General features: G+C 43.6%; 1 protein-coding gene across 1 annotated transcript; it reads left to right on the top strand.

Annotated features, from left to right (window-relative positions):
• Positions 1-27,068: 27,068 nt before the first annotated feature.
• npffr1l2 (neuropeptide FF receptor 1 like 2) lies at positions 27,069-47,759 on the top strand. Its single transcript, XM_077241577.1, has 3 exons — positions 27,069-27,417; positions 45,053-45,152; positions 46,356-47,759. The coding sequence occupies exons 1-3, from the start codon at positions 27,069-27,071 to the stop codon at positions 47,356-47,358; spliced, it is 1,452 nt and encodes a 483-aa protein (XP_077097692.1). The 3' UTR covers positions 47,359-47,759.
• Positions 47,760-72,089: the final 24,330 nt, after the last annotated feature.

The raw sequence follows: 72,089 nt of genomic DNA on the forward strand, positions 1-72,089 counted from the left end.
AACATTCAGATATTGTCACATCATCCACATCATTGCTGTTGGCAGCATCAGCACCACTTATGCATACAACCTTCCATATAATGTGAGGACAATCCTTCTTTCCCAGTGACAAAAAATAACACTTGAGGGCAGGCCAACACTCCACGATCCGCTGAATTGTTGGCAATAGAGATAACCAACGGGTTGGAACATGCCTTAGTATCTCTTTGTACTGTACTGAAGTAAACTTGCAAAACACTTTCAGAGATTCTACTTTTTTGGTTGAGCATTGGAATTCACTCTAGCATTTTAGGACAATGGATTCAACATTATAACCTGCAGCACTGAGAATTCTGTTCGTGTTTTTCAGGGTGTTGTGGATCAAGTGGCATTTGCAGTTGCCCTTTACGATGTGTGGACTGACTCCTTTCAGTTTTTGATCAACAGAATTATGCTTGCCAAAATTTACAGATGCATTGTCAGCACCATATGCACTGATCTGGCTGGCACATAAGCCATTTGTATCTGTGATATCCAAAATTTGTTCGTAGATAGGTCTGCTGGTTTCATGGGGGTCTTCGTAAAATTCCAATAGCCAATATTTAACACCCTCGTCTTCGTGGAAATATTGGACGGTGTATGGATATAGTTTGGCGCTCCCCGAGTTTGATGTATCAGAGCAGACAGAAAAATATGGGGTATGTTTCAGTTCTGTAGCTAAACGCTCCTGGCTGTAAGGTGCTAGGCCGTTTTAAACTAAAGCTTCGCTTTTTGTTCTTCCACATGACATTTTTGTGGCAATACTTGAGTCATGTAGGATTGAAAATAATCGAAGAAATTTGAAATGAACATTTGCTTTGAAAGACATTTGTTTTACTGTTTTCCAACCCCTCTTTCTAACACAAGAACCATTTGGAGTTCCCAAAGGCTCAGAGGAGCTGATAGTGATCAAGGCCTGCAAGCCTGTCTCACCTTTAGTGCAATGGGTGAAGTTGTAATTATCTGATTGGTCAGTTTGAATGTCTCACATTTGGGTTAAAGTCACATGGTTAGGGAAAGGATAAAAGAGGGTTGTAACTGTTGCTCTGGCTCTTTTTAATGCTCTGCTCTTTTATGCTCTCGGTCTCTTTCTTGGGGCTCTCTCTCTTTTTTACCTCCTCTTTTCTCTCTCTCTCTCTCTCTCTCTCTCTCTATCTCAGGTAACATTTTACATATATGCTGGGTACAATTATTAATATAAGTATTATCATGTCATACATCTATTTTGTAACTATTTTAAGTGTAACCATAACCATATTTTGTCATTAAACCTTTTCAATTACAAATAATGTGCTAATTAGTTTTGATGTGGTATTGACTTTGAAGTGCTACCTATTGCAATACAATATTGTCACTCTATATAGCAACGCTCTCCAGGTATTAAGCTATTGTAACTGTGCTCATTTCCGTCGTTGGTATGAGTAGCAGTGGGTCGAATAGACAAGAAATTTGTGGTCGGTTTTCTACCATCTTTCTGACAAGGTTTCTTTAGTCATTCGGCAGTCTTGCAAACTGAACCCCTGCAATCCACCCTTACAGTCATGAAAGATTTTCGCACTTACTTTATTACCACAGTCTGTAGATAAGTAGCTGTGGCCATGAAGCACTCCGTGGTATACACTGCTAAGCTCCGCTACTGATATCCTGTCTTCCTCTGGTGAAACTTTCTTTGTCATAAACGTTGCAATGGCTAGATTTTTGCGTGTGCTTAATGCAAAACTCTGGTGCTTCTTTGTTTTTGCATGATTTTCCAATGCTGTTTTTCCTTCATATTTAACTGAAATTTTGGCAGGACACAAAACACAGGTAGCGGAGAACGGGTCTCCTTGGGTGGGCCTTACCCATTCAGAAAAGTTTTCTCTTTTCGCCCAGTCTGAGTTGTAGGTTGTAAATACTTTTTTCTTTGACACTGGTGTGGCTCATCCGATTTTGTTGTTTTATCCTTCTTGTAGCCCCCCCCCCCCCCCTCCCAAGACCCATCACCCCCCAAATTATACCATAAATTACATGAATACATTGACAATAATAATGTCTCATAGGGTATTCGCATGACAATATAGCATTTTAATGAGCCCAAATTTACTACAATAAAAACTGGGAGAAAAAAATAAAAATATAAAAAAATTTAATAATAATCCTCAGTTAAAACATGTACATGGTGTCTTTAAGTATAAATATAGTGCCAATTTAAATTAATGTAAAGATTTAATAGATTTCAATGACAATGGAAGGTTCTTACAGTCCATAGGAGCTTTATAACAGCATGGTCTTCTTCCAATTTCACAATGTATTCTAGGTGTAGCAAAAAATGTATGTAGCAAATGTCGTATGGGATAGGCTGAGATATGTCTGAAGATAAGGGGGACATTTGTTGGCATAATTAATGCAACTAAAAATAAACATATACTAATGAAACCTTCTTCTTTTTTTAGGTTGGAGCCAGTCCAATTTTTCATAGAGCGTGAAGTGATGCGGCCCCTAATTGTTCATGGCATTACAAGACATAACAATTATGATCATATACATGTATGAGACATTAATATAACAAAAAACATCTTACAATAAAACAGCAAACAAATAAACAAACAAAACAATCCCTCTTTGGTGTATTTGTTCATTTTTACATTGACTGTTCTACCAATAGGCCTATTTTTTTCACTGGTCTTTCAATTACGTTGGTTTTGGTTTTGATTTGCACAGATCTGACTATGCCTGATTTGTCTGGAAAGGATTTAATAATTCTTCCAATCATCCAAGAATTTCGTGGTGCTGTAGCATCTGTAACCCAAACGATATCTCCTGCTGTAAGATTACGTTTTGTTTTGTTCCACTTTTGTCTTTCCTGTAGAGTAACAAGATACTCTTTTGTCCACCTTTTCCAGAATAAATCTGAAAGATACTGAGCCTGTTTCCATCTTCGTCTTATGTACTGGTCCTTTTGATCAAACAGACCTGGAGGCAAAACTGGTTTCCTTTTCAAAGTAATAAGATGGTTAGGTGTCAGGTGTTCTAAATCATTAGGATCATCAGAAACTCTCGTAATTGGTCAGTCATTCAAGATTGCTTCGGCTTCGCATAAGACTGTGACTAAGGTTTCATCAGTTAAAGCCTGTAGATGTAAAACAGATACTAAGACCTTTCTAACCAGTCTGATCATGCTTTCCCAAGCACCGCCATGATGTGAAGCTGTAGGTGGGTTGAAGTCCACTTGATGTTGTCATGTATTAAAGCTTTCTCAATTGATTTGTTGTTTAACTGTTCAAATGCTCTTTTTAGCTCCTTCTCTGCTCCTGTGAAATTTGTGTCATTGTCTGAGCGAAAGTGTGGCCTCTTCGGAATATGAATCGACGAATGGCACTGATGCAAGAGTCTGTGTCCAATGAGTGTGCGTCTTCTAAATGAACTGCCCTGCTGGCCATACATGTAAAGATAACACCATAACGTTTCACATGGGAACGTCCTTGTTTTACCTCAATGGGCCCAAAATAGTCCACTCCCACATTAGTAAATGGAGGTAAGTCTGGAGTAATCCTTTCTCTGGGGAGATCAGCCATTTTTTGATCACACAATTTCCCTTTGTGACGTTTGCAAAATGCACAATTTGACAAGATTTTTCTTGCTGCTGCATTGGCATGAGTAACCCAGAACTTTTCTCTCAATTTGTAGAGGATGTAATTTCTCCCACCATGCTTCGTCTGTTCATGAACATTTTAAGGAATTAACATGGAGATGTACTGATATTTACACAGGATGACTGGGTGTTTGCTCTCTTCTGGACAATCTTCCACCTACTCTTTACAGCTATTTCAACCATCACAAGTTGCTTTCTTCTTTGACTCAACTCCATTAGAGTCTTCTTGACCTTGAGTAACCATGCAACTGCAACCTTCAACCTTTTCCAGTCAGAGAAATATGTGATGAGTTGATTGGTTGCATTATCCTCTTGAATATAGTTATTGTGTTTGTAGAGATCTCCAGTTTGACCTCTGGATAATCCTCTTCCACTATCGACTCTACCTCATACTGTATCCATGTTTTTCTTGCTTTCCACAGGAATTCTGGACCTGATAACCACTTTTTGCTATCCAGAAGCTTGTGGACTGTCAGTCCTCTGGATCCGTCATCTGCAGGGTTTTTTTTGTGTGAACATACCGCCACTGCGCTGGGTCTGAAGCTTCCCTAATGAGGGTTATTCTGTTGGCCACAAATGTTCGGAATCTTTTGTTTTCATTGCTGATGTACTTCAAGCCTGTGCTACTATCAGTCCAGAAACAGGATCCTGGCAAAGAAAGCTGTAACTCTGATTTTACCATTCTGTCCAACAGCCTAAACAGCAGCAGTGAGTTCCAAACGAGGGATGGTTACGGGTTTAAGAGGTGCTACTCTGGCCTTTCCAAGAAGAAAGGAAACATGTACATGACCTGGTTCATGTACATGAACTGGCATCAGCAAAGTGGTGCAATTGGGCATGGACTGGTGTTCCAAAGTCGTGTGGTTTCAAGCACCTACTCACTCTGAACTCTGAGATCCCTTTCAGATCAGTCAACCAATTTATCCATTGTTGTTTTAGGGCTTGTGGAATTTCTTCATCCCAGCCATAGTTCCTTCTGCACAACTCTTGTAAAATGTGCTTGGCTGGAAGGAGGACTGGCGCAAGGTACCCTAAGGGATCGTACACTGAACTGACGACTGATAGAATCCCCCGTCGTGTTTGCATTGTTTGCAGTTGATATGAAAGTTAAAGTTTTCATTTTCCATACACCAATGCAGCCCTAGTGCCCTTTCCACCGGGAGTTGGTCTATGTCTAAATTCAGTTAGCTCACATTTTTAGAGTGTTCCTTCTCAGGAATTGTTTGAAGGACTTTGTGACTGTTACTGATCCATTGTGTAAGATGAAAGCCTCCTTTCCGGCAAAAGTAAGCCAGGTCATGGACAATCTGTACCGCTTTCTGCACAGATGTGAGCTTTTCAGACAGTCGTCCACGTAGAAATTTCTCTGTACTGTGTCAATCACCTCATCCGAAAAACTGTTCCGATTGTCGTCTGCAGTCTTCCTTAAAGCATAACATGCACAAATAGGCGACGATACTGCTCCAAAGAGATGTACAGTCATTCTGTACTCTTCAACTTGCTTGCACATATCTCCATTAGGCCACCACAGGAACCTTAGAAAGTCTTTGTCTTCCTCAGCCACTTTGACCTGATAGAACATAGACTTCACATCAGACATAAAAGCAACCGGTTCTTGTCTGAATCGTAGAAGCACTCCTATTAAGGAACTTGTGAGGTTCGGACCCTGCAGAAGCTGTTCTTGCCTTTGAAACTTGCCTTTGCGTGGGTGATAAACTCCATGATGAGGAATATAGAACAAGTTATCTTCTCCACAACGCAATTCATCCTGTGGTACCATTTCTGCATAGCCACTGCTGATAACATTCTCAAGAAAGCTTGCGTATTATTGGTGGAACTTCTCATTTCTTTCCATTTTCCTTTTTTGTCCAATGAGGCGCTTTGGAGCAATACAACGATAGTTTGGCAGTGTTACCTCCTGGGCTTTGAATGGCAGCTTTAAACTGTAATGTCCATCTTTTAAGTTTACAGATTGTTCCATTATTTTAATGAATCTTGCCTCCTGCCTTGACATTTCTTCTTTGTCGTCGGCGCTTTTTTCATTGAAGTCACTTTGGTACTCCTTCTCCAATAGCAGCTGAAGTGATTCCACAGATAATCTGTTCACAGCAACCCTAAGACAACCATTGTCATTCATGTTGTCTTTGCAATCCTTTCCTAAGCCATTGACCACCCACCCTAATAGGGGTTTCAACAGCAAAAGGAACCTCACCTTGGGTATTCACAATTTCCCATGGTTCCAGCAACTTTGAAGCATTAGAACCTATTAATAACTCCACGTTAGCATCCATTTCAGGGATAAGGTAAAGTCAAGGTAAGGCCACTGTATAAGGTCCTCTTGTTTGATGATGTTTGCCGTATTCACTGGCAACGTTTTCTGTGTGTAAACATTTGGAAGACTGTAGTACCTTGTTCCATTAAGGCTAGCTATTTCAAGTCCATTCACAATGTATGTTGACACTGATGTCTTTTGGCTCATCGTTAACAAACATATTTTTGACTTTGTCCCAGTGAGATTAAGCCTACGCATAAGAGCTTCAGAGCAGAATGTGGATGTTGAGCCATTGTCCAGAAAAGCATAGGTCTGAATCACCTCATTGCCCTTTTGTGCTTTTACCTGAACTGGAAGGATGGAGAGCATTCCATTGCTACCGGCCCCGGTCTGGCTCCCAAATGTCTGAGTTAACACAAGCGTATGGGTTACAGCTGGTTTAGGTTCAATGGGGTTCATTGATTTGTCCAATTGTTTTACGTGAATGTGTAAAGCTGTTGGATGGCTCTGTTTGCCCTTTTCACAGATTTTACACTTATCGCAATTTTTGCTTAAATGCCCAGTGTTGAGACACCCATAGCACACTCCTTTTTCCTTTAAGAAGTTGATCTTTTCACGATGTTTGTTCTTGGCAAATCATTGACATCCATCCAGACTGTGATCTTGTAAACAGAATAAACAATTGATGCTGATGTTGTTGTCCCTCTGTTTACCTTCTTGTGTGTCCTTGTGTGGTACTTTGCTAACAGCGTAGACGTTTGTAGCAAAGCTGTCTCGCTTCAACTTAGACTTTGCAGTATACCCATCCCTTTTAACATGCGTACCTCTTTCAGTAGTTTGAATGGTCTTGCATGAACATTTTGAACTTCAGTGGGTCACCTTCAAAAACAGGCATTTGTCTTGGTGGCAGTTGGCTTGCTCTGTGTTGTTGTATGAGCAGCTCGGATATTTCATTTTGCTTTTGCAGAATCTGTCATGTAGAATTGTCATCAACTGCATGTGCAACATTTTCAGTGGGTCTTGCAACGGCAACAGGTAAGCCTTTATTTCTGGTCAATCTTGTAGATTTCTCAAACTGTGCATCAGGAATGTCAGGTATTTCTTTTGATCTTTGTTTCTCAAAATAAGATCCCATCTTATCCTGATCCGAAAATGCTTGCAGTATTGCCAACTCTGCATCTGAGGCTTCAATCTCAGCATCCATTTCCACTTGTTCCATTCTTTTGCGTAATGACTCCGCCTCCTGCTCCAATTCATGTTTCTTTTTTAGCGCTGCTGCACGTGCCAGAAGTGCAGCTTTCTTGGCTTCTGCTTGTGCAACTTCAAATGGAGCTTTGCTTGATCGACTTGATCTTTCACTGGTGCGGCTTTTAGTGCATGAAGATGGTCCAACATTTTATACACTGTCCGTTGGCTTTATATCATCCTCAAGATTAACATCTTCAGTTGTACCATTATTTGTACTCTTAAAATGATTTTCCACACACTGGCAAAATTCGTTCACACTTAAAAGCTTTGCTTTGAAACAGGTTGCATGCTTTTCCTTTTCAACCACAGGTAACAACTGAAGCAGATTGTTATGTGCAACTTTTGCATCATTAATCAAGGATTGATATTTGCTGAAGCTACTTTTTATTTCAGCTTCATAACCAGACTCATGCATTAAACCTTGAACAGTTTGTTTGAGATTGGCAGCTTTACTTAACTTGGATTTTCTTAGTGTCTCTAAGTCACTTAATTTAGAAAGCAGTGCTTTTGTTGTAAGTTTTATAGACCTTTTTTTCACAGAGGCTTCTTCCTCATTATCATTTTGTGAGTCAGCAGACACCACATGTGTTTCCTCGATACCTTGACAATTTTCATCCATTTTACCTCGTTTTCAACCACAAAAAAAAAACATTTCATTTAAATATAATAAAAAAAGAGAAATCAGAAATAAAGCATAAACACTTTCTTTTCTTGTGTAAACCCCTCGACCCAAATGTCTCTTATGTCAAGTCCTCGTTTACTTTAAAACCAAATGTCCATGCATTGTGTTCTCTTTCATTTTTGTGGTTTACACTTTATGGCTGCAGCTTTTAAAATTCATACATCTTATGTGTGTGTGTGTGTGTGTGTGTGTGTGTGTGTGTGTGTGTGTGTGTGTGTGTGTGTGTGTGTGTGTGTGTGTGTGTGTGTGTGTGTGTGTGTGTGTGTGTGTGTGTGTGTGTTAACTGCCGTTACCTCGCTTTACTCGTTCTAGGTCCACAAGATTTTTCCTCCACTGTCCGACGTAGTATCTGCATCAAAGTGTCCAATCTTCACTGTCCAATGTGAAGCGTTCACAAACCTCCGTCGCCTATGGCGTCCGTTGGTCCTCACTGCGTCCCGTCCGTGCCACCTCACTGCCCACTGTGAGACCAAAAGCGCCTTTCCGACGTCCACTAGCGATCACCGCCGTCACCGCCCGTCCGCTACCGATCACCGCCATCCGTCACGATCACCGCCCGTCCGTCACCGATCTCAGCCCCTCATCACTGTTTCCTCGCGCCTCACTATCCAATGTGAGGCCTGCTGCGCCGTAGACCTACTGTATCCAATGCGCCAGCGTTTCCATTCAGCCGATCACCGTCGAGACAAGGTGCACGAACAGCACAAGGACCGTGTCGTTTAAACTTGATCAGTCTTTTCCTCATACAGAGGTGGTTTTTGACTAATTGTTGGCGCACATTTAAGTCGTTTTGCACGCGTGTTTCGGGCGTACTATTTCCTTGTGGCTTAAAAAATTAAATACGGTAAAATAATAAACTTTCAAAAGTCTGAACTTAAAGTTGGATATGCCAATCCATTTATTAGCATAACGAAAAATAAAACATTTCTTCAAATAATAACTTAAGTCAAGCCAGTCTCCATTACACGCCGTGTCTCACGGTCAAAAACCATGCATCTCGCTGTGTGCCACACCTGCACTAATTAACCCACGTCTTAAGTAGACTGGTGGCAGATCACGGCACCATCCTATCACAATACACAGAATGGCTCCAACATCCGTTTTCGGCTGTGGAGTAATAACGTACCTCACAGAACATCCAATACAAGTCAATGGAGTTGGACAAAAACTACGATAAAACCTGTTGGAAAGCATCTTTTGCGGCGATTTTTTCAGTTAACACCCCAGACCACTCGGTGAGTTGCACGTCTTTGTAAACTAAAGTTTAATGCGCTTGCACCCCCTGGTGGTGAGGCCGTCTAACAGCAGATGTAGAGTATGCTCGGTAATCTAGTGCTTTTCCTGCAGTTCCTGGATGTCAATGTTGAATTTACTGTCGAATTTGTGGAGGCGAATTTGCAAAGCGAAATAAAATGGACCGAAAATTGCCTGTTGATTATAGGTTGTATTTTTAAACAGTTTGAATATTTTGGAAGTGAAATATGAAAGGTGAATATGAATTATTGAATTTTGAATAATGAAAATGTCTTTGAAATGTTTTGAATTTAAATATTCACAGCTTAAATATTCAACCAGGCTGAATTTCAGCCCATTAAAATTCAAGCCCTAAAAATACAATGCATTAAAATGCAAACATGGTTAATGCAATGCCTATTTTTTTTCCAAGTAGTGCAATTCAACAGGCTTTTTTGTTTCAAAAACATTTGGCATTATTTTACTTCCATATAGATGGTGCTTGCCAGAAAATTCTGGATTCTATCAGCATAACGGGGCCATGCTAAAAAGCCAAAACTTTTTTCCATCACTGACCTAAACTTCTCTCTCTCTCTCTCTCTCTCTCTCTCTCTCTCTCTCTCTCTCTCTCTCTCTCTCTCTCTCTCTCTCTCTCTCTCTCTCTATGACAAAAACCATATGGCCATTCATAATTCTTTTCTCCTCAATTTTAACCGTCTTACCTCCTGAAAACGTAAAAAAAAAAAAAACCTATTACTTTATATTTTGAGAATGAAATGAGGCATAGAAAATCATTGACACCTGAAACCAATTACCCTCCTCTCCACCTGCAAGCATTTTGAATTTAATTTCCGATGTGGTTCTGGCTTTAAATTGCATTATATTTTTCATAAAATAACTACAGAAAGATGTCTCTGCTATTTGCAGAGTCAAAGTAGAGAGATTGTGAATGGCACTTAGAAGATTTAGTCATTTGCATTGAATACTCTATTTGTTTTGTACACCATATATGCTTAAATATACCAAAGTTCAAAAGATTCATACATAGAAGTATTCCCTCTCTTATAATGGTTGGTTATGGACTTAAGTTTGGACTATGTTTGCCAAACTGTCATTCTTCTGTGAAACACAAAAGTAGATGTTTTGAAAAATATTCTGTTCACTCTTTGTCATGCAGTTGCATTGAATTGGGGACCGAAGCTTTCAAGCTTCTAGAAACATAAAAAGCAGGGGTCAGACAGATTTCAAAACATTTTGAAATTTGCACACTTAAAACATGAAAAGAAGACAAGCTTCAGTGTTGAAGTTTGTGCTTGATTTAAAAAAAGGCCTTCAATTTCAGCCTTTAAGTATTATTCTTTCAAGCATGTTTACTGATCTTGTGATCAATGTGCACAGGAAGATTGCTATGAGTGTCTTATCCTTAGCCTCTAAAAGCAATATATGGGACATCATAACAAAGAACACCTGAAGCTTCTGTTTGTGCAGAATGAAACCCTGATCTCAAATGACTTTGTGTAAAGTCATACAGCTCATAAATTCCAGCCTAAGAAATAAATAACTTTGGCTAGCAAATAAATTTGGCTAGTTGAGGTCAAAGAGGAACCTAAAATTTATGCACAAAGACATCCACATTAAAACCTGTAAGTGAACTTGGGAAGAGTAAGATTTTTCTACTCAGAACATGTTGTTGCAGCAAAATATACATGTATCAATTTCTGGTATATAACAGATTACTTTCACAAACTCGTGTATTTTTCATTTACATCCTATTGCGACTGAAAGCAATGGATTCAAAGTGTACTCTGTCTAGTTTGAATGAGAAAATAATCAACAGTACAAAAATATAACAAGAAACTTTATGACATACACTAGCTGAAGTACACTGAAAGCTGCACAGAAAAAGATACAAACAAAACTACATTTAATGTCGGGATGAAACAGAAGTTTCAATAGTCGTTTCTTCCCTGTTGTGAAGTATGTCCAAGTGAAACGGCTTCTTGAATCAGAAGGAAAAATGTAGGGTGGAACTTGATTTTGTCCATTGGGAATTGATTGGATGGTTTGCTATTGGTCGATCTCCTGTGAGTGACAGGTTGTCCCGCCCTCGTGCCAGTAAACACGTCATCAGAGAAGAGAAGAGATGTAACTGCAAGAGGGAGGTGAAGTTATTTTGATTAAAGATTACGAGCTCTCGTGAATTTTTGAAAAATGACGTGCACAGATAAATCCTGTAACAAATATTGTACTATTCAGTACAAAAACAGGAATTGTCTATTTTGATTGAGCATCATTAGCTAACTATGGTTGTAATTTCCATTGAACTCTAATGGTTTTTCTTGGAGAACTGTGCCAGTTGTCTTGGCAACTTTTATGATTGGCATGTTTGGATTCATTTTGAAGCTTAACTGCTCTGAATCTAATTCATTGTTATTGCAATAAAACACTCTTAAAAGTGTTTCTTTCTCTCATTTATGTGTAAAGACCACACGTACTGACTGGATACTTGCTGCAATAGAAAAAAAAAAAATATATATATATATATATATATACTAGGGAAAGTTCACCCATAATGACATTTGTAATATTGTTCCAAACCTGTATGACATTTTTATGTGAAACAAAAAGAGAATAGGGTGATTCTTAGGGACTGACGGCCTCAAATATCATTCACTTTCATTCAATCTGAGTCTTCAGTCTGTTCCTGAGATAACCACAGTGTGACAATGAGGGGTTGCATTAATTTTTTTTAAGTAATTAAACTCACAGCTTCGTTGATAATGGAGAGAGAGGCGCTGAACAGACACAGGTACGCACCTCTCCGCTTCGTGCCAGGCAGTTCTTTGTCTCCTAGTTTTGCATTAAAATCGATTAATGCACAGCTAGCTGTTGATTTATCCCTAACATTTTTTTTATATATGATCCAAGTGCCTAGCAGATTACATCAAGGAAAGGGATGTCAGCATCAGATGATGTTGGTGGTGATGAATGCTGTGCCACCACAAATACCTCATGTGGTCTTTCTGTAAAACAAGCAAAACATGATGTAGGAACCATCACCAACTCCAAAGAACCACTCCAAAGAAAGTGATTTTTTGATTTTTGACTACATAATTGAAAATATGCAACCCTTCTCATGGAGAATAAGTGGAGAATGCTTCCTTCCGCAAGCTTATACAGGGAATTAGTGGGGGGAAAACCCCTATGTGCAGAAAAACTTTGTTGCAGTGTATTGAGAAATCATTTCAAAGCATTAAGGAATCACTGGTTGAAAAGCTTCAGGGCATCGAAACAGTGTGTACCACAGCAGATATATGGACTTCTCATCACAGAAGTTATCTTGGTATGAGCTGTCATTGGATAGACCAGGAAACACTGGAGAGAAAATCAGCTGCCTTGGCATGTACAAGACTCAGAGGACGTCACACCGATGATTGAATTACAGGAAAAATAAGTGAGATTTATACTGAATTCAACATCCAGGTTAAGGTCTGTGCCACAGGTACAGACAAAGGAAGCAATTTTGTTAAAGCCTTTCAAGAATTTGTAAAATGTATCTAGAAGAACACACTTTTCATGATTACACGAATGGTGTGCAGTTTGAAGATATTGGTGAAATTATTCAGGATTGTTCACAAGGTGTCTCACAAAAATTGTACAGAAGTGCTTTGTCAAAATGTGCTGCCATTTGGAACAAGTCCCAATAGCAGCTGAGGTATTAGAGGACGTTGCCAATATGAGGTGCATTGACCCATCCGTGACCCGATGGAGCTCAACGATTCTGCCATTGAAAAGACAGTAAGTCTCGCTGAAGCCCGACTAATTGAAGTGTGTGACTGTCTAAGTCTGGCCAAACTGCACCCTCAATAAACTGCATTTCTCAAGGAGTACACAGCAGTTCTGAAACCTCTCGCCTATGCGATTGATCTCCTCCAGGGGGAAATAACTGTTTTCTTTATAATTCCGACCATTCTTGGTCAGAAAGCCAAGCTGACTGAAAAGTTCTCTCAAGTACAGTTCTCGGCAAACATAATCTCAACAATTGTCAAGTCTATTTTGGTACTGGCCTCCCATGATACAAGAATGGCAGCATCTATCATACCAACTTTTTGGCTGTGGTGGCTTCCTGCTAATGATAGGGAAACTATGAGAAGGATAAAGGTCTAAAAGGCTGCTCTTCTGGACATTGTGCCTTCTGCTGAACTGACCACTTTTTTAAAATGGACAGATTTCAGGAGACATTGATGACAACTTATTCTCTTTTGAGAATACAGAGATGACAAGCACCAAAGCAGAAGATGAAATACGGAACTATCTCCAAGATCCATGCAAGACTTTGGATTCATTGAAGCTCTATCCAATCATTAAATCCCTCTTCTTGAAATAAAACACCACCCTACCTCTGCTCCTGTAGAATGACTATTTTGTCAGGGAGGGCTACTTTTTACTTCATAGCGTACCTGTATGACAGATGAGCACTTTGAGCACACTCTCTTGAATATTAAAATGTTTAACAATAAAAGTGAATATAATTCATATATATTTCTACTACGAATTCAAGTAGCTGTTTACTCAAATTTGAAAAACAGTATGAATGATAAGCACTTTGAGTATATTCTTATGTTGCAATAAAATTACATTGGTGCATTAAATGCATTTTTTTCACCAGAATGCTGTGGAAAACTGATGTTGTTAAAAAAATGCAGAGGAAGACCAAATCCGATGATTAGATATTTAGAAGTGGTAAACATAAAAATAAGACATCAAGTTAATATGCTCCTTTGTGTTACATACCTTAAAATTAGACATAAATTAGAATAAGTTACTAAACTTCTGACGTAATCTAACAAAATATGTTACAAATTACTTTTTAAAGCATGTATTTTGTAATATGTAGTGAAATACATTTTAAAAGTAACCTTCCCAACTCTAGTTATAAATAAAACTAAAGTAACTATCCATCGTGTTGAAGTGGAGGTCAGCTGCGTCCTCTGCTGGACACCATTAGGATCCATTCAACAATCATACAGGACGAGCCTACATAGTGTTCACGCCCGGATCACACGAATAGACAGCCAATCAAACCACAGCATTGTCGGGTGACTATACAAATATAACTTTTAGTTTCGTTTTTGCTCAAGCATAGAGAGATGGTTCATGCGTTGTTTCCTCCTAATTTCTGCCAGAGCTTTGTGTGTAAATGATTAAAAACCACACACACACACACACACACACACACACACACACACACACACACACACACACACACACACACACACACACACACACACACACACAACGTGCATATGCTCATGACAACCCATACCAATGTAACCAGTAAACTTGATGGACATTCCTTGTTCACAACAAACCCAATTCAGCAGGTATCACCTCAAGAGAAACCCAGATAAGACAGAGTTCTCACTCTTCGAGTTTGCAGATTGGCTGCAGCTAGAAGCCAACTGTATGGAATTTGACCCAATTGACTAGACAAGAGCCACAAAGCAAGGGGCAAAGATGCAGTGAAGATCAAAGGGCAGCAATTCGGGGACCAAGCAAACAAACCAAAGCAAACAAAGACAGGTCATAGACCCACTAACCAAACCCAAGACAGTTCATCCCAAAGTACCTTCCTACCGAGCCCAAATCCATCTGTGCCGAACTTTACCTCAGCCAGTGTACCGCATTTACAGCATTAACAAAAAAGCAAATGGTTGGCTGGATCAAAGACAATAAACTGTGCTGGAAATGTGCACACTCCCATATGGCCAAAGACTGTGACTTAAAGAGGCCTTGCCACCTTTGCCAAACCAAATACCTCTCCATACTCCACGACATCAACCAAAGGAAAGGTGAAGTTATCAGTGAGAGCAATAGCCTATACAACTATACCACAAAAACTCTTTATTTAGACCAGCCTCTATGCGGTGGGAAAATATTCGTAAAAGTTGCTAAGGTTACCATCCATCACTAGCACAAAGCTTTGAACACATTTACTGTACTTGATGATGGCTCAGAGCACACCGGTTTGCTCGCAACAGCTGCACAACACCTCGATTATAAGGGCAGACCAGAGAAACTGAATTTACGGACGGTCCATCAAGACACCAGGATATGCATGGCACTTCCATGAACTTCAGCTCATCCACCCCAAGTAACCACAGGAAAAGTTTCAACATTCAGCGGGCCTTTAAGTCAAGTCAAGTCATCCTCATTTATATAGCGCTTTTAACAATGTAGATTGTTTCAAAGCAGCTTTACAGAGATAAACATATAATTTAAGGTAACAGAGATTGGTTTGGTTTTATAGTGGTTCTTGAAAAATGTTTTTCTAGCTAAAGTTAGTTTTGATTGATTCACTTCCGTCTAAATTATCATTTGTTATTAAATTAGGGGCCGCTAAGACGACACCGTTCTCTCTAAACAGACTTTAAAAGTGAACCTGTGATAGACGCTGATGGCGTTCACATGCGCATTAAGAATTGATTCTAAAGTTATGTGCGTTTGAATATATGTGCGCAGGTTTGTAATTCCTTACAAACCGTGCCTAAACAAACTACTTGTCTATAAATTTTGATGCAGAAGCAGATCAGTTTAGAATAGCAGAAAACTCTTAAAGCGGCACTATGCAGGATTTCCGTTTTTTTTCAAACAGCGACCCCTAGAGTCGCTGTAGAGTACTTGTATTTAACGTTACTGTTGTAAATACCACTCACGCAGAGCGTCTCTGCACTCACGGCCTATGCACTTCATAATAATAAAGTAGCCTACCGCGTTAGGTTTACCTGAGCCTAAATGCCAGATGACATCAATAAAGTTACATGTATGTCGCATTATTTCGTAACAATGTCCGTTATGATGATGTTAGACATGATTATTGCAATTTATCATAGTTTGCAAATTGCGCTCATTTACACCATTTATAACGTGTAGGCTTATTTATGTCCTGATAATTATGTGAAATATTGACAACTGTTCTCATGATAAATCGCAGGAATCAACTTTAACAGTGAAAGCCTGAATGAGTGGGATTTTTACTGTAACTATAAATTATGCATAATTACATGCAACATGCAAATATAGAATCTATCAAAACTCTTTAGACAAGGCCAGATGGGAAGAGTCAACTGAATCTTTGTAGAATCTGTATTGCAACATCATTTGAAAGGCATGTCAGATTCTGTTAAAAAAGACAGATCTCATCATCAAATCATAATTTTCTCTAATTAGTAGAGCATATTCATTGTATGCTGTGAGGATATTTAATTTCTTGTTCTGAGATAAGACAGAATACTGCTGCCATTTAAACTGAAAGTAATGAGTATGGTTACCTAGTAATTTACAGTGCCCTTGTGGACCACTTATTCACAAAGACAACTCCTCGGTTCTTGCTGAGACAAAGATTGATACAGAATACCAGGGATATTTACTTCATCGCTTCACAGCATGTCTCTCTCGATTGTTTTATTACTTGCAGCAAACTCAACAGCTTTGCACCACAGGATGTAACTCCAGCTCCATGAGACTGTTGTGAGGTCCTTAATGGTTGGAGAAATTGAGACCACGTGTGTGGTATCATTCCCATTCTATTCACAGTTGAACAAGAGTTTAATTACAAGAACTTAGATGTATGCCCAACATTCAGTATGCTCAAAGTCTTTGAAATACATATATTTTTATGTTGGTCAGTATTAATAACAGTTCCATGGGATTATGTTGTATTGTAATGTTTAATTGTTTTGATCTATGCCCCAAGCTTGTGTGAAACATTGATTAGCACTCCCATTAAAACATCAGTTTAAAAGCAATGGCAACAGACAGAACAATTAGTGCTGTAAGTTCATCAATTAAAATTTCATCTTTCCCGTTAACTTTCCCTCGGAATGTTGTCCTTTGTGTTACATATAGCCTATATTACTGTCTTTATGTGTCTTATCCTGTTAGAAAAAAATAATAATTTGAACAAAGACCTGCAAAAGAACAAAGAACAACACATTTTCCTCCATCATAATTAATACACAAACTATTTCACTCTGATCAATATTGTAGGCGTTCATATTTAGAGGGGAAAATCATTGAATTGCCCGTCTTTCCAAACCTATATGGCTTTCTTTCATCTGTGGAACACAAAAGAAGATATTTTGAAAAATGTTTGTAACGTCCTGGTTGCGTATGCAACCCACCGTTCCCTGAAGGAGGGAACGGAGGACGTAGTCGACGGTCGACTGAATTGGAATTGGGAGATCGCTAGAGAGCCTGTCTTCTTCGAGTACTATTGAACGAGCCAATGTAATTGGCGTGCGTGATTCGCATCACACACTCCGCCCCCGCGGCGCGGGTATAAATACGGAAGTGGATGCACGCACTAGTTGCTTTTCGCTGAGGAGCCGAGAGTAACCCGGGGTCAGCGGTGGTCCAGCGGTAGTGGCAAGGGGACTACGTCCTCCGTTCCCTCCTTCAGGGAACGGTGGGTTGCATACGCAACCAGGACGTTCCCTTTCAGTCGAGAACGTCAGACGTAGTCGACGGTCGACTGAATTGGGATCACCCATTGAACACGCTACTAACGCTGCCACCTTCCAGTGCCTAAACCAAAGCCTCCTGATGCCCCCGCAAACTTAAGGCGGGGAAGGACAGGGCTTAGGCCAGGGAAGTCACTGCTGTTCCTACAGGACCACTGGGAAAGCGTTCCCTGTACGTTGGAAGGAAGGGACGCTGCGGAAGCCACATCCAACCCGAGGGAGGTAATGTGGAGAACACACATATGAACTGGGCGGAAACCGGGCAGTCTAACATATGGAATGTCACTGGGGTGGCTCCAGCCTAAGACGGGGGGAGACACACCGGACAGTGACGGCAGAGAGACTCTGCCGAGGGAAGACACGGGCTCACCGCAGGGAGCCGTATCGTGGAAGAATACACATATGGGGTCACCGAAGGGACCGCAACATATGGACCCAGCCTAACACAGGTTCCACACTGCTTACGAGTGGTAGGCCTAACACCAGACGTTCCGCACGTCCGACGTCGGAGGGGTGTGGAGGAACTCAACAGGGTTCAATTTTAAGGGAACTCAACTGGAGTAGAAAGGCGCACGTATCCAGTCCATAGGAGGGGAATGGCGCAGCAAGCCGACACTTGAACCGGGCTCACGGTGAAACTGGCTTCATGAGAAGGGAGCCCACGGGAAGCAGCGGTTCAACTCGGTGTCGTCCAGCCCCCAACTCTAGAATCTGTTTAGCAAAGTATATCGTCAACGCCCAGGCGGAGCACTTTACACTCATCATAGAGGAGCTCAACACCTAAGTGGACATGTTGCATCTCGGATCTTTGCCGAAATGAAGGCAAGCACTAAGTGCAACTTTGCATGGAAACAGCCTTCCCTCTCTGCTGAATTCCAACAGATATTTGAAGAGCTGGTCTGAGGTCTATGACTTGCATTCTGTACACGTCCAAGCGAACGGACAGAGAAGCCAGGGCTGGATCTGCCTCCTCCAGGGCAGCGCTTGCAGGCTCACCACCTGCTCCTATTACGGGAGAGGTAGGAACCTTGGGCACAATCCGAGCCGGGGTCTCAGCTTGTGAGAGTTAGCCGGCCCAGACTCCAGGCACAATACGTTGACCGAAAGCGAGCAAGTCCCTACCCTCTAGTAGAGACCACGCGAGCAGGAGAACTGATATAACAGAATTTTTAACTCACTACCTGCAGTGGCTCAGGGGCGGTCTCTGCAGTGCAGTCGCACCAGGGACAAGGCCCAAGAGGATAAAAAGGGACACAAGGATTTACAAGACCTTGCTCCTCAGAAGTGATCGCAGAAGTGATGGTAACTATCACACATTCTTGTGATAGCCACCTGAACCTCCGCGTTCAGATGTAAGACCGCCCGGAATCTCCGGGGGAAGAACGCGTGTGCCATCGTGCCCCGTCCCCGAAAGAGTTTTCAGGGGAAGTCAGGAAGGCTGTTGAAGGGAACCAGGTCTAGTTGGGCCAATAAGGGGCAACTATGAAGACCTGTTCCTCTCCTGACTTGGCACGTAGGTGCAAGTGACGGGCGCAAAAGACAGGAGCATTGCTCAACACAACATGTGAAGATCACTGGGCTTCAGGAGCGTTTTCTCCTCAGCACTTGGGTGTGACAAGTTCACTGAGCTTCAGGAGCATTCCTGCTCAACACCTGAGTGTGATAAACTCACCGAGCTTCAGGAGCATTTCTGCTCAACACTTGAGTACGAAGAACCTCACTGAGCGACAGGAGCATTTCTGCTCAGCACTTGAGTGTGACAAGTTCACTGAACTTCAGGAGCATTCCTGCTCAACACCTGAGTGTGATAAACTCAAGTTCAAGTTTCAAGTTTGTATTTATTTATATAGCACATTTAAAAACAGCAAACAGGGCTGACCAAAGTGCTGAACAATACACAAGATAAAGAACAAAGACAAACCACACAATCATGACAGAAGCTCACAATGAATTAAAAGCTAAAGAAAAAAAATAGGTTTTAAGAGAGGATTTAAAAACAGTTACAGATTGAGCAGCTCTGATGTAAACCGGAAGGCTGTTCCACAGCCTAGGGCCAGCAACAGCAAAGGCTCTGTCCCCTCTATTCTTTAACCTAGATCTGGGGACAGACAGAAGTCGCTGATCACCAGACCTCAGGTTTCGTGTGGGGTTGTGTGGACAGAGTAGCTCAGACAAATAGCTCGGTGCCAGATTATTTACGGATTTAAAAACAAATAAAAGAATTTTAAACTCGATTCTAAAATGCACAGGTAGCCAATGCAGAGATTTTAAGATAGGTGAAACATGATCAAATTTGCGTTTTCTTTTGAGGAACTTTGCAGCAGCGTTCTGTACTAATTGGAGACGCGCAATAGACTGTTTGGGTATGCCGAAGTAGAGAGAGTTGCAATAGTCCAACCGCGATGTAATGAGCGCATGGATTGCAATCTCTAGTGTTTTCTCAGAAAGGGAGGATTTAATTTTAGAGAGAAGACGTAACTGAAAAAAGCAAGAACTAATCACCGCATTGATTTGTTTTTCAAATTTCAGGTTTTGATCCCAGAGAACACCTAGGTTCTTAATGCAAGATGACTTTGGATCAAGATAGTCCAGATCAATGTTGCTGCTATTATAGTTGTCATGGGGGCCAAAGACTATAACCTCGGTCTTGGATTCATTCATAAATAAGAAGTTTTGAGAAAACCACATTTTTACTTCCTCTATGCATGCAAAAAGACATTTTAGTGCAGTATCTTTGTTGCGTTTCAGAGGGAAATAAATTTGTGTATCATCTGCATAGCAGTGAAATGATACGCCATGCTTTCTGAAAATGGAGCCCAGAGGAAGTAAATATATGGAAAAAAGAATGGGTGCGAGAATAGACCCCTGCGGCACTCCACAGGAGAGTTGAGCTGGCGAGGAAGAAAAATTACCCAGTTTAACAGAGAAACTTCTATTTGTTAGATAAGATCTAAACCAGCTGAGGACAGTTCCCTGGATGCCCAAAGAGCATTCTAGTCGGGATAATAGAGTTTTATGATCAACTGTATCAAAGGCCGAGGTTAAGTCTAACAGTATTAGGATCACAGAGTCACCAGCATCGGTTGCTAACAGTATATCATTAGAAACCCTTAAAAGAGCAGACTCTGTGCTGTGCAGAGGCTTAAAACCAGACTGGAAAGTTTCAAGAATTTGATTTGCGCTAAGATGAGATTGGAGTTGATTCAGAACCGTTTTCTCCAATGCTTTTGTAATAAAAGGAAGGGTAGAAATAGGTCGAAAGTTATTAAAATCCCTAACATCAAGTGAAGGTTTCTTGAGCAAAGGTGTAACAGTAGCTTGTTTTAGTGTATCAGGGATAGTCCCTGTGCTCAAGAATTTATTCATTAGAGACACCAAACATGTTCCAACCGAATACAAAGTTTGTTTCAAGATACGCGGAGAGAGAACATCAAGAGAGCAGAAGGAAGGTTTCAAATGATCAACAATTTCTCTGAGAGATAGAAGAGAAACAGGGTCAAACACACTCCATATGGGTGAAGAACAACTCAGTTCATGCGAGACATTAGCAGATGATTGCAACTGAGATCTTAGAGAGGTGATCTTCTCACAGAAAAACCTTGAGAAACCTTCACATAATGATACTGAAGGATTTGAAATCACAACTATAGGAGGATTGAGAGCAGACTTTAACACAGAAAACAAGGCTTTTGAACTATGATGATTTTTTAAAATTAAATTAGAAAAATACTTAGACTTAGCAGATATCATAGCTTTCTGAAAAGCACTGAGGGAGTTTTTCAGCATTTCATAAGAGATTTGTAGCTTATCACTTTTCCATTTACGTTCTGCTCTTCTACACGTTCGTCTCAGAGAACGGATGGTATCATTGAGCCATGGTTCAGTCTTAGGTTTTGACTTCTTAGCTTTTAAAGGAGCAGTGGTATTTAAAACCTCAGAGCATACAGTATTAAACAGACTAAGATGTTCTTCAGCATCCAAGTCGGGTAAGGGTGACTCCAGGGACAGAGACAGACACACCTCATTAAAAGAGTTAGTGAATTCCTCTTGGAAACAGGGAGAAAAGGAACGAGTCCATTGTGCAATAGATGAAATGTGCGATCTTGTAGGAGGAAGGGACATAGAAAACAGTACAGGCATGTGATCAGAGATCAGAGTGTTAAAAACCTGAACATCAGTAATGCAAACGCCATGAGAGAGTACCAGGTCCAGAGTATGTCCATGAATATGTGTGGGATCTTTCACCCACTGAACCATGTTAAATGAGTCAATGAGATTTAAAAACTCCATTGTTAGAGGCTTTGACTGACAGCACACATGAATATTAAAATCCCCTAATAAAAGAATATTGCTGTAATTAGTTACACATTCGCCCATAAAAGCAGTAAATTCACTTATAAAATCTTTCACTAAGTGAGGGGGGCGATACATCAGCGCTCACTGAGCTTCAGGAGCATTTCTGCTCAACACCTGAGTGCGAGGAATTTCACTGAACGACAGGAGCATTTCTGCTCAGCACTTGAGTGTGACAAGTTCACTGAGCTTCAGGAGCATTACTGCTCAACACCTGAGAGTGATAAACTCACTGAGCTTCAGGAGCATTTCTGCTCAACACTTGAGTGCGAGGAACTTCACTGAGCACCAGGAGCATTTCTGCTCAGCACTGCGTGTGACGAATTCACTGAGCTACCTGTGATGAACTCACAGAGCTACAGGAGCATTGCTGCTCAACACCTGAGTGCGATGAACTTCACTGAGTTTCAGGAGCAATTCTTCTCAACATGAAGAGTGATGATTTCACTGACTTGAGCAGGCGCAAGGCGACCATGAGTCGCAGTCACTTTTAGAAGGCTCACTGGGGTTATACGCATTTCTGCGGGCCCCTGGGGCAGCTGAGACCCAGTGTTTGTCCAAGGGTAGTCCGCTCGGTTTACCCAAACACTGGCGGAAAAATAAAACCGGGGGGGCAACTGAGCGGCCCCGGAATGGTCATGACCCAGCCGGACCCAGGGGATGGAGTCTCCACTTGCTCTGGCTATAACTGTCGTGAGGCTCGATGGCGGCACGATTGAGTAAGCGGGAGGAGTGGAACAAGGCGCCCTCAGAAGCGTCTGACTCCAAGGAGGAGGTGACGGGTGAGTTTGTGACATGCAGGGGAAGCTTGTGCAACGGTCGCAATGTCTAACAACTCGAGGCACGAATGCCCGTGTAGTCGGGGGTCGCCCAGGCCCCCGTTAAAACACGCCCTTTGTACATGGCCCCTCTGTTGAAGAGGGTTTGGCAGCAGACCGGGATGAACTATAGTCACACAGGGTGAGCTGCTCTGCCACGGTCACCTCGGGACTCGATCGTGAAGCTAGCGCTGAAGCGGTCACATATGGAGGGAGCCAAAGGCTGCGACTACCATATACCCCAGGAGCCTCTGAAAGTTCTTTCAGTGGGACCCTTTCTCACTTCAACACCAGCTGAACACATTCTCATTGGAGAGACATGTTGGACCGAGTACCTCTCCAAAACTAGAAAAGAGATACTCAGCCCGTGGGCGAGATTACTCTCTTCCAGTTGACCTGAAGACCCAACGGGCTCTGGAGCACTCGAGGGGAAGGACACTGTACTGATACTCCACCCTTAGACGCAACACACAGGATGGCCTGCGGTGCGGGAGGTAGAGATCTGAAGCACATGTCTTTCAGGTCAAAGCTGCAGACCAATCTTGGGCCAAGATGGTCACGACCCACCCCCTAGTAGCACGAAGAACGAGTTTACAACTGGCCTTCGTACCGGCTGGAGGAGCGGCTATATCAAATCCTTCGCCAGCAGGATAAGATAAGCACGCACAAGTCAGGAGCACTGCTCAACACTCGGTGTGATGAATATCACTGAATTTTCAGGAGCACGTCTGCTCAACACCTAATGTGATGACTATCACTGACCTGAGCGGGGTAGCCGAGCCTGAGGTGGGGCAGCAAAGTAGAGAGAGTGGTGTTAGTGTGCTGTGCAACACTTACCTGTCTCCACAAGCGGCAGGGGGCGCGTGAGAAGGCGGATGACCGGGTCCTCGAACGCACCAAGCTGCCTGCTGGCGACCAAGGGGGAGCTGAGGGGTGTAAGGCTATACAGGGTCACACCCGCCAGACTGGCCCTCTTGGGACCCAGGAACAGATGAAATTGCTCTCTCTTTGAAGTGTGGGTACCGCTTGCTCCGCTTTTTTTTTTTTTTTTTTTTTTAGGGAGCCAACGGCGGAACAGACACACACACAAACAAAGGCTCCACCCGGCCCTCACCCGGGGGGAGGGAGTGATCGTGCCACTCCAAGAGCATCTCATCCATTCCTGGGCGGCCCGCTCCGGAATGCTTTCGCTGTCGCTTGCCACCTGGCTTGGCAGCGCCTGGAGCGGGCTGGGCGTCTCTACTGCGGCCGGCTCCATGCTGAGGCCTGGGTGGAGGCTGCTGCGGAGGGCCAGCAGGAGCGGCGGCCGGAGAACACCCACGGCGACGAGCAGGCGGAGGAGCTGCCACCGGCGGCGGGTGGAGGCAGCAGCTGGCCACCGGGGCAGGATGTGCCGGATGACCTCCGTCTGCGCTTGAGCGGCAGAGAACTGTTTGATGCAGTTCTCCACCGCGTCGCTGAGCAGCCCAACCTGGGAAATTGGGGAGACCAGGAACCGAACCTTGTCCGCATCCGCCATACCAACCAGGCTGAGCCAACGAAGGCGCTACTGGACCACCAAGGTGGACATCGCCAGACCGATCACGCACGCTACGACACCCGTACCCCGGAGGGTGAGGTCGGATGCAGTGCGGTGCTCACCTATGAGCGCACGGTCTGGATTACCCTCGTGCATGCCATGGGTGCCCTAGCCTGCAGCAACGCCATGGCACGCAAGAGGAAGGGGCTTGCCCACAGGCTTTGTAAGCTCTGCCCGTCGGAACAGACGAAACTCACAGGCCTTAGGGGGGAGACGAGGATCCCCCCAAAAGGCAGCGGCCACCGGACACAGGTGCACCTGTGTCGACAGACCGCTCCAATGGAGGGACACCTCGCAACCCTTCACCGTTCCTCCATCAAGGGTAATGAGGGGGAAAAGCTATTCAGGCAGTTTCTGGCAGAGAAAGATGCTGTTCACCACCTGATAAGCTCTCCATGCATTTCGGGAAAGAAAGGCACTGGGGCGGCGAGCTGAGAACCAGCGCAGCCCGCCCCAAGATACCAAACTCCAGATTCCAACCGAGACTGAACGGGACACGGTGGAGGTTCCACTCGAGCCCGGCAGCCTCGGCGGCCCGTTTCAGCATAGCTGATAATTCTGGATCCGGCTCGGGCAACATTGAACTGCCGGAGGGAGACAATGCAGCCGAGTCATCGTCTCTAGAAGTCAGCTCACCCTCCGATGCTGCAATCGGCGTCCTGTCCTCCAGGGGAGCCCCGAGTGAAACCGCTGGCCCACCCATTACAGATGGACCAGCAGACAACACAGGAGGCTCCAGTGGTTGCAGTGGAAGGGAGGAGTGAGGAGCCAACAGGGAATGGTTACAGGGCGGGACATCCAACACTATCCTCCGGTCACCCATCCCACACAGCACCCGAAGGTGGGGCATGGTAATGGGGACTCGCTCTCCGCGAACGAAGGCGAGTCTCGCCCTCAACACTGCGACAGTCATGTTCCCACCGTGAAAACATGAGCTGTCCACAAAAGCTGTCTCAGCGTGCTGTAAGCCCAAACACGTGACACAACAGTTGTGACCATCAGAGAGAGACAGGGAACGACCGCACCCAGAAACGCACGGGCGGAATGACATCTTGAAAAAGACGCAAACGCACCCGTGTTGCTCTTTCAGAAAATAGGACCGTCACCAGTGCTGGAGCACACAGGGGAATGACCGCGGCAACACTGAACAGAGAACTGAAACAGTGAAGCACTCACTTTTCCGCCCTCTAACCAGCCATCAACACACACAAACATTTAGAAATTTGTTGCTGTTAAAACAGCAGTTGAGAGCTCAAAGCTCGCGATCACCGCTGCACTCGCGCTGTAGAACACCAGCACTGGGAGAGTCTTCCTGAAGAACACCGACACACTCGCTCGTTGTAGACAACAGCACTCTCAGAGACATCAAACGATCGGCTCCGAAGCGAAAGGCAACTAGTGCGTGCATCCACTTCCGTATTTATACCCGCGCCGCGGGGGCGGAGTGTGTGATGCGAATCACGCACGCCAATTACATTGGCTCGTTCAATAGTACTCGAAGAAGACAGGCTCTCTAGCGATCTCCCAATTCCAATTCAGTCGACCGTCGACTACGTCTGACGTTCTCGACTGAAAGGGAACTATACAGTTTGGGTTCCCAAACAATATCTTCTTTTGTCTTTAGCAGGAAAAAAAAATAAACACAGGTTTGAAAAGACTTGAGGGCAAATAGATGACAGAATTTTCATTTTTGGAAGAATTATCCCTTTAAGACTGCACACTTTTGAAGCATTCTAGCCATAGGTTTGTTCTTAACCCTTTATCCTATTCAACTTCTGAAATTATTTCAGCCCAAACTGCTGAACATACAGACAATATTTAAAGGTAGGGTTAACCAGCATATGTTGTCTTTGGGGTGCTTATATAATCCCAGAAAGGCCACAACAAAACTTGTGTATGCGTTACATATCATGTTTCTTAGTGTGTGTTTGTAGTTATTTTAGACAATTTTTTTAAAAATGTTTATAAATCATTTAATAAAGAAGAACGCATGTTGCTGGTTATTGGTACACAGTAAAATCCCAAGTGTTAAACACTTTCATATGGTCCCAATCTATAGAGAGTAAAAGTAACAAGAAAGCAATGTTGCAGTTATTGAAATAAAGTAGATTCACTCTACAAGTGATGATTGAACATTAGTGATGACATCTGCAGTTAACAAACAGAATCACAGAAGATAAAAGGAGACAAAAAAAATCCATGCTTGTTTATGCTGGATTTTTCAGCAGGGAAGCTAGCTACGAAAGCATAAACTCCCACCCTCCCTTTAGAGCGGAGTCCAAAGCAATATAAACTTTCTTTTATGCATTTTTTACTGCCTTGCAAGCTCTGGCAATTTATTTTCTAGAAATCCAAATGTAGTCTTCATGTGTTTTCACAATAGCATGCATTGTTCTAAACTTAATAAGAATAAAATCACAGAAAAATTTACAATGACCATCTATAAGAGCTAGGGCTGCTGATCAATCTGAAGATGCTGGAAAGCATTCATACGCCATGCATCAAGTTTTCCTGTTGAAACTGACTGCACATAAAGCCTGACGCTCTCTTGGTGCTCAAATTCTTTGCATGAATGCATTTTACAATGACAAGACATTATTGTCTCTGTTTTGACATTACTATTCTGAATTGGCTCTACTGTGGTGTGTGTGCAATTTGTTCACCCTCAGGTGCTTTCTGTAACCAGCATAGCAAGAGGAACTGTGTGACACCATGGAGGACGAGCTAGCAGAAGTGGAGATGTTGCAGGAGCTTTCCACACTCTATTTGAACAGCAGTCTCCTGAATGCTTACGCAAACCACAGTAATGTCACCAACCACACCAGTATCACCTACTACCCATATTACCAGCACTCTCTGTCTGTGGCTGCCACCCTGACAACGGCCTACCTCTTCATCTTCCTGTTGTGCATGGTGGGTAATGGCTTGGTATGTCTGATTGTGCTGAAGAACCGGCGGATGAGAACGGTCACGAACCTCTTCATCCTCAACCTGGCCGTTAGTGACCTCCTGGTAGGCGTCTTCTGTATCCCAACAACACTGGTGGACAACCTCATTACAGGTAAAACACATCACTACACTGACACAAACATGTGAAGAAGAAAGAGAAAAATAAATCCTAATCCTGTCTTTTGCCTTGACCACTTCCTTAAGCTAAACACATTTTTCTAATGCTCATGGCTATGTATATAGCACATCTTTTGAGCATTTCTCCACAGAGCAAGTCTCTTATTACTGCAGTGAACCCTGAGGCCAGTTAGCTCTTTTCCACTGCATTATGCTGGGTTGTATCTCCATCCCACATTTCTAAGTCTAGAGCTAATACTCCTACATCATTGACCTATTCTGACATTTACTAGCTGCACCATATATGTCAGTTCTTGCTGTTAGACTTTGGCTCAATAGAACAAAAAGCTCATCAAATGCTGGATTTCAGTCAGAACTGCAAACACTCTTTAGCTTTTTTTGCTGGTTGCCGTGTGTCCTTGCTCACTGAGCATCAGTGCCCAAAGTTAAATACCTTATTTGGAAAGGCATGGATAATGGCTTAAACATGAATAATGAATTCAAATGTATAATAGGAAAAATATTTGGAAGACACAGCCTGTTTGCTGGACAACAGGTGAGCCATGCAGTTAGCATGATATTATACATAAACCTGTAAAAATGTGTTAAGTGAATGAGTGTAAACTAAAATGCACAGATTCAGATCTGCATTTGTATGCATAGAAGTTGAAAGAAAATATTCAGTGGTTGAAAACTTTTACTGTGTTCTCTTATCAGCTTTTTTATATAGAGCGCTGTCCTCTTATTTGAGGTTGTGGATATTGTCCTGACACATTGTCCTCTGCAAAAAGTACCTCTGAAAAAAAAAACTCTATTATTAACATTTAGTATTATTGTTTTAATTAGAAGATATTTAAAGAAATTATATCATAATAAAACGTTATGTTAGGAGTTATAGCCTAGAAGTCATATTTTTAAGTGAAAACTATGAAGGGAACAGAATTACATTTAAAACTGGCTTCTCATCTAATTTTACGAACTTCCAGTTAAAGACCCGGGCACTTCCAGATTCATCTGAATACAAATACAAATTATTTTTAGATTGTTACAGATACAGATGCATGCTCTGCTGAACACCCCGAATTGTCAAAGAATGAGGACATAATGTTGTTTTTACTTCTAGCACTTTTGCATTAAAGAAAAAGTTAGTGGTTCTGGAGCAGAGCAGAGAACAGTGTGCATGGCCTTGACTAAAGATTAAATTCTGTTATCAATTACATATCATTCCAAACTTGTATTTTTTCTTCTTCTACAGAATATTAAATAAGATATTTTGAACAGTGTTTCTGTCACAGTCAGGTTTAGTTTTTGTCTTTAGTTTTAGATTTGTGATGTAATATGTAATCTTTGTCCTGTCTTTTATTTTTATTTTTGAAATTTTTTGGCCGCCTGTCTTGGCCAGGACTCCCTGTGAAAAGAGTTACTGTAACTCAATGGGACTTTTCCTGGTTAAATAAAGGAATAAAGGAATAAATAAATAAATAAATAAATAAATAAAACCTGATTCCAAATCATCAGTTCTCATTCTCCTGCATCTCTGCTGCCTTCGACACTGTGAATCATTAGATCCTTCTGTCCACCCTCTCATCACTACGCATCATAGGAACTCCACTTCACTGGTTTGAGTCCTATCTCATAGGTAGGTCTTTCAGGGTTGCCTGGAGAGGGGAGGCATCCAAAGCACATCAACTGATCATGGGGGCTCCTCAGGGTTCAGTTCTTGGGCCTCTCTTCTTCTCCATATACACTACATCACTGGGACCCATCATACAGGCACATGGTTTCTCCTACCATTGCTATGCTGATCACACACAGCTCTACCTTTTATTTAACCAGAAGATCCCACAGTAGCTGCACTAATCTCAAGCTGTGATGAAATGATTGAAAGAACATCACCTGCAGCTCAACCTGGCAAATACTGAGCTTCTCATATTGCCTGACAATCCGACTCTACAGCGATTTCACCATCCAGCTAGGTTCATCATCAATCACCCCATCAAGGTCAGCCAGAAATCTTGGAGTAATCTTTGAAGACCAGCTGACCTTTAAAAACCACATTGCAAAGACAGCTCAGTCAATCAGGTTTGCACTACACAACATCATGAAGATCAGGCCCTTCCTAACTGAGCATGCAGCACAACTTCTCGTCCAGGCCCTGGTCATTTCTAGGCTTGATTACTGCAATGCTCTTCTGGCTGGACTTCCATCATGTGCAATCAAATCTCTACAAATGATTCAGAACGCTGCAGCACGTCTTGTTCAACAAGCCCGAAAGGGCCCACGTCACACCTCTCTTTATCTCTGGCTACCACTTGCTGCTCACATCAAGTTCAAGGCATTGATGCTATCTAAAAGATCTACCACAGGCTTAGCACTCTCCTACTTCCACCCGCTCTTACTTTCCTTGAATTCCTCCCTATTCTAGCTTATGCAACTCTGAGATATGTCTGAAACTTTGTATTTTGAGCACTACTTGTGTTTATTTGCCTCTTCACAAATCACTTGCTGTATTCCTCATTTGTAAGTTTCTTTGGATATAAGCATCTGCAAAATGAATAAATATAATGCAGCTGGATTGATTGTGAATAAAATCACCTCCGCTTGATCAATGAAATGCAGCAGCCTGGAAAATGTAGGCTACTGATGAATATCTTTGCTAGTGACTTTAACAAGCCTTTTTCCCACACTCTCTCCATGGTTCCCCTTCTCTTTGCCAGATGGCATTATAATAGCTTATAAACAGAGGTGGAAGTAAAAAATTACATTTACTCGCGTTACTGCAATTGAGTAGTTTTTGTGTGTAGCATACTTCTACTTTAAGTAGCCTAGTTTTTAAAATCTGTAATTTTACTTTTACTTAACTATGTTTTGTTTTAGGTATTGTAGTTTGCTACATTTTAAATAATATCCTTTACTGAGTAAAAAAAAATAATACTAAAAAAATAATACTTTATAAAACATAGCGCTCCGGAAACTACAGCATTGATTGATTGAAGAGTGGGAGAACAGACGCGCTAAAATAAAATAAAAAATATGGAGAGGTTTACGGACAAGACAGACGCCTGTGATGCAGACCCAGCTGAAAGCGAAATGCTGTCGAATTCTTCACACACACGCGCGCGCGCACACACGCACACACACAAACACGCACACACACACACACACACACACACACACACACACACACACACACACACACACACACACACACACACACACACACACACACACACACACACACACACACACACACACACACACACACACACACACACACACACACACACACACACACACACACACACACACACAGTATGGGAATACTTTTGATATAGAAAAAAATGGAATTTACAGTATAATGCAGATGTCACGTAAAGCACGCAAACTGGTAGATAGATGTATGGATGAATAAATCGAAAGTAAAGATGTAGCCTACAATAAATAAAATCGCGACATGATCTGTGAATATTAAAGTACAAAAGACTGCTATGTAAATATATAATCTGGTTGTTCTGCGTGTCTGTGTGAATGAGCTGTGCTGTTTCGTCTACTTACTACATGGCCTACTCAAGTACGCGATGCACTCATGGTGTTTTCAGCATCTCAGCATCTCAAAAACAAAACAAAGACATGAATACATGAACATTTCCAGAGCTGCTCTGAGAGAACGCGTAATGAGCATTTTCATAATTTTATTTGAGAAAAAACATTGTCAAATATATTCTGAAACAGGACTTCACAACGCGTCAAAATAAAAGTTTGGTTTAACTAGAAGAAATTGAGCGTCAGCGTCAGTTCTGGCAGGCCAAGTAGTCAAGATGCTGCTAACGCTATTGGCCGACAACACGGTCTCATCAGCGATCTGCTCAGCTGAGCTGCATCAGCACATCAGCTGTTCATATCGCCTCGCTGCTAATTACTACACTGTAAAAAATGATTTTTTGGTGAAGTAAATACTACTGAAAAAAACAATGTAATTTACATGAAAACGTCTCGGTTACGTATGTAACCCTAGTTCCCTGATAGGGAACGAGACGCTGCGTCAAACGCTGCGGGAACGCCCCTGCGTTGTGCGTCATGAAGCACGTATGGAATCAGCCCAATGGAGAGATGAAACGTCATAGGCGGGTGACGTCATCGACCAGGAAACTATAAAGCACCCCAAAAACACAAGCGCATTAGCTTCTGATAGGCTTGAAGGAAGCGCTAACGGGAGTGCCGGGAGTATGGCGGAGCGACGCAGCGTCTCGTTCCCTATCAGGGAACTAGGGTTACATACGTAACCGAGACGTTCCCTTTCAAGGGAACTTCGAGCTGCGTCAAACGCTGCGGGAACGCGAATACCCACGTCGCCATAGGACCAAATGACCGTCATGTGAGACTAGCGCACAGAGGACGAGAGCACCTGTGCCCCAGGGGTAGAGCTTAAGTCTAGGTCATAGAACTTAATAAAAGTATGCGGTGAAGACCATCCAGCCGCATCACAAACATCACTCAGGGAAACCCCCGACAAAAGAGCTTTAGAAGCAGCCATACTCCTGGTAGAGTGAGCTCGGACAACCAAAGGTGAAGGCTGGCCAGCCGACTCATAAGCAAGTGAGATAGCCTCAACCACCCACTTGCTCATTCTCTGTTTAGACGCCGGACACCCTTTCCTGGGTGGCCCGAAACATACAAAAAGTTGTTCTGATTTCCTCCACAGGGCAGCTCTGTGGACATAAGCGTCTAATGCCCTAACAGGGCAGAGTGAATTAAGTTTCTCCTGGTCCGATGACATAAATGGAGGAGGACAGAAAGCCTGCAGAACCGTAGGTCTAACAATATTAGTAGGAACCCTAGGAACGTAACCTGGTCTAGGATGCAGAAAAGCTTTAACCATGCCAGGTGCAAATTCCAGGCACGAGGGTGAAACCGACAGAGCCTGCAAATCTCCGATTCTTTTTAGTGAAGAGATAGCAAGCAAAAAGATAGTCTTAAAAGTGAGAAACTTCTCGGGAACTTCTTCGATAGGTTCAAAAGGAGCTAGGGAAAGACCTTCTAATACAATGGCCAGATCCCAAGTCGGCACCCTCGTACGAACTGCTGGCCTCAGCCTCAAAGTGCCACGGAGGAAACGAGTTATAAGCGGGTGTCTCCCAAGAGAAACTCCACTGAAAGGGACGTGGTAAGCAGCTAGTGCCGCCACATACACCTTTAGTGTGGAGGGGGATAACCCTGTGGAGAAGCGCTCCTGCAGGAATTCCAGCACTGCACCCACTGGGCAGTTAACTGGGTCCTGCAGGTGTTCTCCACACCAAGAAGTGAAAAGTTTCCACTTCAAGGCATAAAGCTTCCTCGTGGATGGAGCTCTGGAGTTAAGAATGGTCTCAACAACCTCGGTTGAGAGACCGGAGTCTATGAGCTGGGCCCCCTCAGAGGCCAAGCCCACAGTTTCCACAATTCTGGGCGGGGGTGAAGTATCGTGCCCCCCGCCTGGGAGAGTAGATCCCTCCTGACCGGGAGCTCCAAAGGAGAACCGTCCAGGAGAGAAATCAGGTCCGCAAACCATACTCGGGCCGGCCAGAACGGGGCTACTAGTAGTAGACTGACCCCGTCCCGGCGGACCCTCTCCAGAACTCCTGGTAACAGAGCAATCGGGGGAAAGGCGTACAGACGTGACCTCGGCCACGGCTGCACCATAGCATCCAACCCCAGGGGGGCTGGAAGAGTGATGGAGAACCACCGATGACAATGAGTGGTCTCCTTGGAAGCGAATAGGTCCACCTCGGCGCGACCGAAACTCAACCAAAGGAGCTCCACCACCTCGGGGTGGAGTCTCCATTTCCCTGGCCTCGGCCCCTGCCTCGACAGGGAGTCTGCTACCACATTCAAATACCCAGGGAGATACATTGCTCTCAGAGATAGTAGCTTCCCTTGGGACCACAGGAGGATCTGACGGGCCAACTTGTAAAGCCGGCGAGACCGCAGGCCCCCCTGATGATTTATATAAGAGACCACCGACGTGTTGTCTGATTGAACTAACACATGATGGCCTCTCAGGTCTGTTAGGAAGTGTTTCAGAGCCTGAAACACAGCCAACATCTCTAGACAATTTATGTGCCACAAAAGATGATGATCCTGCCACAGACCTTGGGCTGGGCGACCACTCATGACCGCCCCCCACCCTGTGAGGGAAGCATCCGTCGTTAGCGTTATGCGACGACAAAGAGCCCCCAGCACAGGACCTTTGGATAGGAACCAAGTTTCTCTCCACATGACCAGAGCACGAAGGCAGCGCCGCGTGACTTTGAACGTGCGGAGCGGATTTCCCCTCGGGGAGAATCCCTTGGTCCTGAGCCACCACTGTAGCGGTCTCATGTACAACAGGCCGCAAGGTATAACGTTGGACGCTGCTGCCATCAGACCCAACAGTCTCTGAAACTGCTTGACAGTGAGTAGCTGGCCTAGCTTCACTTGTTTCACAGCTGAGAGAATCGAAGCGATGCGGGTCGGAGAGAGTCGCGCCCGCATCGATACCGAATCCCAAACGACACCCAGAAAAGTGGTCTTCTGGGAAGGAGATAATACACTTTTCTTTGCGTTCAGCCTCAACCCCAACTTTCTGATATGAGCGAGGACGACATCTCGATGCCGAACCGCCATCTGCTCGGTCTGAGCTAAAATCAACCAATCGTCGATGTAATTGAGAATACGAATGCCCTGAAGCCTCAGAGGCACTAGTGCTGCATCCATGCATTTCGTGAAAGTGCGGGGAGATAAAGCTAGGCCAAACGGAAGAACCCTGTACTGGTACGCCTCGCCCCCGAAGGCGAACCTCAGGAACTTCCTGTGTTGTGGAAGGATGGACACATGGAAGTATGCGTCCTTCAGATCTATCGTGACAAACCAGTCCTTGGACCTGATTTGAGACACGATCTGCTTGATAGTGAGCATCTTGAATTTTAGCTTCCCTACCGAGCGATTCAATATGCGCAGGTCTAAAATTGGACGCAACCCCCCATCCTTCTTTGGAACGATGAAATATCGGCTGTAATAACCTGACTCCAAACTGGGAGGAGGAACCCGTTCTATAGCCTCTTTTTGAAGGAGCGTTTTCACCTCTTGTTCCAATACCAGAGCCTGCTCGGGGCCCACCACTGTGTGCAGAACCCCTCTGAATTTTGGTGGACGACACCTGAACTGGATAGCATAACCCTTTTCTACTGTCTGCAGGACCCAATGAGATATTTTTGGAAGGCTTTTCCACTCTGCCAGAAATTCTACTAAGGGTACCAGCCTCTCGAGACTGGCCTCTGGTGTAACTTGAGCAGCAGACGCAGCGCCCTGTAACGGCGCACCGGCAGGGAACAACTGGTCTGACCGCTCTGAGACCCTCCTCAGAGGGAGCGAGCGTCCCTCGGGAAAGCGCTCGCTGGGATCGTCTGTGCCCCGGCATAAAGGCGGGGTTGGCAGAACGAGCCCCTGAGGGCACCGAGGAGGAATGGGCACCGTAAAAAGAGGTGAACACCTTTCCGCCTCGGTGGGGACCACCCTCAGCATCCTGAACGGCTTGGCGTCAGGACTTCTTCTTAGCCGAAGCCTTCTTAGCCAATATAACTGTCCTCAGATCAGTTCTACTGGGAGAAGGCTTCGGCTGAGAGTGTCGCGGCTGAGCCCACTGTCCAGCAGGGGGAGCACGAGACGCGACACTCTGCCTCTGCTGCGCTCTATGTGATGAGCTCGAAGACGGCCGGGGCTGCTCCCGCCCAGCAGCCCCAGGGACATGAACTTTAAGGGGAAGAAACTTTTTAAAAGCTGCAGTTTGTTTCTTTTCTTCTTGGAATTTATCGATAACTGAATTCACAGCATCACCAAACAACCCCATGGGAGAAAGAGGAGCATCTAAAAGAAAAGCTTTTTCTCTCTCTTTAATATTAGTCTGATTTAACCACAAATGTCTTTCTGCGGCCACCAGAGCTGCCATAGAACGACCCATTAATTTGGCCGATTCTCTGGTGGCACGCAGGGATAAATCAGCAGCCTGACGCAGTTCGCGAACTACGTCAGTACTGACCTCCTCACTCTCACTCATGTCCCTTAGCAGATCAGCCTGGTATGCCTGCAAGATTGACATAGTATGCAGACATGACACAGCCTGACCTGCTGCCGAATATGCTTTACCCACCAAAGCCGAAGTGTTTCTTAAAGGCTTGGTGGGTAATGCCGGTGCCTTAAAAGATGATGCTGCTTCGGGGGAGAGATGGCTCGCAAGCGTCTCTTCCACACGAGGCAAAGCACCATAACCATGAGCCTTGGCTCCCATAATATTAGCGTATGTTGAAGTCTGGGGACTAAACACTCTATATGACACCGGTTTTCTCCATGATTTCGACACCTCGGCGTGGAGATCATGGAAAAACGGCAGGCACCGGCGTGGAGGCTGCACACGTGACGGCAAAAATCTCTCATCCAACTTTGATTTAGAAACAGACTCCTGTCTAGTCACTGGCCATTCAATATTAAGTTTTTCAACAGCTCTTGTTAACACCTCCATAAGCTCATCACTCTCAGGAGTGTGGGGTGGCGAATCCTCCACATCTCCCTCAACACTAACAACATCAAGTTCCTCAGAACTGGATAGCTGCAGCATTGGTGCCTCAGCCCGAGCGGAAGAAACCGCAGCGCGTGCTTCCGAACCCGGGACTGAGGCACTGGATCTCACAGGTGAAGGGAGAGATAAGGCAGAGCCCGTCTCAAACCCCGCTGTGAGATCCATCTGCGATCCCCACGATAAGCGCCGCCGCTCTGCCTCGGCAGAAGCGGGACCCGAACCGCGGGGAGCGCGCACCAAACCGCTCTCCTCAAAGAGCGATCGGCGGGAGCGGAGCGTCCTTAACGGCAAACGCTCGCAATGCTCACAGTCTGCTCCCTCGAGAGCAAACTGGGCATGCTGAACTCCCAAACAAACAACACAAAGATCATGTGTATCCCCGCTCGTTAAATAACGCGAGCAGGGAGGAACACACTTTCTAAACTGCTGTTCGTCCGCCATAATCTCTCAATATATATATATATAGGGATAAATTGTTTGTGTGGTGCAGGGTATGTAAGACAGACAATATCACACAGGGACAGATTCACATGTAGCGCGACTGAAAGCACAGAAGCTAATGCGCTTGTGTTTTTGGGGTGCTTTATAGTTTCCTGGTCGATGACGTCACCCGCCTATGACGTTTCATCTCTCCATTGGGCTGATTCCATACGTGCTTCATGACGCACAACGCAGGGGCGTTCCCGCAGCGTTTGACGCAGCTCGAAGTTCCCTTGAAAGGGAAAGTTAGTTCAGGCAAGAATTAAAAAAAACTAAGTAAATTCCATATCAGTACTTAATTCAAGCGAGTAGAAATGAAAGTGTAAATATCAACTCAATAAAATTAAGTAAAAATTACTCAACTTTTCTGATACTGGGGTTCCCATCATGCACTGGACCAGACCTTGAATAATTAATGAGGTTCATTTTTCAATGGTTTCCAGCTGTATTTACACTGTTTTATCATTGATTTTTGTTGTCAGTATTAGTAACTTGCCATTTTGTGACATTTCGAGTAAATTTTTTGCTCAAAATGACACATTCAAACACAAATCCGACCCATCAAATTTTACCGCCATTGTGTATTGTCTACCAAGTATTGAGGTCTTTGCATTCACATGATGCTTAACATCTGACATGATGTAATATAAATTACTTAGATGATCTAAGTAAAGCACATACTACAAATGACTAATAAAATTCAATATTATTGCTGTAGTGAAATGTAATGCAAAGGCAAAGGAAATTTCAACTAAATCGATATTAATCAACCTTTTACTAGCCAAGTTAAAATTATTTATTTTCTTTGTTACTTTCACTTAACTAGGTTTAGTAAAGTTTACTTAATTCCATATTCCAAGTAAATTTAACTTAAAGATTTCTAATTAAAGCTACTGATAAATATGTTTAGGTTCCCTTTCAAGGGAACTCGAGCTGCGTTGAGACGCGGTGGGAACGCTCTGCGTGATTGCGTCGTGAAGCACGTGTATAATCAGTCCAATGGAAGAACGAGACGTCACCGGCGGTGACGTCATAGACCAGGAAGCTATAAAGCACACCAGAAATCAGACCGCAACAGCTTCTGTTGCCTTCAGCAAGCGCTCTCTGTATACTGTCCTTGTCTATTTATTGTTGTCTGTCACAAGCACATTATCTATCTATATATATATATATATATTATGGCGAAACAAGAATTCAAGCGTTGTGTTGTCCCTTGCCCTCGTTTCATCACGGGTGGGGACACACATCAGCTTTGTGTTGCTTGTTTGGGAGTGGAGCATGCCCAGTCAGTTCTCGAGGGAGCTGACTGTGAGCATTGCGAGAAGCTGTCCGTGAGGACGCTCCGCTCTCGCCGGGCGTTCTTTGAGGAGGACGGTTCGGTTCGCGCTCCCCGGGGTGCGGGTCCCGCTGCTGCCGAGGCACAGCGAAGGCTTTCATCTTGGGGTTCGCATATGGATCTAGTAGCGGGGCTTGAGACGGGCCCAGCCCTTTCTCAACCCTTACCTGCTGGATCCGGTGCCTCTGCCCAGGAAGGAGCCCGCGCTGCGGCTTTTCCTTCCCAGGTTGGGGCACCATTGTTGCGGCTATCCAGTTCTGAGGATCTGGATGTCGTCAGTGTTGATATGGGGGATGTTGAGTTTTCGCCAGCTCATGCCTCCGATAATGATGAGGAGCTTATGGAGGTTTTATCTCGTGCTGTAGCTAGATTAAATATTGAATGGCCAGCCGATGCTTCTTTGAGTGTTACTAGAAAAAGTTTATTAGATGAAAGATTTTTACCATCTAAAACACAGCCTCCACGTCGGGGACTCCCGTTTTTTCCCGATCTCCACAATGAGGTTTCGAGATCGTGGAATAAACCGGCGTCATTCAGAGTTTTTAACCCACAAACTTCATGTTACAGTAATGTTTTGGGTGCATCTGATTATGGTTATGTTAAGGTGCCTCGGGCTGAAGAGACGCTCGCGAGCTATCTCTCTCCCGAGTCATCGTCATCATTAAAAACCCCGACGTTACCCACCAAGCCATTAAAATCTACATCTTCGCTGGTGGGTAAAGCTTATTCGGCAGCAGGTCAGGCTGCGTCATGTCTGCACACTATGTCTATACTGCGGGCATACCAGGCTGATCTGCTGAAGGATATCGATGAACGTGAGGAAGTCAGCGCTGACGCAATTCGAGAATTGCGTCGCGCAACAGACCTGTCTCTCCGGGCCACCTAGGAGACGGCCAAATCAGTGGGCCGTTCTATGGCAGCCCTGGTGGCCACGGAGCGGCATCTTTGGTTAAATCTGTCTGATATAAAGGATAAAGATAGGTCTGTTCTTCTGGACGCGCCACTGTCACCTTCAAGTTTGTTCGGCGACGCTATCAACTGTGTCGTCGATAGGTTTCAAGAAACGAAAAAACAATCGGCTGCGTTCCAGAGGTTTCTTCCTCGACGTTTCAATATCCCTGAGACTGCTGGGCGAAAAATGATTATTAAATCCGAGCAGTCTCATCCGAGTACAAGCTCCTCACAGCACAGAGTGCATCAAAAACAGAGCGTCGCCACTCGGGCTCCTCCACAATCTGGGGAATCTGGGTGGCGGTCGCAGTCCAGGCCAGCTAGGGGTAGGCAAGATCTGAGGACTGTCATCTCTAAGAAGGCTTGGGCTAAGAAGAAGTCCTGACGCCCAAGGCGTCAGGCTTCTGAGGGTGGTCCCCTCCGAGGAGGGACGATTTCGAGAAATCGTTCATCCTCAGCACCCTCTGGGGGGCGATTCTCTGAGGAGAGTCGCAGCGCTGCCACATCGGTTGTTCCCTGCCGGTTCGCCGCTTCAGGGCACCGAGGTGTCAGCGTCCCCATACGATTCTCCGAGGAGGATCGTAGAACGGTCAGTTCGGTTGTTCCCTGCCGGTTCGCCGCTTCAGGGCACCGAAATGTCCGTACAACCGAATCCCGAGGCCAGTCTCGAGAGACTGGTCCCCTTAGTAGAATTTCTGGCAGCGTGGAAACTACTGCCAAATATTTCTCAGTGGGTCCTGCATATAATAGAAAAGGGTTACAGAATTCAGTTCGGTTCTCGTCCGCCCAGATTTCAAGGGGTCCTTCCCACAGTGGTGGACCCAAGGCAGGCTCGGGTCATGGAACTAGAAGTACTGACGCTTCTGCAAAAAGGGGCTATAGAAAGGGTTTCTCCTCCCAGCAGAGAGTCAGGGTTTTACAGCCGTTACTTCATCGTTCCCAAGAAGGATGGGGGGTTGCGTCCTATTCTAGATCTGCGTCAGTTAAACAGCAGAGTTCAGAAACTCAAGTTCAAGATGCTTACACTCAAACAGATTGTATCACAGATTCAGTCCGAGGACTGGTTTGTCACAATAGACTTGAAGGACGCTTACTTTCATGTATCCATTCATCCTCATCACAGGAAGTTCCTGAGGTTTGCTTTCGGGGGCGAAGCATACCAATATCGGGTCCTTCCATTCGGCCTAGGTTTATCACCCCGCACCTTTACGAAATGCGTGGATGCAGCACTGGCTCCTCTGAGACTCCAGGGCATTCGCGTATTAAACTATATCGACGACTGGTTGATCCTGGCTCGTTCCGAGCAGTTGGCAGTTCTGCATCGAGATGTCGTTCTGTCTCACTTAAAAAGGTTGGGGTTGCGGCTAAACACCAAGAAGAGTGTGCTCCTCCCAGCCCAGAGGACCACTTTTTTAGGGGTGATGTGGGATTCGACAACTATGCAAGCACGATTGTCTCCAGCTCGTATTTCTGCGATTCTCACAGCCGTAAATATGGTAAAACTAGGCCAGTCACTCACTGTGAAAGAGTTCCAGAGACTGGTGGGTCTCATGGCAGCTGCGTCCAACGTAGTTACTTTTGGCCTCCTGCACATGAGACCCCTGCAGTGGTGGCTCAGGACCAAGGGGTTTTCTCCGAGGGGAAATCCGTTTCGCACGATCAAGGTCACGCGGCTATGCCTACGTGCCTTGGTCATGTGGAAGAAACCTTGGTTCCTCGCCCAAGGCCCAGTATTGGGGGCTTCTTGTCGACGCGTAACGCTATCGACGGATGCTTCCCTCACAGGCTGGGGGGCGGTCATGAGTGGCCGCTCGGCGACAGGTGTCTGGCAGGACCATCAGCTTTCGTGGCATATAAACCGACTAGAGATGATGGCGGTATTTCAGGCTCTCAAATACTTCCTGCCAGACCTGAGAGGCCATTATGTGCTCGTCCGCACAGACAACACATCGGTGGTCTCTTACATCAACCATCAGGGGGGTCTGAGGTCCCTATTATTATGCAAACTGGCTCATCAGATCCTCCTATGGGCCCAGGGAAAATTACTGTCACTCAGGGCAGTTTATATTCCAGGGTATTTGAATGTGGGAGCAGATATCCTGTCAAGACAGGGGCTGAGGCCCGGGGAGTGGAGACTTCACCCCGAGGTGGTGGAGCTCCTATGGGAGAACTATGGTCAAGCTCAGATAGATCTTTTCGCATCTTACGATACAACCCATTGTCCGCTTTGGTTCTCCCTCACATATCCAGCTCCTCTCGGACTGGACGCTATGGTACAGGAGTGGCCGAGGCTGCACCTGTACGCATTCCCCCCGATATCATTGCTTCCGGGAGTTCTGGAGAGGGTTCGCCGGGAGGGGGCTCATCTATTATTAGTAGCCCCGCACTGGCCGACCCGAGTGTGGTTCTCGGACCTAGTGTCCCTTCTGCACGGCTCTCCCATGGAGATTCCTGTCAGGGGGGACTTGTTATCTCAAGCAGGGGGCACGATATTTCACCCTCGCCCGGAGTTGTGGAAACTGTGGGCTTGGCCTCTGAGGGGGCCCAGCTCTTAGAATCCGGTCTCTCGACTGAGGTCGTTGAGACCATCCTTCAATCCAGAGCTCCTTCCACGAGAAAACTATATTCATTGAAATGGAAATTGTTCTCTACATGGTGTGGAGAACGTTTTTTAAATCCTGCTAACTGCCCGGTTGGTACAGTTCTCGATTTCCTTCAAGACCGTTTCTCTGCTGGATTATCTCCCTCCACCTTAAAGGTGTACGTAGCGGCTATATCTGCTTATCGCTCCCCTTTGGGGGCTTCTTCTCTTGGGAGAGATCCTCTTATTACTCGTTTTCTCCGTGGTACACTGAGGCTTAGGCCTGCATTGCACTCTAGAGCACCGGCTTGGGATTTGGCCATTGTACTTGAGGGTCTGGCCCTGGCTCCCTTCGAGCCTATTGAAGAGGTTTCAGAGAAGTTCCTTACACTAAAAACTCTATTTCTTCTCGCTATTTCTTCTATCAAGAGAATTGGAGATCTGCAAGCCCTGTCGGTGGCTCCTTCATGTTTGGAATTTGCACCTGGTATGGTGAAAGCATTTTTACACCCTAGGCCGGGCTACATTCCTAAGGTCCCCACTAATGTGGCGGGCCCTATTGTGCTGCAGGCTTTTTGCCCTCCACCTTTCGTTACCCCAGATCAGGAAGGTCTCAATCTGTTATGTCCCGTTAGGGCTTTGGATGCCTACGTTCACAGAGCTGCCCTGTGGCGTAGATCAGAGCAGTTATTTGTCTGCTTCGGTTCAACCAAGAAAGGTTGCCCTGCATCTAGACAGGTAATGAGCAAGTGGGTAGTTGAGGCTATCTCACTTGCTTATGAAGCGGCCGGACAGCTCTCACCTATGGCTGTCCGCGCCCATTCTACCAGGAGTATGGCTGCCTCTAAGGCTTTAATTTCAGGGGTTTCCCTGCAGGACGTTTGTAATGCGGCAGGCTGGTCCTCACCGCATACATTTGTCAGATTCTACGACCTAGACCTCTCCACTCCCGGGGCTAGGCTGCTTGTTTCTTAGTGTGCGCAAGGACTCCACACAGAACGGGCATTTCTCATTATGGCGTAGTGGACATGGGGTTCCCACCGCGTCTCAACGCAGCTCGAGTTCCCTTGAAAGGGAACGTCTCAGGTTACGTATGTAACCCTGGTTCCCTGAGAGGGAACGAGACGCTGCGTTCTCCTGCCATACTTCCTGCATGCCCTGATCGACTTGCTTCAGGCCTTTTCAGAAGCTGTTGCGGTCTGATTTCTGGTGTGCTTTATAGCTTCCTGGTCTATGACGTCACCGCCGGTGACGTCTCGTTCTTCCATTGGACTGATTATACACGTGCTTCACGACGCAATCACGCAGAGCGTTCCCACCGCGTCTCAACGCAGCGTCTCGTTCCCTCTCAGGGAACCAGGGTTACATACGTAACCTGAGACGTTTTTACTTGGCAAATCTTTGTAAATTTACTAGCATTTTCTGAGTGAAAAAAGTTGCCTAGCTTTTTTCAAGTAAATCCTAGTCCAATTTTTTTTCAGTGTACGCTCAAATCAGGGGGCCCTATTTAGAAAAAATCAGTTGTTGCAACTGTTCTCTGCTTTCAGTTTTTTTTGACGCGCACCACCGATCAAACAACATTTCTTTCTCATGCACAAACTCCACATAAGTATGATCAGAAAGTTTTACATAATGTCTGAAACGTTGTCTATACGCCTCCGAAGCTAATTCATAGGCTTTTAAAATTGCGGATTTCACGGTTTCATAATCTACTGCTTCGTTTAGAGCCAAGGCAGAGTAAGCTTCTTGCGCCTTACCAGTGATCACGCATTGTAGTAATAAACACCAAAAATCTGCAGGCCAGTAATCGCAACCCTCTCAAAATTACTAAAATATTTTTCAACATCCTTTTCGCAAAAAGGAGGAACCATCCTCCGATTTCGTCCTACATCAAACTCAGAGACAACAGCACCCTTCGAAGTTGTCACTTCTAATTCCATCCGTTTCAATGCAAACTCATGATCCATTTCACGTCTTCGTAACTCTAATTTTGCATTTTTAAATTCCAACTGTTTTTCTTTCAAAGCTAATTCTCTCAAATGAAGGGCATGATCTCCCACAGAAGGACCAACATTTCTTCTGCTAAGGGCCTTTCTAAAATACCCAACTTAACAAGATTACTTTTCAGTACGCTCCTCAAAGTTTCCTTTAAATTCCTGTCCTTAGAGGCTATTTCTATTTCATAAACCTCTGCTATCTGCAACAACTACTCTTAGGTATACAATGAAAGAAGTTCTTCAGATGGAGATTCCTGAAAAGTATCCACCACCAAAGCCATTTCGACGAGTTTTATCCGCACTTGAATAGACAAATGAATGTGTTAGAACCATGCACGCACGTACGAACTATGCATGCACGTACAAACAACTTGCTCTCACTAACAATCATTTACCCAAATAACAAACGCAGTTATTCAATTGAATCAAACCCCATGAATTTAAAATGGACTTTTCACAACAGGAAACTAATTGTAACTAACAGCGATCACACAAAACTTGTATTTACCCTATAACATTTTTTATTTACCATCTAGTCTTCAGTGGCGTTAGGGGCTCGGGGCGACTTTAAACGCTAAACTCATGCCCACCTGCGCACCGATCCCATTAACAAGATCAGGCGCACGTGAGCTGAAACGTACCCCCACTCCGAATAACTACCAAAAATAAAAAGGCAAAATAACAAAGTTGCGGGTCCAACCTACCCAGGCCCGGCTCAAGTGGGGGCTTGGGGGGGCTTAGCCCCCCCTATGATGATCTCAAGCCCCCCTAGCGGTGATCTGAATGATGATTATGTGACTGAGCGTTCGTGCAGGGTTTTTCTAAACACTTATGAATAAGATAACTATAAACGAGAACCGTCTGAACTGTTCTCGACTTTACCCCTTTTGTACACTGCACACGTCTGCAGTGCATTACGGCTCCGACAAGATTTTATTCCATCCTCCACGCGGTGCCAACTCACCAGGAGCATTCTCTTTTTTTCCAATATGGGGCACGAGAGAAACAGTACCCGCAAGCCCCCCTAAGAATTGTAAAAGCCCCCCCAAGTCGTTTGTCCTGGCGCCGGGACTGAACCTACCCGGCCCCGGCGACTAATAAAATACAGGGCAAATACTCACGTGGGACCACAGAAGTTACACCAAACACATTCCAGGACGGGCGAAATACGTCACACATTTTCCTCTACACATAGCCTAAACACAAAAACAAAACAAAAAACCTAATAGTTTCGGCTATTAAGTTCCACAGCCGTAACACAAGTGAAGACATCACAACACAGCTCGTTCCATAGGAGATTTATTACATGAAGTGATATCGACATTATGATAGGAAAATGAACCGGAGTAAGACGCAACAAGGGAGCACACAGAACCACGCCGAACAGATTAGGCCGCTTGAACTTATGCCAAACGTTCATGATCACAGGTGCCGGCGATCAATAAAGATATCCCTGATATATACACAGAAAAGTTTTAAGATCATTTTTTTTAAACTCCTCTTAAATTACAGTTGCAGCTTAGACAGCCTGCTTATAAATCAAGAAGAATCTTTTAATCTAACTCTGCTTTCAGCACTCTCTCTCTCTCTCTCTCTCTCTCTCTCTCTCTCTCTCGAGTGTGTTTTGAGGGGGTTGTGTGAAGCCCAATTTACCTTGTCAGTCATTACTTTTCTCTCTCTTTTTTTTCCTCCAAGGTTGGCCTTTCACAAACACAGTCTGTAAGATGAGTGGTCTGGTACAGGGTATGTCTGTGTCTGCCTCTGTGTTCACACTGGTGGCCATTGCAGTGGACAGGTCAGTAGTGTCATTACTTGAATCTGATGAAACTTTCAATTTCACAAACACACACGCGAATGGTTTTAGGCCAGGTATTTATTTATTTGCAGTACTGTGTCAGTAGGAAATATCAGTTTACACTTCCAAATATTCCTTCTGCCATTAATTGTAATAATCCAGAGAGATTTCTGAATGCACAAGGAGTCTGAAAACAACTGGTATGATCCACATGGAGATCTGATCTTATCGATTCTGTGATTACATGAAGAAACATAAAAACTGCGACAGACTAAATCTAGAAGAATTGTGGCAATGTCTCCAAGACATTGCCACAGACAATAATAGTAACGGTAACACAAACTACACCAACAACATACTGTATATTCTTCTTGACTACACTTTCTTCACACAATATATTAATATTCAACTCAAGAAAATATTGCTAATCCGTGTATGTAGCGATTTGATTAGCAGCACTCTAACAATGTTTCACTTAGTCTCCTAACAGTGTTAAATGCTGGTTTGACATACATTACAAACACACTTACAATAATATAAATAAATGTACTGGCATTGCCGTTTAGGGAAAAATACATGGCACTGTTTTTAATACAAGATATTAGAAAAATATTAGAAAAATCGGCAGCATGTTGAGAATAATTAAAAAGAGTCCACTGTGAAATGGAAAATTCTTGTTTAATCGCTCAGGTATGTTAAAAATATACTGATTATTCTTTTCTAATAGATAATATTTTAGAAGGATTTTTGGAGGTTTTGGTGGAGCAGTTTGTCAACTGAGAGAACAACATAGGACTGTCTTACTAGACAGCAGTTGTGATTGATGAACAGATATATAGGAAAATATATGTGATGTATACACATACTGTATTAAGTAAAGAAAAATCGTAACGTCATGACTGGGGAAATTTTTAAATCCTGGCATTTCAGAAGGGTGCAAGCAAATTATTTTAAAGTGGGGAGTTTGTTTTGAGGTATGAAACTTGGAACTATGCTTTTGTTGTAGAGCAACCTCTATTATGTGTAAATATCAAGAACATTTAGATTTTCCATTTTATGACTGCTGACAAAATACGACAAAAGGGGAAGTAAGCGGAAGAAAATAATTATAGAAAAAGGCAGAGGATTAACTGACATTGGTGTACAGTTTATGCCTGATGAATTTATTCCAGCTGTAAAGAGCTCTGTTCCAATCTCCTCCAGGTTCCGTTGCATTGTGTACCCTTTCCAACCTAAACTCACCCTACTGGTTGCTAAGGTGACCATAGTGATGATCTGGGTGCTTGCGGTGGTGATTATGTGTCCATCAGCTGTGATGTTGACTGTGGAGAGAGTGGAGCATCATTACATGGTCTACAATGAAGACATCAACCACACATACACACTTTTCTCATGCTTTGAGAACTGGTCCAACCCACAGATGAAAAAAGTCTACACCACCGTCCTGTTTGCACACATTTACCTTATTCCCCTCACCTTGATCACGCTTATGTATGGACGTATCGGTATCAAACTCTACACCACCTCTGTGATCTCTGGGAACGATCAGCACGAAAGCGGACAGTCTCACACTTCCCCTCCGGCTCCTAGAGCCCAACAGAAAGTCCGGCCCCTCATTTCCCAAAAGAAGATCAAAGTGATCAAGATGCTGAGCATCGTGGCTCTGTTATTCACACTCTCCTGGCTGCCTCTGTGGACCCTGATGCTCCTCACGGACTACGGAGGTCTGAACGAAGACAACTTGGAGATGCTTGGCGGCTACGTGTTCCCATTTGCTCACTGGTTGGCCTTCTCAAACTCTAGTGTCAATCCCATCATCTACGGATACTTCAATGAGAACTTCAAGAGGAGCTTTCAGGCAGTGTGCAGTACGTATTCATGCTGCTGGGAGGGAATGTCTGTGAAGAGCGGAATGCAACGGAAGAAAGCAGGAGGAGACGTAAGGGATCCTGCGGTCAACTCCAATCCCCTGAATTTCGGTGCAAGGAACCGGGTCTACAATGATGACGATCTGAAGAACTCCGGGACGTGTCTGGAGTTGGAGCACAGGAGAACTGGCCGGCTTTGTAATAACTCGGCCTGCTCCAATGACACAGGATCCAGTGCAGGATCTGGGATAAAAGGGGTCACAAACCAAAAAGTCTTTCAGATGGAGGAGCCAGAAAGTCCTATCAGAGGGGATAAAAACCAAGCCTGGGATGAATAGATGGATTATTTATGCGATTAATGGACTCTGGTTGTGGGCAGTTGAGACTTCACAGATCTTTAATGTAAAGTGCGATATGAAAAGTGAGATCATTAGATCAAGTCAGTACTAATCTCATCAGAAAAGTTCAGTGAAAACACTTGAAACACTCAAAGGCTGTATGAACTAATTTTTGGACTAAAAATTCACAAGCTCTATTTTGTTTCCTGGAAAGTGCAAACGAGAGCAATGTTAAAGTAGGTTGAAGTCATATGAAGTCATATATTGCATTGTAAAGCATTTGTTCACAAACTTTAGCTTTTCCATAGAGTTTAATTTGCAATTAAAAGATTTTAATTCACCAAATTCATGCCACAAAAAAAGTTATTTATTTTTAAAAAGCATCTAGTCTAAACATCCAACAGGAAAATCTGTGGGATACTTGTTAAGATCAATTTCAAATATTTTAATCTTGTATAAACCATTTCTGATATTTGAATTGGAGTCTGTGAAATTACGTTTAAGCCTGACAGTTTTTCTCAGATCAGGCAGCAAGCTGCAATCACTAAATTGGCTGTGTTTATCTTTTCTCAAGATGGTATTGCACAGTTGCACAAATGTTTCCTGAAATCTGCATTGTATTTTGTATATTGTATTTGTGTGTGTCCTTTATTATGTAAATTTGTGATTTTATCACTGTTGTGAAAACCATTGGAGTGAACACATATGGTTAATACCAAAGGGGAAAGATGCCATATGTCATATTTTATATAGCTACTGTAGTTCACTATGAGAGAAAACAGAACAGCAGCGTGGCGAAGATGCGAGGAATAAGCACAATCCGTGATTATGACTCAAATGTTCATATTTTAGTGTTCACTGTGTTTTTCATGCGTCCTTATTGGTCTGACTGTGGTTTTAAGAGGCTTATGTAAAGCCTGGCTTGGTACCTTGTGTTTAATTCTATATTGAATGCTGTAATAGCAAGATGAATGTAAATGGACTGTTAAGAGAATGAATACGATAAATTCATTCCATTATCTCTATAAGGAGGTGTTTTTCCTCCATGCTACAAGTGTTACCTTAAAAGTGTAAATGAATTCTAACCGTTTTCTTGGGCTGAGACTAGGTTTCATAATTTGCACCAGGTCCTTTGAGAATGGTCACACATACACCTAGTTTATATTGTATCATATCACACCACGGAAGACAAGCCTATAGTCAAACACAGGCCCAGTGACTTCTTTCATTAAAAACATTTAAAAATCTTACAGACCCCAAAGAGTAAAAAAGAGCTCATTAACACTTAAAAGGAAGGACATATTTTGTGACATCAAATAACATCTAACCGTTCCTTACCTGCAAACTGCAAGTCGTACGCTATGGTGACAGTAACGTCTAAATGATCGATTATGACATAATCATCATCCTTTTTTTTTATATACAACCAGTTGGGCTGACCTTGGGCCTTAAAGATCTTTTAAAGGCTTTTATTGATTTCATGACATTGGGCTATACATCAGTAATGCAGAAATGTATATATATATATATATATATATATATATATATATATATATATATATATATATATATATATAGTTATTTTTATAGAAATATTTTCTCAACAAACTCACAAAGAAATTACATTTGTCAAGTGTTTGTGGAGTAAGAATGCTTATTAAAAACATTTGCGATGCTAATAAAGCACTTAATTCACTTCAAATCAGGTTCCTCTTAATGGGGGTCCATTAAATTTCCTCAATGAGTTTTGAGCTCTCTTGTCACCTGTCTGCTGCCTTCATATGGAATTCTATTTGGAGAACTACACAGATTATACCACACAATTATAGTTTGAAACTAAAGACAGATTTACCATGACAAAGTCAATCAGAATAAAAACAAGAAGAATTGAGGTTTACCCGTTCTGCCAGTGCACAGAGAATCCCTGACAAACTGAATGAGAATTTTTATCATTGTCTGGTAATTATAAAATAGAGCTCTATCCTACAACAACAACATATATTGTCGTAATTAGCTATATCACAACTTAAAAATCTGCATACGAATAACTTTTTAGTTTTAAGAGATTTAATTTGTTGAAACTTAAACTTTGACTTAGTTTAGTTGACTAATCTTAAAATGTTATGGCAGCAGAACATTTTTATGCTACTTGTTTTGGCTTAACAGGGTAAATCAACTTTCAAAGTATTATGATCTAGTAGTATTTTTCGACACTTACCACAAATTGGGTGCAAAAGGGGCCTGGAACTCTGACGTGGCAAAATACAGTTTAAAACCCGGATTTGTATGATATTGTAATGGTCTAGCAATAACCAGTAAAAAAATATATTTAAATGGACACTTTTTAGGAAATAAAATCAATCAGAATGAGTAACAGGGTTGCAAATTTAGGATGATTTACTTTTAACCCTCTGGTGCTGCACATGTGGCGCTCAAAAATGTCAGAAAAATAAAAAGATGGAACTTATTTTTAAATTTGTGTATGAATCCCTCAATTGCCCTCGGTGTGAAAAGATGAATCTCAAAATCATACAGTCACTTTTGAAAAGGGTTCAAATATGCAGAGGATGCTGTAAAAGCAATGCATGTACAGGACCTGGAGGACCCTCTGACAACTTAATTAGGACAGCCTACTAAAAAAAATATGATTCTCTCATTTATTTTAATATTATTAAAATCTTGCATATTCTGAAAGAACTTATGAACAGAACTGTAAAAGTGAAAAACTGGAATGTGTATTGCTAATTATGGTCCGTTAAAATGTAAGATTTTTCAATTTCTTCTGTTGAGTGTCTTTGTGTCTCTTTGTGTAAATAGATTTAATATGCATATTCATTGTTTCACTTTGACGGGTTGAGTCCTTTAAAATCTGGTTACACTGTGGATGTGTCTTTGGCCGGGGGGAAAAGTTTTGTTTTGTGATTGTGTTTGAGAATTCACAAAATTACGTACTGTATAAACCTGATCAAAAATCTATATTTTTTGGCTTATCCGACCTAAATAAATGTAGTTATTTGTACGGTACTCCGAACAAATGGATCCAATTTCCAATTTTAGCAAATGGATAGTGCAGACCATTAGTCCTAAAGATAAAATTGGATTTGAAAAACAAAACTGAATAGGGTGCAGTGACCAAAGCCCTGTCATGTAGCTTGGGTCATGGGTTATTTTTGGGATAGCATACAACATAGGCTTACCGTGAATGTATACTGTGCACATTATGTGACGAGCTAACAAAGCACAGAAAAAGCAAAATACAGTCTTTATTTCTAAGCTGATAAGTTTGTTCACCATTAAGAACTGAATTGAGAATGCCTTTTCAATTCCATTTTACTTTTTGAATTTGAAGGTTGTAAACAGGATGCATAGTAGTTGCAATTTGAATATAAAGAAGTAGAATTGAAATGACTAAATAAAGCAAGGTTGTTCAGGCATTGAATGTTGGCCTTGAAATCAATTCTGAATTTTGCTCAAACCTGCTGGATGCACTAACATGTTATAGTGATTAGGTCATCACCAATGTAGGACACCAATGTAGCATACTACCTACTATTCCACTTCCTTTTGTCAGGGCTGCCAACTTTTGAGTTTAGCTTGGCGTGAGACTACTCCAACGGGGGGGGGGGGGGGGGGGGGGTCTGCACACGCAAGGTCTCTCGCTCGCTTACCTCTGCCGTGCGCGCGGTTTGGAGCACAATATCTTTACTCTAGATTACGGGATATTTAACTAATTTGCGGTATAACTAGTCGATCGCGAGTGGCTCAACAGGTAGATATATAGATAAACTCATCTTTCAGGCATTTTACCTACCGGGTTGACACTTAAGCGTGAGAAATCGGGGGTGTGGCGTGAGAGCGTGAGAATTGGGTCAATTGCGTGTGTCTCACGCTCAATGCGTGAGAGTTGGCAGCCCTGTTTTGTTAATAAAAAAACAGTATAGGCAACATACAGTGCACACTGCTCAGTATTCAGTAAGAAGTAAGCTAGCATTCTGTTTCAAGTCGTGCTCTGTCCCCCATGTTTACATGACTGAGGAAGTATCATTTTGTTAGCCTCATAGCATAATTGCCTAGCATAAAAACATTGAAATATGATTTAGGCAATTATGCTATGAGGCTAAAGATTTGCTAAAAGCAAAAGTGCTCACCATTAAATGTAAAAACTCAGCAAATGTTGTTGATGTAAATTACTATTAGCTTGGCTAATTTGCCTGATGTTGTTGTGCTGTAAGGCTTATAAAAAATGTCAAGTGGCTATGCAATCAGTTTTCTTTGTGAGGTTCCACTGAGCCGAATTTCAGCCATGCAGTGCTAAAAATGTTTGATATGATTAGTTTAGTGTTTATAGCATTTCATTTTTGGTGGAAGAAATGCGTTCTCGTAGTCTAAAAATGTCTGAATATGTGTAAAGTAGCAAGGTCAGTAAAGAGCTTTTACAGCAGTGTTTCAGTAAAAACAAAACGTACTCGGTTACTAACGTAATCTCGGTTCCCTGACATAAGGCAACGAATACTGAGTCTTGCTAGACGAAACTCCTTTCTCCGAAATACTGAAGCCTTTATAAAATAACGCAGTGCTTACTGCACAGCCATAACTGTGCCGAGGCTTACTCGCACACTATTGGCTGGTCAGTGGGAACTGCACAAACCAATGGCAGAGCGGCGCAACTGCGCGAACCAATCGGTGCGAAGCCCGCCGAACTGAGCGCAAAGCCCACCAGGATGGGCGGGGCATCTGCCTCTAAAAGACGCTCGAATTGCCATAGATTCAGGTTTATTGGCGGAAGCGATGATCGCTAGTCGTTTGTGCCATAGCAGGGCTGTCTACACAGTACTCGTTCCCTTATCTCAGTAACCATTGGTTACTTTTCCAACGGTCAGACGTACTGCATCTTGCTAGACGCTAGGGGAACCTATTCAGTTACGCCGTGCTATGATGGGCGCAACGACATGTACCTCTACCCAAGTTAGGACGTTACTAAGGGCCCCAAGCTAGAATTAATTGACATATCTTATAGGAGCTAAAACCCATAATGTGAAGGGCTGGGCTCACCAAGGCCAGCCACAATCATGATGAAGGGACTTATGTGCTTAAAGGATATATGCCTGCAGAGAAGCATAGGCTAAAGCGATAGCATCCACCAACCATCTAGATAGTATTTGCTTCGTGACCAGAAGCCTCTTGGTGACCTCTGAGACCAAAGGATTCTAGATGGCTGAGGAGCACAGATTTGTGGAAGTTTAGTTCTGACTCTGACTGGGCCAGATCGAGCCAGTCGTCGAGGTAGTTCAGGATGCGCATTCCATATGCAGCAAGGTGCTGCATCCATGCACTCAGGTGCGGGGGGCCAGAGGGATGGCTTTCCAGTTGTTTTATAGTGTCGAGAGGCGGTGCGCTACGTTTGAGCAGTGTGCCGACACTCGTGTGGTTTGGAAGAGAAAGAATGCTCTTCTGATGAGTATTTTTGTTTTTTATTGGGTTCGCTATAACAGTGGTCGAGTGTAAGGGAATGCACTTCTTAGCGGGCTCGCTGCTTACACTCGCAACAACACAAATAACAACATTTTCTCCCTCGGCCGGAACTGAACAGGGCCGCTGAGGGGAAACTCAGAGCATTTTGGAAGGTGGTCCCGGCCTTGGCGGGACTCAACCTGTTCCTGTTCTGCAGGTCAGGAAGGCTTCTTTAGTTAAGGGTCCAGCGTTATCCTTGGTAGGGGTCCCTGACGCTTGGGTGCGAAGCACTTCTGCTGACCGTGGCGCTGCTGCTGCTCAGGCGGCGGGCATGGCTGAGTGGCTGCAGGAACTGGCTTCTTCTGCAGCTGAGTTGGCGTGCCTTTTTCTGGCGACTCGAGGAAGCACAGCTGGAGCGTTTAGGCAAAAAGTGTCTCACTGCCTGGGACGCTTTCTATGCCGTGGTGAAACGCTCTGCAAAACTCTCTACTGCAAGGCCGAAGAGACTGGTGCATGAGACGGGGGAATCAAGGAAGGCTGTTTTGTCAGCGTCCTTGATGTCGGTCAAGTTGAGCCACAGGTGTCGCTATAACACCACAAGGCTGGCCATGGATCTGCTTATGGCCTGGGCGGTGGCTTTCATAGTGCGCAGGGCCAGGTCTGTGGTGCTACGGAGGTCACGGAAAGCTTCCGGGTCAGGACCAGCCTCGTGGCACGGCCTGAAAGACCTGGAGGACCGCCATCGACTGGAGGGCGGAACCTGCCTGGCCAGCGGACGCGTAGGCCCAACCTGCTAAGGCTGAGGTTATCCTGCAAGGCGTAGATGGGTGGGAAACCTTGGCTTTGACAGCTGATTAGTTAGCCTTGGAGTCGCTGCGGTGCTGAGACGGCGAGGGGGCGGGGTCATCAACAGAGCCCGACCAATCCTCAGCATCAGATGCAGTCATCGCACGGCTACTTATCAAATCCCCCGAACGAGACGAGACCCCCGCGTCGAGCAGGGGGTGCTGGTCTGCGCGGGAAAACATCACGTGCGACATCTCTCTGAGGAGACGGTGAGGCACGCGGGAACTGAGCTGGCGTGAGCTCACCAACCTCCTTATACTCAGCCCTCTGACTCCGCTGTTTTTTCCGCCAAGGCTCGGGAGGAAAAGCGAATTGGAGAGCGAGAGGGGCGGGGTCACGCTCTGAAAAAAGCGCTATCTGTGAGCGGAGAGAGGCGAGCGGCATACTTTTGCACTGAGAGCAGCTATACTCGCTGAGAGTGGCGTCAGCGTGGGCCTGACCGTTGTCATCATGCAGAGGGGCTCTTTGGAACAACGCCGCTGCTCTTTTGTGAATACTTTCAGTTAAGAAAAAGAATACGCCGCTGTTTCGCCGGAGAACACAGGGGAGACAGCGAGACAGCTCGCGGGATCGCTGGCGATCGAGTGCGCTGATCAGGCAGGCTGCTGGCTCGCTGCTGGATCAAGGCCGGCTGCTGGCTCGCTCGCTGTTCCACTGCAGGCTCTACTTGACTCGGCGAGAAGGTGTTGGCTTCGAGTGAGAGGATCAGCATGGTCCAAAGATCGTCACTGAAGGAGATAAAATCTGAATCCATGGCAGTTCGAGCGTCTTTTATAGGCAGAAGCCCTGCCCATTCTGACAGGCTTTGCGCTCAGTTCGGCGGGCTTCCGATTGGTTCACGCAGTTGCACCGCTCTGCCATTGGTTCGTGCAGTTCCCACTGACCAGCCAATAGTGTGTGAGTAAGCCTCTTCACTGCTATGGCTGTGAAGTAAGCACTACAATATTTTATAAAGGCTTCAGTATTTCGGAGAAAGGAGTTTCCCCTAGTGTCTAGCAAGACGCAGTACAACTGACCGTTCGAAAGGGAAAAATCTGCTTACCTTTCAAGAGAACTATAACCCCATGAGGGTTTTGATTGAGACTGTTAGATAATTGGTCAATAAATGCCATAAATGCTGCTGTTGATGAATTCAATTCAGTGACTGAAAAATTTTGTAATCTACAACGTATGACATACAGTAAATTGTTTCTTTTCATTTATTTTCTGTTGTTAATCTGCCAATTGTTACACTGTATAATCTGTCATGAAACGAATTTATATTTTAAAAAGCAATTTGTAGATCTACATTGTTTCTTGTTGCTTTGCCCCCGGCTTACTTTGAAAATAAAGGAGAAAATGTCTCATTAATGTTTGAAACTCATATGTTATTGAACAATACTATTAAGTATGGCTTGTTTTTTTAGCCTGCACTCACAATAGCAAATGTGTTGAAAAACATGACAGCTTAAACCATGACAGAAATTATTTACTCCTTCTGTTTAAACGTATACCGTGTGTAATGTAGTGTACAGACAGCGGGGTCCCATTATGTTTTCAGAGCCCCTCTGAATTACAGAGTCCAGTTTTCAAGGGTTTTCACTCAGAGGGGTACAAACACCATATGCTGTTAAAACAAGCACTTCTATGTTCTACCTGACTCTCCCTTCAGTCTATAGCTAGTCTATTTATTACTCCAATCATTCTAAATTAATTATAATTAGTCAAACTGTTTCAGGAACTGAAGCTGTGAGCAAGAATGGTGATGATCTTATCTTTTAGTCACATACTGTAGCAATTTTAGTTAGTATCTATAAATGTTCTGTTTAACTTGTCAGATCTGAAATTAAGGCTTACGATAAGGTATTTATTTAATACAGCCCCACGTCCTAAATTAACCAATCTAATCTCCTTTTGATTTGGTGTCTAAAGGTGATGATACACAGGGCAACTTTTTGGGCAATGTTGCCATCAATGGGCAACTAGATGAGACACAGGGCCCACGACGATCTAAATTATACAGATAGAAAATTATTGCCCATTTTCAAAGGGAAAGTGCCCAAGCAACAATCGCTCGGCAAGATTGCCCAGCAACATTGCTCAAAAAGTTGTGCACCCGAGATGCATCTCTCTGTAGGCAAGAACGTGGTTAGCAGGTACCCTCTGACGTCAGAGGGTACCACAACTTCCAATAGTAAAATTCAACTGCAGTAGCCACCGTTCAACCTGAAGAGTGCAGCACTCAGACATGTTTACACCATATATTGTAGAATTAAAACACTTTAAACCCAAGTGTCAAAAAAAGTACTCGAATCAATGAACAGCATTTATGAAGCTCCATTCTTACAGATCATTACCTAAAAAAAGTTGTTTTGGTATTTAGTTACCCTTTAATATGTGATATGTCCATTTATTTTGCTATCCTGTAACAATGCACTAAAAAAAAAAACCTTGTTGGTCTAACTTGGTCTAACAACAACGTGCTGCCTTCCACAAGCAACAACATCTGATGTAAACAGGGAACTTCAGAACATTCTGATGAAACATAAGACTGCAAATCGACTCATCATTCATGTGGGGAAGAATGATATTCATAAAGAGCAGTCGGAACTTCTTAAAAAGGATTTCAATGAACTTTTTGAAACACTTAAAAGACTGAAAGTTCAAACATTCATCAGTGGACCACTCCCAGCAAGAGGAACAAACAGGTTTTCACGGTTGCTTGGGCTTAATACATGGCTGCAAAAAACCTGCAATATAAAAGGAGTGAACTTTATTGACAACTTCAATCTTTTCTGGAGTCAGAGGCAACTGTTTCAACAGGATGGCCACCACCCAAACAAACTTGGTTCAAGAGTGCTAAAGGACAATATCTACTTCTCCCTCCGTCATCCTTCTGCAATGTGTGCCAATCCACTCAACCTGAATGGCACACACACACCTGGATACAGTATGAATGACCACAGGATTTCACTTCAGCCCCTGAATGGACATGCGGTTGACACATCACACAAGGACAGTGATAACACCACTCAGCCACAACAACCTCTGCTCACGGACACAATCTCAGCTGAGCCCTGCCCACAGAGCTCACCACAGACAGACTGTGAAATACCAGCACTGCTCCAATATACAGCACCCAAGGACGACTTTCTGGAAAACAGCCAGGGAAACCAGGACAGCATATTACAGCCTCCAATAACACCAGAGCAAAAATCACTCTCACCGGAAACATTATCACTCTCTCCAGCATCTCCACTTCTGTGCTTCTCAGAGAAAATGGAACAACTGGTGCATGCTGGAACTAGACTATCCCACTCTTTTGCTGCGAGCCCCCAGATACCAACCAAAAAACGCCAGGCCCCACAACCACCAAAGCCTACGGGCCCAGCTCGCCCTCCCCCTCCTCCTGTGAGAGCTCTTCGGCCTCTGCCACAGCGCCAGGGCCCACACCCTCCTCCGGCGGCTCGAGGTGAACCAAAAACAACTGATACCAGCTCTCAGTGATATGTGTCGGGTCCCCGCTATGATAACAATAACTTTCTCAAATGTTTACAGAACAAGCGGGAACCCAGTGTGCCTGTATCTTTTTCTATTGCTGTTCGATTACATGATAGAAAGTCTAAGGCCTTCAAAAGCCGTACAGCAAACCCATCTAATCTGGTGCCTATTACACGACATACCAAGATTGCTGTGGGGACAAAAAGTAAGACTGTTAAGTTAGCACTTTTAAACATCCGCTCACTTAAAAATAAATCACTTTTAGTCAACGACTTAATAACCACATACAACCTGGATTTTATGTTGCTAAATGAAACTTGGCTAGAAGAAAGTTGCAGTGCAACAGTCCTCAATTACCCCTTTTCCACCAAAGCATTTTGAGAGCCGGTTCGGAGCCGGTACCTACTCGCGAACCGGTTCTTTGTGTTTCGACAGCCAAAGAACCGGTTCTCGGCCAGGAAAACTGGTTCCAAAGCGGCACCAACTCTTTGCTGGACTAGAACCAGAGAACCGTTCTTTTACCACCGTGTCATGCTTACGGCGGGGCTGGAGGCGGGTTTAGATGTGTCCTAAACATATTTTATGACCGCAAAGCCAGGAGAAACATTTGCAGAAACACGATGTAGTCCACCATTGTAATTATTATGCTTGAAGTTGGCGCAAGCGTTTCTAGCTTTTTTTAAATTTTATTTTTTTATTGAAAACATGTAAGCAAAGAAGAAAACAGTCAAAATATAGAACAAATAAACGGAAAGAAAAAAAGACACAAGACAGAGGTACATAACTAATCAGAAATGATTACATATCAAAGGAAAAGATTAAAAGACTTACTTATTTCAATTGTTTTTAAAGCCTTCATGGTACACAAGTTAGAGATAATCCCAAAATAATGTACTTGCTAGCGTTTCTGTATGGCGACGTACACAGTGACGTAACGATGTCGTTCGCTGGGCGCTGTAGTCAGTGGGAAAACAAACCGGTTCTGAGAAGGTTCGCAAGTTGAACCAACTCCGAACTAACTTTGAACCAGCACCAGTTCCGAACCAGTTCTTTTTTGGTGGAAAAGGGGTAAATGAAACAGCCCCTCCTAACTTTACTTTTATGAGTGTCTGCAGAGCTGTCAGAAGAGGCGGAGGTTTAGCTGCTCTTTATAAAGATGTCTATCAATGTAAGCAAATATCATTTGGGAATTACCCGTCTTTCGAATATCTGGGTATTGTGTTAAAGGGTGCTCCACGCATTTTACTTATCATTGTTTACAGGCCTCCAAAATACTCTCCAGCTTTTGCTGAGAACTTAACAGAACTGTTATCAACAATTTCCTCAGAGTTTCACTGCTTTGCCATTGCTGGAGATTTTAACATCCACATAGATAATGCAGAAAACAATATGGCAAAAGAAATCAAAACTGTTTTAAAAACTTTTGATCTGACTCAGCATGTACATGGAGCCACACATAATCGTGGACACACTCTAGATTTACTTATCAGTAAGGGTCTAAACATTTCATCAATTGTTATTAAGGATGTAGCACTGTCTGATCATTTTTGTATTTTCTTTGATATATTGATCTCTCCTGCCATTGAAGCTAGATCTGTGTCTGTCAAGAAGAGATGCTTAAATGAGAACACTAGTGTACTATTTATGAAGGCTATATCTTTAACACCAAGCATATCTGCTGACTCTGTTGATTTTCTCCTTGATTCTTTTAACTCAAAAGTTAAGAGTGTAATTGATTATATTGCTCCTGTGAAAGTCAGGAAGAAGAGTGGCAGACAAAACGCACCTTGGAGAAACTCAACAGCAGTGCAAAATATGAAAAGACAATGCAGAAAAGCAGAGCGCATGTGGCGGAAGACAAAACTTGTAGCCCATTATAACATCTACAAAGACAGCATCCATGCTTTCAATAAGGAACTAAGCAAAGCTAGACAGACTTTTTTCTCGAATATTATAAACAGCAATATAAACAACACGCGCACTCTTTTTGCTACTGTAGAGAGACTGACAAACCCCCCAAGCCAGATTCCCAGTGAAATGCTCTCAGTGAGAAAGTGCAGTGAGTTTGCTTCTTTCTTCTCTGAGAAAATCAATAATATCAGAAAGGTGATCAGCTCATCCTTGAGTTGCGCTGGTGTCAGGCAGATCAGACAACAGCACGAGAAAGTAGCCACTATGTCTGATTTCGAAGAAATTGATGGCAAAATTTTGGAAGAAACCGTACAGCAACTAAAAACATCAACCTGCGCCCTTGATGCACTTCCCACATCTTTTTTCAAAAATGTGTTACACAGCTTAGAAGCAGATCTCCTAGAAGTGGTAAATGCCTCACTTCTCTCTGGGAGTTTTCCGACCTCCCTGAAAACTGCTGTTGTCAAGCCCCTCCTGAAAAAGAGCAATCTGGATAAGACCATATTAAACAACTATAGACCGATCTCAAATCTTCCTTTCATAGGCAAGATCATTGAAAAAGTTGTCTTCAATCAGCTGAACAAATTCTTAAGCTCGAATGGATACTTTGACCATTTTCAATCTGGTTTCCGACTGCACCACAGTACAGAGACCGCGCTCATAAAGATAATAAATGATATTCGCTTAAATACTGATACAGGCAAATTATCAGTGCTGGTACTACTCGACCTCAGTGCTGCATTTGACACTGTCGATCACAAAATACTTCTTGACAGGCTGGAAAACTGGGTCGGGCTTTCTGGGATAGTCCTAAAATGGTTCAGGTCATACTTAGGAGGCAGAGGTTATTATGTGAGTATAGGAGACCATAAGTCTGAGTGGACATCCATGACATGCGGAGTCCCTCAAGGCTCAATTCTTGCGCCACTCCTATTCAACCTGTACATGCTCCCAATGAGCCAAATAATGAGAAAGATCCAAATCGCTTACCATAGCTATGCAGACGACACACAGCTCTACTTATCCCTATCGCCTAACGATTACAGCCCCATTGACTCCCTTTGCCAATGCATTGATGAAGTAAACAATTGGATGTGCCAAAACTTTCTTCAGTTAAACAAAGACAAAACTGAAGTCATTGCGTTTGGAAACAAAGATGAAGTTCTCAAGGTGAACGCATACCTTCAGTCTAGGGGTCAAACAACTAAAAATCAAGTCAGGAATCTGGGTGTGTCTCTGGAGTCAGACCTTAGTTTCAGTAGTCATGTCAAAGCAATAACTAAATCAGCATATTATCACCTGAAAAATATTGCAAGAATTAGATGCTTTGTTTCCAGTCAAGACTTAGAAAAACTTGTGCATGCTTTCATCACCAGTAGGGTGGATTATTGTAATGGACTTCTCACTGGCCTTCCCAAAAAGACCACAAGACAGTTGCAGCTCATACAGAACGCTGCTGCTAGGATTCTGAGCAGAACCAGAAAATATGAACACATCACACCAGTCCTCAGGTCTTTACACTGGCTGCCAGTTACATTTAGGATTGATTTTAAAGTATTATTACTGGTATATAAATCATTCAATGGCCTAGGACCTCAATACATTGCAGATATGCTCAGTGAATATAAACCCAACAGATCACTCAGATCATTAGGATCACATCGGCTAGAAATACCAAGGGTTCACTCTAAGCACGGGGAGTCTGATTTTTGGTACTATGCCAGCCGCAGCTGGAACCAGCTTCCAGAAGAGATCAGATGTGCTCCTACAGTAGTCACATTCAAATCCAGACTCAAAACACATCTGTTTAACTGTGCATTTACTGAATGAGCACTGTGCCACTGTTCGTCCGACTGTTTGCACTGTATTTTATTTTATGTTTTAATTATTCTGATTTCTGTATTTTATCTGATTTCTTTTGATTATTTTAATTTCTTCTATGTAAAGCACTTTGAATTACCATTGTGTATGAAATGTGCTACATAAATAAACTTGCCTTGCCTTGCCTTGCCTAACTTAATACAATGATGACACATATCCTCACAGCTAAATAGATCCATTTGAAATTAAGCTACTTGAACTGACGTGTAAAATTCATCATTATTCAATGAGATCACACCAATTTCAGTTGATGTATTCTGTGAGGGTTCCCTGAACATAATTCACTCTTGTTGATCCAACCAGTGCTGTCACTGGTCAAATTGGTGCCCTATGCAGAGTCGGCAGAACCTGATTTCCCCAAGTGCAACATGTTCCTGAATAAACATCTTTGTTGATCCGGGAACAATATTCCAATCAACCAATCAGATTTGAGGGACAAATAAATGTCAAAGACAAGTCAAGTTTAGGCTTACAACCAGGGTTAGGTGCTTCTACATCAGTGTTATTCACCTATCATTTCCCTCTTATTTTAGGGATAACTCATGGATATGGTCAGGTTTAAGTTTAGGGATATTGTTACATCGGGAGAAGTATTTATCCTCTCTCTCTCTCTCTCTCTCTCTCTCTCTCTCTCTCTCTCTCTCTCTCTCTCTCTCTCAGTTAAGAAAAAGACTTGCTTGAGGGTGTCAAGGCCAAACAAGAGGGTAAGACACAGAAAGAAATTTCTGAACAAATAGGCTGTTCCCAGAGTGCTGTATCAAGGCACCTCAGTGGGAAGTCTGTGGGAAGGAAAAAGTGTGGCAAAAAACGCTGCACAACGAGAAGAGGTGACCGGACCCTGAGGAAGATTGTGGAGAAGGACCGATTCCAGACCTTGGGGGACCTGCGGAAGCAGTGGACTAAGTCTGGAGTAGAAACATCCAGAGCCACCGTGCACAGGCGTGTGCAGGAAATGGGCTACAGGTGCCGCATTCCCCAGGTCAAGCCACTTTTGAACCAGAAACAGCGGCAGAAGCGCCTGACCTGGGCTACAGAGAAGCAGCATTGGACTGTTGCTCAGTGGTCCAAAGTACTTTTTTCGGATGAAAGCAAATTTTGCATGTCATTCGGAAATCAAGGTGCCATAGTCTGGAGGAAGACTGGGGAGAAGGAAATGCCAAAATTCCTGAAGTCCAGTGTCAAGTACCCACAGTCAGTGATGGTCTGGGGTGCCATGTCAGCTGCTGGTGTTGTCCACTGTGTTTTATCAAGGGCAGGGTCAATGCAGTTAGCTATCAGGAGATTTTGGAGCACTTTATGCTTCCATCTGCTGAAAAGCTTTATGGAGATGAAGATTTCATTTTTCAGCACGACCTGGCACCTGCTCACAGTGCCAAAACCACTGGTAAATGGTTTACTGACCATTAGGGTTGTGGCGGTGAGGAAAATTTCCCACCGGTTAATCGACGTGTGACAAAATAAGCGTCAATTGCTTGAATGGACAAAAAAAAAACTCGCTGATAATAAAACTTTTATTTATAGACAGAACTTTTATTAGCATAACGAACGATTAAAAATAACCCCATGCATAGGCTGAAAAAAGTGAAAATCGGCAAACTGTGGGCCCAAACAAACAAGAACCATAAAACGTTTATTAACGAATAAGAAATAAAATAGGCATAAATAAATTACACAGTTTTTAAATTTAAATAAGATAAAACCAAATAAATAAGAGACGAATATAAAATAAAAACTACAAAAAGGACCTGAGCCTACATAAATGACAGCACTCTAAAAAAAGTAAAACACTATAAATTGGCATTTATTAACATTGCTTGCAGTCTAGTAGAGTCAAAGAACATGACAGTTGAGACAAAGACAGACTTCATGACAAAGACAGTCTTGCAGTCAAGAACATGTAGACTGAGTCTACATGTTCTTAGCCAGAAAACCGAGCATGTTGACCATCTCTGGCTTAAGATGGGATCTTTTGGGGGTGACTATGTTCCCCATCGTGCTGAACACCCTCTCGGATGCACAGCTTGTTGCACACACGCAAAGAAACTTTTTGGCTATCTTTGCCAACAGGGGGAACCTACTTTGGTTCTCTTTCCACCAGGCCAGAGGATCCTGCTCTGCGTGAATGGGGGACTCCTGAGCATAGGTGGCGATTTCTGTCACCACCTTTTCTGGAATAGTCAGATTTACTGTCGCAGTGCCTGCTTTTCTTTTTAATAAACTTGCCAGAGTTTTTTTTCTTTTGGGCTGCGGCTCGACGTCGGCTTCCTCGTTTTGTTCTCCCTCTTCTCTCACGGGGTGCGTTGACTGCGCTTTCCTACCGAGGATGATCGCTTCTTCCTCTATCATTTTCTTGGTCTCTTCAACATTCGGGTCGTAGTCACCCCGGTAGCGCGGGTCCAGGAATGTTGTCTTGCGAATAAGCTGCAGGCTTTCTTCTGGGAGAGCTTTATATTTTTCGTCTAAAATAGACATGATGCCGGCTTTCAGGTTGGCTGTCAGATGTCCATCCTCATCCGATGGGGCCAATGTGTCCTCTTTAATGAGACGCAGCACAGGTAGAAGAGATGACGCGGTTACATAATTCTCTCCGGACAGAACGTCTGTAAACTCGCTCACTGGCTTTAACGCTTTGTTCAACGATTGCAACACATCCTCGTCTTGCCATGTGATGCTCACATTGACTTTACGGTCATCAGCTAGAACTCGATTGATGGCCGTCCTCTGCTCTAGCATCCTATCAATCATTTTTTGCTTGGAGCCCCAGCGAGTTACACAGTCCTCAATGAGAAAATAAATCTTATTATTATTATTATTATTATTATTATTATTATTATTATTATTATTATCAATGACAAATAAAAAAAAGATTTGGTAGACCTATTAAAGTCTAAATTATATAGCCCAGAACAAAGTAAAACTGCATCAAACATTTACTTTATTTATGATTTATTATAAATCATTTATACATAGCCTCAATAACGAAAAAAAAACTCTCTTAAACTGTTCTACAATTTTTTTTATAATTTTTTATACTTTATTTACTATACTAAAGGCTTTTTTATAAGAACTAAGAATAAACTTACCGTCACGAGTGAGTGCTCTGGGAGGCCAAGCTGGACTTGGGCTTTCTTCAGCTCCCTTCTCCTTTTCCAGCTGTGAGAGAAGAAGCCGTTTATGGTGCGACAAACTGCGAGGGCACGGTCTGTGCGGGCTTTCTCTGTCTTCTCAATAGTGTTGGACACAGCTAGGTTCAGGTTGTGCCCAAAACAGCTTAACCAGGGCCAGCCTAAATTACGAACAGCCGCTTTAATATTGCTTCTACTGTCTGTCGTGACACAAGACACGTTATCCTCTTTTAATCCCCCGTCATGGAGAACCTCCTGCAAAGCATCGGCCAAGTTAGCGGCAGTGTGGTCCTCGGTAGGGATGGGCATGATTAATCGACGATCGATTATTGATCATTAAGAATTTCGTCGATCACGTTAATTTGTTATCGATTATCATTAAACTTATGCTGCTGCGTTGCGTAGTGTGAGTGGAAAGTGAACGTGCTCCCCGGGCTGGTCAAGTTAGCGCGGAGGTACCTGTGCATCCCGGCAACGTCAGTCCCCTCAGAGCGGGTGTTTTCAGCGGCTGGACTGAAGCCTTGTTTACACTCGACGCGTCCGCACGAGCGCGAAGGTGAGCGCGGCAAAAATGACGTCATTGCGGTATTCGGTGTTTCACAGGCGAGCGCGTCGAGTATAAACGCCTCGTCTGTTTGGGGAGGTGCGTGCGCAATCTGTGGAGACTCGCGCTGCAGAGCCAGGCGAAAGTGTAAACGAGGCTTGACGGTCAGGTTGCGGTCGCGTCTGACCTCAGATCATGTCATCAACATGCTTATCTTTCTCAACAAAAATCAGTAGACTGGTGTAGAAGTTGTATGTGAGTTACTAGTTATTTTTTATGAGGCTTTGTTAAGTAGCCTAGCCTAATTGATTGTTACAGTAGGTAGGCTAATCTCTCTCACCCTCTTTCTCGACTCCGTTCTTGGATAGTTTTGAGTTACATTTTGACAAAACCTGTCAGATCTAAGTATTATTATGTTTTTGGTTAAGTTATTGTTTAACGTGATTTTTTTTATTATTTATTATTTTGGAACAAACGAGGGTCTCTGTTTAAGAACGCAAACTCGCAGCTGCAGGTTCCGTTGCTTTCGAGCACCGCAGCGCATATATCTTCAAGTTTAGCCTAACCGAACGTCCAGTTTTACTGCAACAAGTTGATCATCTTGTAATAAAGATCTAATCGAGGAAAAACGCGCTGTATTTTTGTATTTTCATTGCATTTTTAATTTATAAAAAGTATATAATATAAAAATAAATAATGAATTTGAATATAAAAATATTAATGATTAATCGATAGTCGATCGTTAATTCTGCCGACGATCGACTAAGAAAATTTAATCGAATGCCCATCCCTAGTCCTCGAGCAAAAAACTTGTTTGGAGGCATTTTGACACCAGGGTCCATTCCGTGTCAATGAAATGGAAAGTCAGTGACATGTAAGGTGTCATTTTTGTGCTGGACCACATGTCTGTTGTGAGTGAAAAATAATCAACTGCTGAAACAGCCTGTTGCAGCTCACCACGGACACGGTTGTAGGCACGTGGGATAGCGGTGTTAGAGAAATATGAACGCCCGGGCAATTCATACTGGCTGTCGAGTGTTGTTATGAGGTCTTTGAAAGATTGTTTTTCAACCGTGTAGTAAGACACCATTTCTTTGCAGATATACTTGGTCACTGCATCAGTGCATTTGTTCCACCTCACACTGTCCCTCTTATATTTGGTAAATGGACTCACACGTGCTAAATGGAATCCTGATGCTTGCTGATCTGTGACGTGACTGGCTCTTGGCACGCACTGCGCAGTTCAGTTTTTAATTATAATGTATGCTCTCTTCTGAACTAAATAATTGATAATTATTATTTTTAATTCAAATAAATATTTTAGCAAAAACGAATACTTTAAAAAAGTCAAGACATCGTGGTGTCACGGTGGGAAAGTGATGTCACCGGTGATGGGGCTTAAAAGCGGTAACACCGTCAACACCGTCTATCGCGGCAAGCCTACTGAACATGGTATTACTGTGCTCAATTGGCCTGCCAACTCTCCTGACCAGAACCCCATAGAGAATCTGTGGGATATTGTGAAGAGAAAGTTGAGAGACGCAAGACCCAACACTCTGGATGAGCTTAAGGCCGCTATCGAAGCATCCTGGGCCTCCATAACACCTCAGCAGTGCCACAGGCTGATTGCCTCCATGCCACGCCGCATTGAAGCAGTCATTTCTGCAAAAGGATTCCCGACCAAGTATTGAGTGCATAACTGAACATAATTATTTGAAGGTTGACTTTTTTTTTAAATTAAAAACACTTCTTTTATTGGTCGGATGAAATATGCTAATTTTTTGAGAATTTTTTGGCTGTATGCCAAAATCATCAGTATTAAAACAATAAAAGACCTGAAATATTTCAGTTGGTGTGTGTGACACTCACAAAAATAGGTTTTGTTGAGATTATTATCTTTTGTTTTCTTTCCTTTTATTACAAGTTAAATACTTTTGAGAGAATACACAGAAGCGTGCTATGACATGCTGTTGCACAGAACGGACACAAGGTGGCAGTACCTTTCAGCCGCGTCACTCTGGGACCCTTAGCGAGGCGTGGAGGAAGACGAGCTCATATTCCGGTTGAATGGAAAAAGAGCAACTGTTGTCCCGCGTCTCTTATAACCGTGTCATATATTCAATATTTCCAGGTTAGTTTTACAACTTTTATATGACTAAAAAAGGGTTATAAGCTAATATGAATCCTCAGTGATGTGTGTTTGATAAGCGAAAGGTATGTTAAGTGTGTAAATGGTAAAGTATAATGATAACGTTGTGAAGGTGAGGAAATGGCGGCCGACGCTCGCACTGTTTTCTTTTATATATTCCTAATGGCTCGGGGATATGTCTGAGTTATTACTGTATATGTGTAAAGTAACTGTGTGTAAGCCTATGCATTACGGGTAATGAATAACGCTAATGTTCAGAGTAAAAGCAGTTTACAGATGTAGCTTTGGGTGAAACGCACGTGGTAGCATTAAATGCACATGGTAATATTAGACTGTAAAACAGTTTCGGTTCATAGGAATCGTGTAAAAGTTATAAGGGCAAATATGTTTACTATTGAAGTTTGTTCTCGTTTAATGTAAATATAATTTAACTTAACCTAACTGCAAATGGGATTTATTCTGTTACATTAAGTGAACACTTACAAAATGTATAATGAATACAGAAATACTCGTTTAATGAGAGATAACAGAGAACATGGTTTAGAGAGAAAATGTGTGGTTATGGTTTAAGATAAAACTGTGAATGTTGAGGAAATATGTGAAGATACATTTATGTGGAAATGTACGTTTTGACGAATATGTGATTTCGTGTTATCCAATTGTGGATATTACCTGTGTTTCGATACAGAGCAACCAAAAATAACAGTAATAATTCTTGATTGCAGATATAAGGTTGAAATGTTGTTAATAAAGTGAGATATTCCGGTTGAATGGAAAAAGAGCAACTGTTGTCCCGCGTCTCTTATAACCGTGTCATATATTCAATATTTCCAGAGCACTTCGACCAGGAGTATCAATATATATCTGCTAGCGGACCCCTGGCCGGGACCCGTTACAGATTCTTGGGGGCTCGTCCGGGATACTTCGGCGCTACCTAGCGGAGCGACAGCCGAATGATGACAACGCTGACCAGTGACTAACCCTGTCCAGCCGTGGAACTGCGACTGCGAACGAGTGGAGGCCTGCGATCCAGAGCTAACTGCACCATCACCGACCTGTGTTGCCAGCCGTGAGGGAAACGAGGAGCCATCATGTCGAGTGGTGGGAGGAAGAGCCTAGTGTGGGACATTAGGAAAAGCTTACTCACCCTGTCAGCTGGAGAGCTTCTTCAGGTCGCCAGAGCGGTGGAGCCAGTGTCGAGCGAGGACCAGTCAGAGCTTGTGGAAGGGGACCAGGAAGGATGTTACGATCACATCAACTCGTTCATGTACAGTAAGCAGTTACTTGACACGGAGGACGAGGGAATGGTTCAGTTGTTGATGTTGAAAGACGCTATTGACGATGTGGTGAAATGTCGTGATGATGGTGTGTCGATGTCAAATGTAAAAGGTGATTCTGAGTTACATACTGAGCAGGGTAGGGATAAGCGTGATGACCGTGTTAATTTTATTGAAGATTCAGTCATTATCCAAACAGCCCCTGAAAACACCACAGACACTCACAAACAGAGCCACCACACATTCAATGTAGCTAGTGCTGCGTCACCTAGTGATATTGCTGAACTAGATTCAGGCCCAATAGAAGCAGCAATGTCAAGTACACCTGACACAGCTAACACTGATTTGCTTAAAGTGCTAGCTAGCTATGAAGAGGTTAGCAAGAAACTCATGCAGTGCTTACCAACACATGCTGTACCGCCTCAGACACAGTTAACCCAATCCTCAGGCCTTCTTCAACAGCCAGACAGAAAACCACCGAGTGAACTTGTCTCTCAGTCGGCGCGCGAGGGGATGGTGTCCTTGAGGGAACTCAGCTACCTGCCTCGGAGAGAGTTCAAAGTGCAAGGCGGACAGATCGGTGACCAATCTTCAGACATCAGCCACAATAATGTATGTAGACAAATTGATGATGGAATCAAAGAAGGATTCCCTGATTCAGAGATTGTTCGTGGTGTGCTAAGAATCATGAAACCAGGCATATTCAAAGAAATGTTGATAAACAAAGACGACATGACAGTGATTGAACTCAAGGGGTTTCTTCAAACTCACCTAAGAGAAAAAAATAGCACAGAGTTGTTTCAAGAGTTGATGTGCACGAAACAAGATGAGAACGAGACACCACAACAGTTTCTTTATCGTGTGATCGGTCTAAAACAACGTGTTCTATTGACATCAAGAATAGCTGATACTGACATCAAGTACACTACAGCTACAGTGCAAGATGTTTTCCTACATACAGTGTACCAGGGCTTTGGGCACAAGCACACCGACGTACGTAGAGAACTCAAACCGTTGTTGGCAAACAGAGAGATCACTGACGATATGATTCTGCGTCATGTGATGAAAATCACTAGTGAGGAAAGTGAGAGAATGAAAAGACTGGGTCCTTCACGCCGACAAACCGTAACCAATGTACACAGCACACAGCTCGGGTCGGAGGTGGTGAAGACAACTAGCACAAAGTCAGAGAGTGCGGCGTCCAAGCCAAATCAAACAAAGCCAGATCCTTTGAAAGATCTCACGACCAAAGTAGAGGAACTCACTAAGCTGGTTGAAGCCATGCAAAAACAAAACCAACAACTCATCATGGGCGTCAGTATAATCAGAATAGGGCACAAACAAAATGGGGGAAACCTTATGGTTGTCCAAGCTGCGTGGAACGAGACAAACAAGACTGTAAACACTGCTTCATATGTGGGGAAGAAGGACACCGTGCAGCAGGCTGTCTAAAACGACCAAGGAAGCAGGGAAACTTCAATCGGGCACTGGAGAGGGACATCTAGTGGCCGAGTCGGGAAGCAAGTCCCAACCCGAAAGTGAGGTCGGTAATGACAAGTTGCACCGTTCTTCACCCTCAACCCCAGTAACGACAAGCACATTAAGTCACTGTAACCAAGTATCTCAGCTCCCTCCCCAGTCACCACGTGTAGCTAAAGCTAGAGCGGTTGCTGGCCTGATTGGCAAAAAGGCCCTAGTTCAGAGCTATCTAAATGGTTTAGCAGTCACTTCTTTGCTTGACGCTGGGTCACAAGTCAGTATAGTTAGTCGTTCCTGGAAAGAAGAGTACCTACCTGACCTCAGTATTCACTCAGTCTCTGAGATCTTGGGAGAGGAGGCGCTGAAAGTTATTGCGGCAAATGGCAGTATCATTCCATATGATGGGTGGGTAGCTATCACAGTGAACTTGCCAGGGAATTTAGACCCCAACCTGTCCATTAGTGTGCCATTCCTCATCAGCAGCTACCCCATGGATAGACCATTGATTGGCTTTAATGTTTTGGAAGTGCTAATTTGTGGCAAACCAGAGAGACTAGTGCCAGTACTTGCTAGCCTTCTTAGCAATGCCATATCTGTTCCCAAAGAAACAGCTGAAGCTCTCGTCAACTTTATTCAGACAGCAAAGCCAGTTATGCAGCAGGGACGCTTAAGAACAGGTGCCAAGGATATCGTGCTACCAGCTGGTCAAGTGTTGTGGGTGAGATGCCGGGTTCCGTCAAACATGGATGCCTCTACCCGATTAGTGTTGTTGGAGACGGATGAAGATAGCCTACCGTCTGGACAGTGGGATGCAGGGCCAGGTTTGTTTGAAATCCAGAACCCAACAAAGCCTTATGTCACCATTCCAATTGGTAATAACACCAATCATGACATCACAATACCACGTAAAACAGCTCTAGGGATCCTGCAGCGTGTTGAAAATGTTGTGGAGGCAGATATCCTGGACAAATCACAGCCTGCAGCGGCGGTCAGTCAGGTCACCACCACTCAGGTCAGTAACTCAGATCCACCTCTGTGGGACCCACCTGTAAACCTCGACCATCTGGAGGAAGAACAGCGAGAGGCTGCTAGGAAGATGCTTCATGAGGAGTCAAACGCCTTTGCAAGAGACGGAAACGACCTCGGCTGTATCCCAAACCTGCAGATGGTGATCAATCTCAACGACGATATCCCTGTGCAAAGAGCATACACATCCATTCCCAAACCGTTGTTTAAAGAAGTGAAAGAGTACATTCAAGATCTTCTTGTGAGGGGTTGGATAGTGAAATCTAAATCTGCCTATTCTGCACCAGTTGTATGTGTACGGAAGAAAGACGGCACTCTTCGTCTCTGTATAGACTATCGTCTCCTAAATCAAAAAAACGTACCCGACAGACATCCACTGCCGCGAATACAGGATTTGATAGACACACTAGGTGGGTACTCGATGTTCAGCATACTGGACCAAGGTAAAGCTTACCACCAGGGGTTTATGGCAGAAGGGTCACGCCATCTCACTGCCTTCATCACTCCCTGGGGGCTTTACGAATGGGTAAGGATCCCGTTTGGACTTTCTAATGCACCTGCAGCTTTTCAAAGGAGCATGGAGGAGATGTTAGGCTCTCTGAGAGATGAGTACTGCATCCCGTACCTGGATGACCTACTGTGCTACTCCAGATCTTTCAGTGACCATGTGGAGGTGATCCGTAAAGTCCTCAGAGCGCTGCAGCATCATGGAGTGAAGCTACGAGCAGAGAAGTGTGAAATGTTCCAGAAGGAGGTTTGTTATGTTGGACGCTTGGTATCGGCTGAGGGAGTTCGAATTGACCCCAAAGACCTTGAGGCAGTAAGGGCTTTAAAGAACAAAATGCCCCAAACTGTTGGTGACCTCCGAAGGGTTCTCGGCTTCCTGAGTTATTACCGCTCCTACATACAGGACTTTGCTAAAATAGCAAAGCCATTGTATGAGCTGCTCCAAGGTAAGCCCTCCATTCCCCAACCCCTTCCACGTCACTGCAAGTCCAAGGGTCCACAACTTCCATCCAAAACACCCATCATATGGAAGGCTGATCACCAAAGCACCTTGGAAAGGCTTGTCAGTATGCTGACCAACCCCCCAGTCCTTGAATACCCCAACTTTGAGGAGCCATTCGTCCTACACACGGATGCATCTGAGAAAGGGCTCGGCGCAATCCTCTATCAGCGACAGTGTGGAAAAATGCGAGTCATCGGATATGGATCACGAACTCTGACACCTGCTGAAAGGAACTACCAACTCCACAGCGGAAAACTCGAGTTCCTTGCTCTGAAGTGGGCAGTGTGTGAGAAATTTAGAGACTATCTCTTCTATGCTCCACATTTCACCATCTACACTGATAACAATCCACTTACTTACGTCATGAGCACTGCGAAACTCAATGCAGTTGGACACCGGTGGGTTGGAGAATTGTCAGAGTTCCACTTCAACATTAAATACAGACCTGGAAAAAGCAATATAGACGCTGACACGCTCTCACGCATCCCACTCGATATTGACAACTATGTGGCGACATGCACGGAGGAGCTGTCTCAGGATGTGCTGCATGCAA

The sequence above is a fragment of the Siphateles boraxobius genome, unplaced genomic scaffold (genome assembly GCF_051911475.1).
Source record: "Siphateles boraxobius isolate OS27281-9 unplaced genomic scaffold, OSU_SipBor_1 24, whole genome shotgun sequence".
NCBI lineage: Eukaryota > Metazoa > Chordata > Actinopteri > Cypriniformes > Leuciscidae > Siphateles > Siphateles boraxobius.

Bases quoted from the DNA above. Each gene is read 5' to 3' on its own strand.
- npffr1l2 (XM_077241577.1), top strand. From the start codon at position 27,069: ATGGAGGACGAGCTAGCAGAAGTGGAGATGTTGCAGGAGCTTTCCACA. The intron at 27,418-45,052 runs GTAAAACACATC...TTTTCCTCCAAG, and splicing joins GGTGGACAACCTCATTACAG to GTTGGCCTTTCACAAACACA. The intron at 45,153-46,355 runs GTCAGTAGTGTC...AATCTCCTCCAG, and splicing joins GTGGCCATTGCAGTGGACAG to GTTCCGTTGCATTGTGTACC.